Here is a 72,089-nt window from a genome sequence, read left to right on the forward strand (position 1 = left end):
CTCTGATTTTCATTTTGTCAGTTGCTATGGTTTTGTCTTCTTGTTGTTGATAAATTGACTGATCATATGCTTATCTCAGTCAATTTCTCAAGGGGGCACCCATATATATCATCCCTACTAGGGCATGTTGTGGCTTTCTCATTAGTTATTCTTTGATACAACACTCTAAATCACATTGTATCAAAGAGGGACAAAATGTAGATGCTCAAAAATGGTTCGCATCTATGATTTCATCACTTCTTCATACTAATTTGTCCCATTTTCTCATTCTACTAACTCTAATCTTTTGTCCAAATTGATCATATTTTGTCATTTGTATCCTCTTTCACATCAATTTCATATCAACTCAAAATCATATCAAATCAACTCGAAACCATTTCAAATCAACTCAGAATCATCCCAAATCAACCTAGAATCACTCAAAATCAGTCCTAATAAACCTGAAACATATCAAGCATCCCAAATCAATCATCATTTATCCACTCCTAGGTATTATTGTGCCTTTCAGTGCCTTGGAAACCAATCAACCTATCAATTTTATCAATCTGACCTTATTACTTTCATGGCTCTCAGTGGTAGGTCAAACTATCATTCATATCATTCAATATTTGATGTTGTTGAGGCTTTCAATGTTAGATCATAGCATTATCAACCATTTTAATAATATTGATAGTTTTCGTCAATGTTATTATGATCAACCTTTTCAATCAACTTTGATCCCGTAGCATTTGCAATGTCAGTTAAATGTTATGTATCAATCAATTCATGTCATGTGTCCTTGGCATGTTATGAACTTCAATCAATAAATCTGACCATGGCTTTGGTCTATTTTTCATCATCTTATTTGATATCCATCATCATCACATCTTATCAAATTGTACAGTCGCATTCATTTAATCAATTTGGCCAATCATCTGCTAATTTTCTCTATAGGATTAAATAACCCATAATTGAATCCTATTATTCTTTCTAATTATTCTTCCTAATTATAATCCTCAATTAATTAATTTTATTAATTAATTTATTCATTATCTGCAAACCATGGAAATTTACAATTTCCTAAGTTCTATTTTCCATCATTAATTCCATTTTCTACTAATTCTTATTTTGTGGAATAAGAGGATTTTTAATTTGAATATTCCATAAAATATTGCATCATCATGACACTTGGATATGACACCTCATGGATTCTCCTTTGACACTTGTCTAAGATTTTTCATAATCGAATATTCTTATCTCTTACGCATGTCCCTGTTTGGCTTATTTGTCATAGATTCTTGGCTTTAAGTGGGGTGAGGTGTCTTATGACACGTCATAGATTCTCTTCCACATTTAGCCAAGTTTGACTTGTGTGCATCATAGAATCTTACAATTGGCATATTTTTTCATACACGTCATGGATTCTCAAAGGAATCTATTGCCACATCGCATATCTATGGGTGAAAAATCCAATGCTCTCATCCTCCATGTCAATTATAAATTGGACACTCTTTCTCTCATTTCAGATCTTAATGCTTAAGTCTTGAAAATCCAAATTCTTGAGTCTTTGAGTCCCCACTTCTTTGCATTTATACTTCTTGCTCTCACACTAAAATCATGCTTCTAGTATTCTCATGGCATTATCCATATCACAGGCTTTTGCTTCAATCTTGTGTGCACTATAGGAAAATTGGAGCTACAATCATTTGGAGAAGAAAGAAGGATATGGGAGCTACAAACGAAAGAGGGGGTTTCTATTTCTTTCTTTATTAGTTTGGCTTTCATGGTAGACTAGTGGGTGCTAACGTATTATTATTGAGTTTTGTGATTTCTCATAGTATGTTATGCATTTAACCTATTTTCTAGCCTCTACAATTGTAAAGGGTTTTGGATCCCCTTCAAAGACTAGTTTTTTCCTAATAAAAAATATTCCTTAATGTTCCAACTCATCCACTTGAGTTATCCTACATTTGAGATTCAAACATAATCAACTAATTACCATGGAGACTTGGTACTAATGACTACATATCCATCATGTATTGATTTGCATCTATAGACTAACTTTCAAAGTGTGGAAATCCTTATTTTTGTAAGGATCAATAATTACTTAAGTGTAGATTAGGCTTTTATTTGTGAAGAGTAGATTCATTCCATGATTATTATTTATGTAGAAAATAATTATTCTTAAATATTTTCTATCCTCAATTAGTAAAATCAATATCATTGTTATAGATAGCTTGATTAAAATAATGTAAAGGTTTGGGAAATGTAAATTTATTATTCAAACTCATGCTCTCTTTTTATTTTATTTTTTGGTTGGTAATGGTATATATTTATATTAAACATTAAAAAAGGAGTACAAAATTGGGATACCAAGATAGTCCCATCATCTGATAAGTAAGATCCCCATAGTGACAACCACCTATCCTTGAAGATTCTACCCTTTACATGTCATAAGGAAAAAAGATCACTGGGTGATCAAAATAGGACAACCATGGCATAGAAAAGATAAAGAAAGAGACAAGAGCCCCAAACATCATTACATGAACTAATGCTTTATCTCCTCCTTGGTAAAGTTGATGATGACATGGTCATCAATGAGGAATTTCCCAACATGAAATGAGAGAGATGTACATGTCCTCACTAGAAAATGGGTTAGTTAGTGGAACCCCACTCACACTATCAAAAGCCCTACTAGAATGAATTAAACCATGCTCCACACCCTACTAAAAACTGACCATCACAACATAACCACTCGCAATAGCTTCCATTACCACCTTTCTCTACTTACTATCTCAAGATAGGATTTGGCAATGAATCAAGAGGTGATCATCAACATCCACCAGAGTATTAGACTTCATTGGTGTCCTTTTTTGTTGTTGAACCACTTGACTTTCAAGAAAATCCCTATCCAGGCTTAAAGTTTGCAAGAAGAGGAGCTCTGGTATTATGATGAAGACTTGGTCTGTGTGAAATGAGATTCCAAGACACGGGATTTAAATCCTTTAGAAGGATTGAGAAGGCCACATAATTGCAAGACCCATTTCAATCAATTAAGTATGGCATGGGCACCAATAATTAACACATTTTCAATCACCCAACCTCTATTTTTCTAAAAGTAGTATGAATCTAGAATTACAATATGGGATGAGAAGATAAAATACACTTTAATGATTTCTCTCATGCCACAAAGGTAGAAACTTCAGAATTCAATTTTACAAGTTTCAAGCTAATGTTTAACCACCACCTATGTACTTTCACTAATACCTTAGGGGTGAATTTGCGATAGCGAGCAAATGTAATGTGTATTTGGCATTTTTTTTCATTTTTTTTCTGTAGCTGGGCTGGGAATGTCTATTTTGAGCTATTGGGATGATATGGAGAATGTTAAATTTCTTGTGTATAACTGTTATACTTGACATAATGGTCCCCAAATGGTGGTTTTTGGTTTTCCATAATGGTAGATGGCCACTAACCTAAACTATGATTACTTAGGGTTTATCTTCTACAATATAATTTTTTTCTCACTTTAAATAAAACAATCTCATTACCGAGAAAAGAAGAAAAAATTCATTTCAAAATTCAAATAAGGAATCTAATACTAAATATTACAACATTATCACAAAAGAAAACAACCATAGATATCACCATATAATCAATACCTTAACAAATAATAACATAAATATCCTAGAATTTGTTAAAACACAAGAAGTTGATCTAGATGTGTGCAGATTCCTCTAAAAAGAAAACCTTAGCAAAACCATGGCAATTGAGGTACCTCAAGATTCTGCACATGTTGTGATGTGCTATCAACAATGTCGATGAGAAATAATGGGCAGCGTGCATAGGGAAAATATCAACAAACTATAGTAAAATAGAACATTTTCGAAACGAAACAAGTTGAAACCATTCTCCCTAGCTTCATGAAAGTCTGTAACAGGAGATAAGTCATCTATGATTGGTCATCCTGAGATTAATGCAAGAAACAAAAAAATTAATTACCAATACAAAAGCCTTCTAATTCATCTCATTTATATACTCAAATAGGAACATAATCATAGTCCATTAACAAATGCCCTAGTTTCACCATAGACTGTAGAGTTGATGGATTCTAAAAATACAAATTACCCAAATGACCAAGGATTGAGGGGGATCTGAGCCAAGAGAAATAGAGAATACATCTACTCCATCAATGCTTGCCTCAAATGCTACAAGAATATCTGCACCAGCGCAACCCTCGCTCCAACAAACTTTGTAGGCTACAACTCTCGCATGAGGAGCTCCTCCCTTTGCAACCCCTTCAACATATCCATACAAACTCGCATGTTTCACAAAATTCCCAAATGATGTGGACAGAGTGTGGGACCCGTGCCCTTCTATGTCTCATGGTGTAGCAAGACCTCCACTTTTGAAATGTCCATCTCTAGCCTAATGTCCCATGTAGAAGTATCTGGCACCAATTAATTTCCTGGTCCACAATAATATTTATCAAAACACATGTGCCGCAAAAAGAGAAGCAACAATGCCAAAACATTTTTGTGCAAGGGCATTTTTTAAACATAGATAAGCAGAAATTTCAAGCACATTAATGGTGAATTTTTGAAATGTTGGTGTTGATGCAGATACCTATTGCAATCAACTGTGGTGAAGTTCATGCCACTTTGACAAAAACCCTTCCATCGGGATGGGATAGGGCCAAGCCCTTCATCATGGAAGCTTGTAGATTCTAGCCAGACACCTGATAGAGACCAAATCATTTCAGCTCTAATTAATTAATTATTTGATAAAATAATTGGTAACTTGATAAATATCCTACTTTAAATGTTCTTACGATAAGTCTCTTACTTGTATCCAAATGAGCTACAATGAAATCTTTTCCAAATTTAGCTTTACTCCAGAGTGAATTCGATTATTTGGATTCCCTTTATGTAAGCCCATGAGCCTCCAAGATTCGTTGAGTGCAATTGTGTGTGTCTGTTTGGAAATACAAATAATACCCCAGCCCTGGGAGATCTAGTTCACAATTTTTCTTTGGCTACTCTTAAACATTATGCATATAAGCTTAAACATTGTGACCAACACGTCTTTCTTTTTTTTCTTATAACCCAACAACGTTGCAATTGCGATGTTATAAAAAAATTAACATCACAATTGCAACATTGTCAGGTTATAATTCAAAAAAAAATACCAAATACACATTACATCTGCCCATCATCGCAAATTGGCATCGCAAATCCACCCCTAATGTATTAGTGGAGCATGAAGCCCAACATGGGCTTAGGACTAGGAGCTCCTTAGGATAGACCCTCTTCCAGCAGAAGAAAGCTGGCACTTTTTTCCCCCCCATTGATATCTCCCCTCCTCAAGTGTAGCATCCAGATATTATGATAGAGGCTAGCTCTTAGACTATCAGAGCCATTCGTAGGCTGAGTAGTCTAATGATATCTCAGGCTAGGTCAATCCTGCCTCCTTGTGTTGATTATGCTGGTGCAAGTTCATCATCAGCTAGCTCATCACACGTTTGTGTGCCTCACACTTGCATTATGTGCAAGAATATTTTCCTGGGTCCCATAGGCGATCTTCCTGAGTATCATTTTGTATTAGACGAGGATACACAAAACACATGCAGAGAGACTACAGACCTTGATGCGAGAGAGGAGGGGAATGCAGACACATGGACTCCTTCGGTGTCGGTACGTGTATATATTTTTTTGTTATGAAATATGTGATTTAAAGTTAATTTTTATAATGGAGTAATTTTAATTTTTAAGCCATATTGACTTTTATATGTATGTGATCTTCATTCATGTTTAGTTGATGACCGAGCAGTAGCTCAAACAAATTGATGATGCCATGCTCTTGGCCATTTCATTTGGCCTTGAGACATCTACGGTACATTATGTTGTGTTTGCATTTTTTTTTCTATTTGATATTGTAGCATATATGGTTGCTAATCTTTCTTTTATCTTGTAGGTAGCACCTATCTCGGAGGGACAAAGTGCGGAGGGTGAGCCAGCATGCATTGACAAAGGAAAGGTAATTAGGCATTTTCTATTTGATTAAATATCGATGCATTCTTGTAAAATGTTTGTGGTAATCCCATTTAATTACATTCTTTATTGTATATAGGGTGTCGCTATTGGTGATGAGCCTGTACATATTTTGCATCGTAGACCATTAGGGATTTCCATTTGCACTGAGAGCCCCATTGTATGTATAAGCATCATTTATTTTTTATTAGCCTTATCTTCATAAATAAATTCAAAACTGATTTTCATGATATTAACAACTACTATTTTGTATCTCATAGGAGACTCCTAGTGCACATGAGGTTCGACGGGAGAGTTATGTAGATTTGATGATGTGGCCACTCACTCTTGAGGAGGAGCCTACAATAGTAAGTTCTAGTTTGAACTCATGATTAAATATGTTATAAATTTAGCATGCTATGAATTATAATGTTATAGTTTAAATTTTAGATTCATCTGACAAAGGTATTTGAACATATACAACACACAATCAGAGAGGTGCTAGCATTGCCGAGGGCATATGAGAGGACTCCTAACCGGCATAAGAGGTCAACGAGAGAGGTATTTATTATGAAATTTTGATAGTATTAATCTCCATTACAAAAAATATTATTATGCATTTGAGTAATTCAATGTTAGATACGTAGAATCATATAAATTTAGTAGTCTAACTTTGGGTTTTCCTTTTTTGTTTATGTAGGACGCATCTAATCCACCTAGTGCAGCAAAGAGGCTGCATTTTGATCATCCACTAGCACCCTAGGATAGTATAGTTTTTGTAGGATGCATCATGAGACATTTTGAGATTTCATATGCCACATTGTATACAAAAACATTGATATTATACACATTCTGATGGCATGATCAGCCACATTTTGTATATGGATCTATGTATTTTGATATATATTTGAGTAATTTTTCTATGGATACATGATCTTTGACATATATTTCTGTAAAATTTTGTCTATGGATACATGTATTTTGATATATATTTTTGTCATTTATGTGCACAATGATATACACATTAATTTAGTATCTAGTATTGTTCAATTTATCATGAATCATGTGTATTGTTCATGTTTATGGAATATCATTAATTTTGATTATGTTTGTTATATTCGATTCAAATGCAATCATTTTTGAATAAAATTTTAACAACCTTTATTATCAAATTTGGATGCAATGTATAATTTGAAGTGCTATCATGACATAAATACACTTGTTAATCTCCTACACAAGGTTCAGATAACCCCAAATCTGATTTTAAAATCCACCTTCAACCTTGAAACTAAATCTTGGCTTCAAATCTAATCTCAACATAGTTAAGGACTCCACTCCTCAACCATGGATTCTATCCCCAACCACCATGCCATTCATAGATTCATAATCTTTGATAACTAGCACTTCACTTTGTTACTATCCTCATGCTACAACTTTTCAATTTCAACATAACTTCAAAATATCTCAACATAAGAGACTTGATTGGATAGTTCATAAATAGCCCTCATGAGCTTCGATTTGTTTTAGGCCTCAGCATCACTGTCCTGTAGCATTCAACGGTTCATTGATAGCCCTCACAAGCTCTAAGTTATGACCCTCAAAATATTGACCTCAAAATGCACTTAGAGCACCTTGGAGACTCCTCGGTATGGGGTGGTCGTGGATTATGGATGTCTCCGTGGCTAGAACAAGGGTGTCACTAAGGTTCACCCGCCCACCTAAAGCTAATGGCACTGACAATTAGATGCCAAGATCAGCAGTTTCAAAGTTACGTTGTGGTGCACCTATGAACTGAAGCACACTGCGAGTTTTGGCATCAAGCAAGATCGCTATACCGAATCCAAACGGAATGTGATCTCTCAAAAATGAGATAGTTTATTTTAGGTCTTAGCATCACCATCCTGTAGCATTCGACAATTCATTGATAGCCCTCACGAGGTCTGAGTTATGAGTATCGAAAGATTGACCTCGAAATGCACTTAGAGCTCCTTGGAGACTCCTCGATATGGGGTGGCCACAAATGATGGATGCTCTCTGTGGCTAGAACAAGGGTGTGACTAGGGTTCACCCACCCATTCAGAGCTAATGGCACTAACGATTCGATGCCAAGATCAACAGTTTCAAAGTTACACTGTGGTGCACCTGAATTGAGGCACACTACAAATTGTGGCATTGAGTGAGATCGCTATGCCGAATCCAAACAGAATGTGATCTCCTAAAAATGAGATAGGTTATTTTAGGCCTTAGTATCACTGTCTTGTAGCATTTGACAATTCATTGATAGCCCTCACGAGCTTCAAGTTATGACCCGCGAAAGATCAACCTCAAAATGCACTTAGAGCACCTTAGAGACTCCTCGGTACGGAGTGGTCGCAAATGATGGATGGTCTCCGTGTCCAAAACAAGGGTGTGACTAGGGTTCACCTGCCCATCTGGAGCTAATGGTGCTAAAAATTTGATGGCAAGATCAGCGGTTTCAAAGTTACATTGTGGTGCACCTATGAACTAAGGCACACTGCGAGTTTTGGCATCAAGCAAGATCACCATGCCGAATCCAAACAGAATGTGATCTCTCAAAAATGAGATAGGTTATTTTAGGCCTTAGTATCACTGTCCTAGAGCATTTGATAGTTCATTGATAGCCCTCACAAGATTTGAGTTATGACCCTCGAAAGATTGACCTCGAAATGCACTTAGAGCACCTCAAACTCCTCGGTACTGGGTGGCCGCAAATGATGGATGGTCTCCATGGCCAGAACAAGGGTGTGACTAGGGTTCACCTACCCATTCACAGCTAATGGTGCTAATGATTTGATGCCACGATCAGCAGTTTTAAAGTTACACTGTGGTGCACCTATGAACTGAGGCACACTGCGAGTTTTGGCATTGAGCGAGATCGCTGTGCCGAATCCAAATAGAATGTGATCTCTTAAAAATGAGATAGGTTATTTTAGGCCTCAACATCACTTTCTCGTAGCATTTGATAGTTTATCGATAACCCTCACGAGCTCTGAGTTATGACCCTCAGAAGATCGACCTCAAAACGCACTTAGAGAACCTTGGGGACTCCTCGGTACGAGGTGGCCATGGACGATAGATGGTCTCCATGGCTAGAACAAGGGTGTCACTAGGGTTCACCAACCCACCCAAAGCTAATGGCACTGATGATTCAAACAATTCTAGCTGTTAGGAGTTAGATTTTGAAAAGTTGTCAAGAAAATTGCAAAAGTTGCTAAGCAACTTTTTGCAATTTTTGTGCTAAGACAAGTTTTATTGCAAATTTGATTGCAAATAGACTCTAAAAACTCCTAGGGACCCTAATAATGTTCTAAACATGTAGACTTACCTAAAAAACATGGAATTTACCAAAAATCCACTTTATTGGACCAATTGATGGCCAAGGCTTATAGTTGCACCATGGGGTCTTGTGTCCATTACAAATGTGGATGGTCACAGGGAGATCATTAGATCTATCCCTAGACCTTATTACATCAAGAAAAAAAAAATGATTAGGTGCTTTGCACTAGTGTTCCTTGTATTTCATAAAATTTAAACTATGGAGTTTCCTTCCAAAATGCTCATGTAGTTGTTACATTCAATATTTGAATTTTCTAAAGCAATAGCCTAAATTTTAAGTGACTTATTGAATGTTTCAACTTATGAAATGACTTGAGATTATTATGAGACCTTATTAGGACCTATCTAATGACTCACTTACCCTATGCAAACCTAGACATTACTAAAGCTCAAATCTCATGGTCCTTTACAACTTTTCAATATGAAAGTCTTTCAAAACATTATACAATATTATGACTCTTTATGCTTTCAAATGCCATGATTGGTTGCAAAATGGAAGAAATCAAGTATTCTAATTGTTCATTCGTAATTTCTAGATTTTTCTTATTTGATTAGTTTGATAAAAATAGTTTTAATAATCATAATGTCAGCTTTATGTCAAATAAGGAAAAAATCAAATTCGTAATAAGATATCCACAAGCAATTATCTTTCATATAGTTATAAATGCTCTTAAAATTGTCCTTATAGCCTTGTATCACATGCAAATATGACTTGCAAGAACTTGTTCAATATCTTCCTCTTATAACTCCTTACAAAGAACCTACCAAAATACAAATTAGAATGTGCAACTAATTTAACGTATCTTTTTCATTATTACAAAAATCATATACAAAAAAAGTTCACATTTTACATCATAATACATCATAAATCTTAGGAATTCTCCCCAATACCCCCCCCCCCCCCCCCCAACTCTTCATGATGTACCTACATTCCAATATCATAAGAAAATTAGTAACTTATTGTATTAAACAAGATAATCATCAATTCATTGAATCATTATGAAGAAAATAACATAAGAAGTAAATATACCTAGTTGAGTGTTCGAATAGCGTCCTCTCTCTATTTTAGGGTCTCCAACAAGGCTTCATGATCAATATTAGCGATAGTCAAAAGTTCTTTTACTTTTGGTCTTCCTTGATGCTTCAACAACTTTACATTTGTTGCTATAATAAGATGCGAATATATGAGAATTATTTTGTGCTTCTGATAGTCTTTGAATGTAGGAATTTTGTTCCTTCTAAGCATGTATGTCCACAGCCATGTTCCAGTGACAACCACTGAACCAGTAGGATATGTGAATCCATCATCATTTGTGATTGGTTGTGCAAGCTTTTGTTTACCTCTTACACAACGTGCTAACCAATAATCAGATTTCTCATCATTCCCATGTGGTGCAACCAATGCAAAGAAATGTCCTGGTTGAAGTAGATCTGATAGATGGTTATGCTCAAGTCAACTTTCCATGTCATCATTTTTAATAGAGGGTATGATAGACAATGGAGTAATATAATGTGGAGCCCATGTGTCTACCAACTCACTTGACTCATAGTCATCCCAATCACACTAAAAACAACTAGGACAAAAGCAAGCTAGCTATCATGTCCAAATGGTCCATGTACTAGAATTAGAGCTTCAGAATGAATGCATTTTTGATGAGTCTCTCACTATAGCACAATCTAATCTATTAGCTATGGACCCTTCCTCAACCAACCAAAAGAACTTTTGTACCAATGAATCAAGAGTCCCCCCCTGTGATAATGCTAAACTACACCAATCAACAATGCTACAAGCATCAAGAAGCTCTGTTGCTGAAATCTTGAGTTGCTCCTTGACTAGAGCTCTCTTCACAAATGCCCCTGCTCCATCATGTTCCCTTTTTCATGGCTGGACTCAAAAAAACTCCAAATATGAGGCACCCCTCTCTCTACGTGCATCCTATACAACCAATAAAACATGCGAGCATTCTTGAATTGACCTGTACAATTATCTGACCAAATGATATGTCTATCCATAGAAATTGCATGCTCATGTAAGAAATCAAAATAATTCTTGAAACAATGTTGCACAAACTCATGAGAGTGAGATCTATCATCACTCATAAAAAAATGATACTCTCTAATAATCTTGTGATTATCTTCCGCACTATCAAGGGCATGTCTATATGTTATGTGAACAAAAATAGCAATCTGAATAGAGTTATAATACTGAGATTGTGTCTCATTTTGAGGTTGCAATGTGTAGTTCTAAGAAAAATCAATAACTGATATAATAGTGCCATTGGGAAAAGTCTCCTTGCACATTCTAAATTGTTCATCCAACCACTGAGACCTGTGACTATGTCTTGCATACTTGTAAAAAAGATTTGCCTTGAAATCTGAAATAAAACTAGCCACATTGATATCTTTTCCAACCCATCTAGAGCTCTCACCTCCACTCTTCAATGTGTATTTCACTGTTCCATATACCTTTCTTTCACTATTGTCTTTCCGAGATCTTTTTCGCACCCCTCATGGAAACATGTGCCAAGCTTGGATAAGCCACCACATTCTGAACACTTCTCATTTAAGAAAGCATTTCTATAAAAGAAATGACCATCAACTTTATGAAATAAAAGTTGATCTAGCAAGTCTCTTGATGATTTTGGAAGCTCACTAGCACCACAATCCTCCAACATTTCTTTACTATGCAAAGTAGAACGGATGGAGCGTAATAGTTCATAGTGCATAGAAAAATCAACATGATATTTGCAATAACATGTATTTTGAATTTTGAGTGGCACACAATAAAATGTCTTCAAAGATTCAAAATCCCTTTGTGATATATGAAGACTTGGATGACTCTCTCTAAATTGTTTGAACAACATAGTTTGACTTACCTCTAAATAGTGTTTAGGATGTGGCGTGTGATCTCTGATGCTAATTCTCAACTTTAACACATCTTTAGCATTGGGTGATACTCATGAGTTAGAGTGCCAAAATTTTGTAATTTCTTCCTTCACATCATCAGATAGCTTCTTATCAAAATGTGGAAGTCTCCCACCAAATGCCCAAGTTTCATTTTGAAGAGGATCATCAATTTTCTCTCGTCGACTAAGCGCTCTTCTCAAAGTAGTACAATTTAGATTCAAATCAATACAAGTTTGTCTCATATATCTACTCTTTCTCAAATGATGACTTACCAAAGAGGTTTTAATAACACTTCGAGCAGCTCTATTATCCTTCTCCTTGTTATTTTTCTCAATGCTATTGAGAGCACTGAAAAGATTCTTCACAATAATGGCATTTCTTTCCAACTTTTTATTGACACGAATCTTCAATTTGGAAAGCATAGGTCTCATTTTTTGCATCATTAATAAGTGCATGAAAAGCTAACATTGCTCTACCACTGTCTTGTTGCCAAAAAAATTTGATATAGTCTTGAAGCCCATAACCGAATGGTTCTTTCTGATTTTTTTCCTTCCAAACTAGTAATAATCATTTCATCAATTTTAATTATCCATTTTGGTGTTTTAGAACCTTCATGTCAATTATAATTAGGAGATATGTAACATTCTTGTGCATTAGGTTCTTGTGCATTGTCATGTTCGACATGGTCAATTATGCAATTTGGATTATAACTTGGTAGCATTTCATCTCCAAAATTTTCATTCTCTAATTTTTTTCAATTTTGTCATTATTGTTTTCAATAGGTACATTTTTATTCCCCAACTATACATATTCATTATCTGACTCTATGATTTCACCTTCGACTAATTCATCGTCAACTTGACTAACATTTAGCATACCTTGTCTTTTTCTTTGGTGTTCCATTTTGTCTCTTTCCCTATATGTCGCAATGTCTTCATTGGATATCTTCCTTTTGCATTTATCCTTTTGACGACTGCTACTTCCCATTTAGATGACAAATTCGAACACCTAAGGTTATATTTTCAAATTTTTTTCAATTGGTTGGGCCCCAAAACACACTTTATTGCAAAACCCTTGAAAAAAGAATTGAAAAAGTGATGTTGTCGAGTCTGCAGGGACAAGGATATGTTGGAAATTGGTGCCAGCAAAAATTCAATATCGGATATTCGATTTCAGATCGGATATCCAATTTTCTCCAATGACATTTCGAGGAGAAATAGCCTTTGCTATAATAGTATTAATATTATAATAATTATTGGAGGGAAACCGACTTTTCTTTATTAGTATTAATATATAGTATTAGAGCTATAAGAGTATTAATATATATATTATTATTATAGCAATAGTATCAATATATAGTATCAATATTATTATTATAACTATAACATTATTATTATTACAATAGATATAATAGTATTAATATTTAGTGTTTATTTATATTATTATTATTATTATTATTATGCTACAATAGTATTAATAGTATATAAATATGTCATCATTTAATGGGTCAAAGGGGGTCATAGGTCACCCAATGACCCCCTTTGACCCATATTAACCATTCTAATATGTCCCTAGGGGTCCTAGGACCACTAGGAACATATGTCATCATTTAATGGGTCAAAGGGGGTCATATGTCACCCTATGAACCCATTTCTCCCATATGAACAATTCTAATACATCTCTAGGGGTCCTAGGACCGCTAGCGACATATTTCATCATTTAATGAGTCAATGGGGGTCATAGGTCACCCTATAAACCCCTTAGACATATATCGTCATTTTATGGGTCAAAGAGGGTCATATGTGATGACCCTCCTTATAGCAATATCATGAGAATGCTCGAAATAACAGAATACAAAGTGATAGCAGAACTCAGAATGAATCTACTGATCGCAGGCCACTTCGAGGGGGTAACCTCCTTTGAGCAAGCTCAATACAATAAATTCGTCCGTGTCCATCAAGGGCCTCAACCTATTCTTATATACTGAGTACGATCTAGAAAAGTAATACTACCTATGCATGTGGGATAATAAAATATACTCACGGGACGACTTAGAAAGCATACGCGTCCAACAACACTACTCTAACAAAATAAACAGAAGGAACACACAGGTTCCTAACATCCCCTCTCCCTTAGAAAAAAGCTTTGTCCTCAAAGCTTAAGGTGTGGAAATTGTTGTTGAATCTGAAGAAGGGGTTCCCAGGTAGCATCCTCTGGTTGCATGCCATGCCACTGAATCAAGACCTCAGAGATGGAGCGAGAGCGAAGCTGGCGAGTGCGCTGGTCAATGATTGCCACCGGCTCCAGGATAATGGATCCTTCCGTATCCATTTCAGGGAGAGTAGTTTGTGCTCTGACAGTGGTACCCAGAACTTTCTTTAGACAAGAAACATGAAAGACTGGATGAATGCGGGAAGAAGGAGGAAGTTCCAGTTTATAAGCAACTGAACCAATCTTCTGCAGAACCTTATAAGGCCCATAAAATTTTGGGGCCAGCTTATGACGCCCTTTCAGCTTTAGGGAGGATTGTTTGTATGGCTGTAGACGAAGAAAAACCATATCCCCAACTTGAAATGAGCGCTCAGAACGGTGTTGATCTGCTTGCTGTTTCATCCGATTACGGGCCATGTGAAGATTATCCTGTAAGGTACGAAGAATCTGATCCCTGCTGCGGAGAACTATGTCAACTGCCTGGACTAGTGAGCTGTTGGGAGTGTAGGGAAGGAGCACTGGAGGTGCCTGACCATAGACTGCTTCATATGGAGTCATTTTAGAGGCAGTGTGGTAAGAGGTATTGTACCACCATTCAGCTAAAGGGAGCCACTTGGCCCACTGATGTTGCTGTTCGGAAGTGAAGCAACGAAGATAAGTTTCCAAGCATTTATTGACAATTTCAGTTTGACCATCAGTTTGTGGGTGATAGCCCGAACTCATCTTCAGTTTGGTGCCAGTTTTCTGAAACAGTTCAGTCCAAAAATGACTGGTAAAAGTTGCATCACGATCAGAGACAATGGAAGAAGGGAGTCCATGAAGACGAAATATCTGGTCCATGAAGATTTGTGCAACAGAGGAGGCAGTATAGGGGTGGCTAAGGGCACAAAAATGACTATATTTCGAGAGACGATCAACCACAACCAAGATCACTGTCTTGCCACCGGATTTAGGAAGCCCTTCAATGAAATCCATAAAAATATCAGTCCAAATCCGTGTAGGGATGGGCAATGGTTCGAGCAAGCCAGGAAGGAGGGTCGTTTCACCCTTGTGGCGTTGGCAAGTATCACATTCAGCCACCATCTGTTGAATCGTCTGCTTCATCCCTTTCCAAAAGAAGTTTCTCCTTGCTCGCTCATAAGTTTTGAGGAAGCCTGAGTGCCCTGCTGAAGGAGAAGCATGGAGTTCATAAAAAATAGCCTGATGTAGAGCTGGGTTCTGAGGAAGCACTAGCCGACCCTTGTATCGAAGAGAAGCACCATCCCAAGAGTAATGTGGTATAGCAGAAGGATTATTGGCTAGCTGGTGAATGATTTGAGATAAAGAAGAGTCACTGTCATAGCCTTGCTGAACAGACGCTAACCAATTGGGAATGGGCATAGAAATAGCGGAAAGGGAAGCTTGATTATCAAATGTGCGAGAAAGAGCATCTGCCACAATATTCTCCTTACCCTTCTTGTAGGTGATCTCATAATCATACCCCATGAGTTTGCTGACCCATTTCTGTTGTGTAGGAGAGGATACCCGTTGTTCCAGGAAGTATTTCAGACTTTGGTGATCGGTTCTGATGCAAAAATGACTCCCTAAGAGGTATGGCCGCCACTTCTGTACAGCATGCAAAATAGCCATCATTTCTTTTTCATAAGTAGAGAGGGCTAGATTCTTACCAGAGAGGGCTTTGCTAGTGAATGCAAGAGGATGGTCATCTTGTAAGAGAACAGCACCCAATCCATTGCCGCAAGAATCACTCTCAATAGTGAAGGGTTTGGAAAAATCTGGCATCGCGAGAACAGGTGTACTGCATATAGCCTGTTTCAGTTGTTCAAATGCAGTCTCAGCAACAGGGGTCCAGGAGAAGGCATCCCTTTTTAACAGAGCTGTCAATGGTGCTGCAATTTTCCCGTAATCTTTGACAAACTTGCGGTAGTAGCCAGTCAACCCCAAAAAACCCCGAAGGCTCTTGAGAGTTTTAGGATGCGGCCAAGTTTTCATGGCATCTATTTTTGTAGGATCCACCCGCACTCCATGGTGTGCAACAATATGCCCGAGATACTCCACTTCCTCCTGGCCGAACACACATTTAGATAGTTTTGCACAGAGTTGATGATCAGAGAGAAGTTGCAAGACAAGCTCCAGATGATGGAGATGCTCAGCCCAAGTTTTGCTATATATGAGGATATCATCAAAGAAGACCAGAATGAATTTCCGGAGGTATGGTCGAAATATGTTATTCATCACTGCCTGAAATGTTGAAGGAGCATTCGTGAGGCCAAAGGGCATGACTAAAAATTCATAGTGACCATCATGTGTGTGGAAGGCAGTTTTAGGTATATCCTCCTCATTAACCCGAATTTGATGATACCCAGAACGAAGATCTAACTTGGAGAAAAAATGAGCCCCATGAAGTTCATCAAGAAGTTCATCAACAACTGGAATGGGAAACTTGTCCTTTATAGTGAGATGATTAAGTGCTCGGAAATCAATGCAGAGTCGCCATGACCCATCTTTTTTGTGAACAAGCAGAACTGGAGAAGAAAAGGAACTGGTACTAGGGCGAATAATACCTTGCTTCAGTAAGTCACGGACAAGTATCTCGATTTCGGTCTTCTAATGAAATGGGTAGCGGTAGGGCCTGATGTTGGGCGGAACACTGCCAGGAAGGAGCTGAATACGGTGGTCCTCTAGACGAGAAGGAGGTAATCCCACAGGTTCAGCAAATACACCAGAATACTTGTCCAAAATGTGTTGGAGATCGGCAGGAGTGCTAGAGACTGCTGATGGCTGCATCTGAATGGAATGGAGCTGAGCGATGACACCATGTGAATTCTTCTTAAGAAGTTTTTCCATACGGTGTGAACTGATGATGCTGAGAGACCCTGGTTGTAAGCCTTTCAAAGTGTGTTGGTGCCCCTCGGCTGAAAACTGCATCCAAAGTTCAGCAAAATCCCAGAGAATGGGGCCAAGAGTGCGTAACCATTGGGCACCCAAAACCACATCACAACCACCTAAGGGTAAGGCAAACATGTCAGAGCGCATGTTATAATCTCCAATAGAGAGACGCACATTGCGACATTTCCCTTTACAAGGTAAAGTGCCCCCATTGGCAATCATGACTTCAAAGCTAGAGCAGGGATGGATAAAGCAATCAGCCTGTTTGGCTATGCATGGATCAATGAAGTTATGAGTGCTACCAGAATCAATGAGTAGAGTAAGAGGGATCTTCTTGAAGAAACCCTGGACCCGCATGGTTTGTGGAGTAGTGATTCCTGCCAAAGCATGGACAGATATCTTTGGTGGAGCTTCTGGTGAAGGAGGTTCAGGCTGGTGAGGCTCAACCTCATCATCCACTGTTTCCTGAGCATCTACATATTCTTCCAGTTCCGGCGGAGAATCCACATCCAAGAGATAGAGCTTTTGCTGAACACATCTATGGCCCCGAGACCATTTCTCATCACAATTATAACAAAGCCCTTTGTCTCGCCTGACTCGCATCTCCGTTTCAGACAAGTGCTTGATCGGAGTAGTTCTGGGAGCTGGTATGACTGGAGGGTTGTGAAAACCTGTATTTCTAAATGGAACAAAATTAGATCTGGAGCGTTGTAGAGCACTAATCTTGTCTTCCGCTAACTTAGCCAACCCAAGGGCTTCCATCATTGTAGTAGGTCGAAACATTTTGACTTCTGAGCGAAGTGCATCCTTCAGACCACTGACAAAACAACTACGGAAGAATTCATCAGACAAGCCCTCTGTGTGATTAGCTAATTTTTCAAACTCTGTCTGGTATTCTCTTACAGTGCCTGTTTGACGCAGTTTAGTGAGTGCTCCTGTGAAATCATCAAAGGAACTAGGGCCAAAGCGCTCCAAAATGAGGGTGCACAATTCTCTCCATGTTGGGCCTACATTAGCCTTGATGTACCAACGGAACCATTGAAGAGCTTCATGTTCCAAATGAAAAGATGCAAGGGGGACTTTGTGGTTATCCAAAGTATTATGCAAGCTAAAATACTGCTCTGCCCTATAGATCCATCCAGTCGGATCAAAACCATCGAAGTGTGGAAAATCAAGCTTTGGTCCACGGAAATTGCCAGAAGAGGACCCAGTATCTCCTGAATGGTTTCGGCTCATGGCTGACTGCTGAAAGTTAAGACCCAGAATTTTGTCATCCAGATCTTGAAGTTTGGTTTTGAGGGATGCCATTTCTTCTTCCATGATTTTTGCTCCTGTACGCGTAACAACCATAAAGCAAGGTTTTTTTTTTTTTTTTTTTTTTTTTTTTTTTTTTTTTTTTTTAATTTTTTTTTTGGAATGGGTAGAAGATGAGAAACAAAAACTTTTTTAGTTACGGCAAACTTGGATTTGGGTAAAACTCAGATAGGAAATGGGTGTTCGATGGGTGGTGGGAGACTATCTGGGGACAAGGGAAACAGAAAAATGAGGGTTTCAAGGGTAGGGAGGCGAAATGAGGCGAACAGTCCAAGAGGGATAAGGGAGCAAAATGAGGAATTGAATCTTGTGACTCAGTTTGGTGGCGATTGGATGAGAGGTGAAAAAGATAGGGCAAACCCTAAAATTAGATAAATGAGGGATTTAGGGCTTTGATATGTAAAATTTGGGGTTGGGTCGCCAAGGAAGGAAGTATGCGAAATGATATTGCAGACGTTCTGCGGAAGTATGAGCAGAAACAGAAAGCAAACAAAGAAGCTACGACTAAAAAACAGAAAAATTCACTTAGAAAAAATTCACTCACAGACAGAACAACTGAAAAGAGTTATTGCAATAACAAGAGATATTAGAAGTGAGAGGAACCTGAAGGCCATGACAGAAAAAAAAATTTGATGTAATTTCCACCCAGCGAGCCCAAGAGAGTGCTCTGATACCAGATGTGATGAACCTCCTTATAGCAATATCGTGAGAATGCTCGAAATAACAGAATACAAAGTGATAGCAGAACTCAGAATGAATCTACTGATCGCAGGCCACTTCGAGGGGGTAACCTCCTTTGAGCAAGCTCAATACAATAAATTCGTCCGTGTCCATCAAGGGCCTCAACCTATTCTTATATACTGAGTACGATCTAGAAAAGTAATACTACCTATGCATGTGGGATAATAAAATATACTCACGGGACGACTTACAAAGCATATGCGTCCAACAACACTACTCTAACAAAATAAACAGAAGGAACACACAGGTTCCTAACATCATAGGTCACCCTATTACCCCTTTGACCCATATTAACCATTCTAATATGTCTTAAGCGGTCTTAGGACCCCTAGGGACATATGTTGTCATTTAATCAGTCAAAGGGGGTCATAGGTCACCCTATGACCCCCTTTGACCCATATAAAAAATTCTAATACGTCCCTAGGTGTCCTAGGACCCCTAGGGACCTATGTCATCATTTAATGGGTCAACGGAGGTCATAGGTCACCCCATGACCCCCTTTGACCCATATGAACAATTCTAATATTTCTCTATGGGTCCTAGGACCCCTAGAAACATATGTCATCATTTAATGGGTAAAAGGAGGTCATAGGTCACCTTATCACCCCTTTTGACCCATATTAACCATTTTAATATGTCCCTAGCTGTCCTAGGAACGCTAGGGACATATGTCATCATTCAATACATTAAAGGGGGTCATAGGTCACGCTATGACCCCCTTTGACCCATATGAACAATTATAATATGTCCCTAAAAGTCCTTGGACCCCTAGAGACATATGTCATTGTTTAATGGGTAAAAGCAGGTCATAGGTCACCCTATGACCCCCTTTTACCAATATTAACCATTCTAATATGTCCCTAGGGATCCTAGGGACATATGTTATCATTTAATGGGTCAACGGGGGTCATAGGTCACCCTATGACCCCCTTTGACCCATATAAACAATTCTAATATGTCCCTAAAAGTCCTTGGACCCCTAGGGACATATGTCATCATTTAATGGCTCAAAGGGGGTCATAGGTCACCCTATGACCCCCTTCGACCCATATTAACCATTCTAATATGTCCCTAGGGGTCCTAGGACCCCTAGGGACATATGTCATCATTTAATGTGTTAAAAGGGGTAATAGGTCACCCTATGACCCCCTTTGAAACATATAAACAATTCTAATATGTCCCTAGGGGTCCTAGGAACCCTAGGGACATATGTCATCATTTAATGGGTCAAAGGGGGTCATAGGGTGAACTTATGACCCTCTTTAACCATATGAACTATTATAATATGTCCCTATGGGTCCTATGACCCTTAGGGACATATGTCATCATTTAATGGCTCAAAGAGGATCATAGGTAACCTTATGACCCCCTTTGAGCCATATGAACAATTCTAATATGTCCCTAGTGGTCCTTGGACCCCTAGGGACATATGTCGTCATTTAATGAGTCAAAGGGGGCCATAGGTCACCCCATGACCTCATATGACCCGTATGAATAATTCTAATATGTCCCTAGCGATCTTAGGACCCCTAGAGACATATGTCATCATTTAATGGGTCAAAAGGTGTCATAGCTCACCCTATGACCCCCTTTGACCCATATCAACTATTCTAATATGTCCCTAGGGGTCTTAGGAACAATAGGGACATATGTCATCATTTAATGGGTCAAAGGGGGTCATAGGTCAACCTATAACCCCCTTTAACACATATGAACAATTCTAATACGTCCCTAGGGGTCCTAGGACCCCTAGGGACATATCTCATCATTTAATGGGACAACAAGGGTCATAGGTTATGACCCCCTTTGACCCATATGAACAATTCTAATATGTCCCTAGGGCTCCTTGGACTTTTAGGGACATATGTCATTATTCAATGCGACAAATGGGGCCATAGGTCACCCTATGACCCCCTTCGACTCATATGAACAATTCTAATATGTCCCTAGGAGTCCTAGGACCCCTAAAGACATATGTCATCATTCAATGGGTCAAAAATATGAAAAATTCTAATATGTCCCTAGGGGTCCTAGGACCCCTAGGGACATATGTCATCATTTAATAGGTCAAAAGGGGTCATAGGTCAATCTATGACCTCCTTCAACCCATAAGAATGTTTCTAATATGTCTCTAGGGGTCTGAGGACCCCTAGGGACATATGTCATCATTAAATGAGTCAAAGGGGGCTATAGGTCACCTTATTACCCCATTTGACCAATATGAACAATTCTAATATGTTCCTAGAGGTCTTAGGAACCCTAGGAACATATGTCGTCATTTAATGAGACAAAAGGGTTCATAGGTCACCCTATGACCCCCTTTGACCAATATCAACAATTTTAATATGTCCCTAGGGGTCCTTAGACCCCTAGGGACATACATCATCATTTAATGGGTGAAAGGGGGTCATAGGTCACCCTATGACCCCATTTGACCCAAATGAACAACTTTAACATGTCATTAAGGGTTCTAAGACCCTTAGGGACATATGTCATCATTTAATGGGTCAAAGGAAGTCATAGGGTGAACCTATGACCCCCTTTGACCATATGAACAATTCTAATATGTCCCTAGGGGTCCTAGGACCCTAGGGGCATATGTCATTATTTAATGGGTCAAAGGGTGACCTATGACCCCCTTTGATCCATATTAACCATTCTAGTATGTCCTTAGGGGTCCTAGGACCCCTAGGGACATATGTCATCATTTAATGGGTCAAAGGGGGTCATAGGTCACCCTAAGACCCACTTTGATCCATATAAACAATTCTAATATGTCCCTAGGAATCCTTGGACCCCTAGGGATATATGCCATCATTTAATGAGTTAAAGGGGGTCATAGGGTTTCACCCATATTAACCATTCTAATATGTCCCTAGGGGTCTTAGGACCCCTGGGGACATATGTCGTCATTTAATGGGTCAAAGGGAGTCATAGGGTGAACATATGACCCCCTTTCACTATATGAATAATTCTAATATGTCCTTAGGGATCTTAGGACCCCTAGGGACATATGTCATCATTTAATGGGTCAAAGGGGGTCATAGGTCACGCTTTGACCACGTTTGACCCATATGAAAAATTTTAATAGGTCCTTGGGGGTCCTAGGACCCTTAGGGACATATGTCGTCATTTAATGGGTCAAAGGGGGTCATAGGTCACCCTATGACCCCCTTTGACCCACATTAACTATTCTAATATGTCCCTAGGAGTCCTTGGACCCCTAAGGATATTTGTCGTCATTTAATGGGTCAAAGGGGGTCATAGGTCACCCTATGAGCCCCTTTGACCCATATTAACCATTCTACTATGTCCATAAGGGTCCTAAGACCCCTAGGGACATATGTCATCATTTAAGGGGTTAAAGGGGGTCATAGGTCACCCCATGAAACCCTTTGACCCATATGAATGATTCTAATATGTCTAGGGACATATGTCGTCATTTAATGGATCAAAGAGAGGCATAGGTTGAACCTATGACCCTCTTTGACTATAGGAACAATTATAATATGTCCATAGGGGTCCTAGTACCCTTAGGGACATATGTCATCATTTAATGGGTCAAAGGAGTTCATAGGTCACGCTATGACCCCCTTTGACCTATATGAAAAATTCTAATAAGTCCCTATGGGTCCTAGGACCCCTAGGGACATATGTCATCATTTAATGGGTCAAAGGGGGTCACAGGTCAAACTATGACCCTCTTCAACCCATAAGAACAATTCTAATATGTCTCTAGGGATCCTAGGACCCCTAGGCACACATGTTATCATTTAATGGATCAAAGAGGGTCATAGGTCACCCTATGACCCCATTTAGCCCAAATTAACCATTCTAATATGTCCTTAGGGTTCCTAAGACCCCTAGGGATATATGTCATCATTTAATAGGTCAACAGGGGTCATAACTCACCCTATGACCCCCTTTGACCCATATGAACAATTCTAAGATGTGGACAAATGTTATCATTTAATGGGTCAAAGTAGGTCATTAGGTCACCCTATGACCCCTTTTGACCCATATTAATCATTCTAATATGTTCCTAAGGATCATATGCCCCTAGGGACATATGTCATCATTTAATGGGTTAAAGGGGGTCATAGGTCACACTATGACCTTCTTTGAGTCATATGAAAAATTCTAACATGTCCCTAGGGGTCCTAGGACCCTTACAGACATATGTCATCATTTAATGGGTCAAAGGGGGTCATAGGGTGAACTTATGACCCCCTTTAACCATATGAAAAATTCTACATATTAGACTTATTTAATGGGTCAAACGGGGTCATATTGTGAACCTATGACACCCTTTAACAATATGAAAAATTCTAATATGTCCCTAGGGGTCCTATGAACTATCGAGACATATGTCATCATTTAATGGGTCAAAGGGGGTCATAGGTCCCCTTTAACACATATGATTCTAATATGTCTCTAGGGGTCCTAGGACCCCTAGGGACATATGTTGTCATTTAATGGGTCAAAGGGACCTATGACCCACTTTGACCCATATTAAACATTCTAATATGTCCTTATGGGTCCTAGGACCGCTAGGGACATATGTCATCATTTAATGGGTCAAATGAGGTCATAGGTCACCCTATGACACCCTTTGACCCATATGAACAATTCTAATATGTCTAAATTTGAGAGAAGATTTTTTGTTTTATAGTTTATATTGCTAATCATGAAACTTACCTTATTTTTCATATGTTTTGACTTCGTTAAAGAGGCCATATCTTTCTTTAAGCACTTCTTTTTAACATGATTTTCTTTCCTAGCTCTAAGTAGTGCTCTGAAGAAAATCTACTCTAAGTTTAATTGTAGCCTTTTCTATCTCACCCATTCCTTTTAAATGAATTATCTTGACCATTTATCTACAAACTCAACTCTTTAAAGCCTTGAGAATCTATAAATCCACATCAAAATCAAGTCATTTGTATACAACATTTTTTATTAAGGAGATTAGGCTACTATGAGACATGCATTGAAAGATCATCATTCTAGTTTAATTGCATCATTTTATCTTGTTCCTCATTCCATTTGATCATGTAGCTTCATAAATGCATAAGTTTTCCTTCCATCTTAGAATATGTTATAGTGGATGTTGGGAGAAGAAGTTATGCTTCCTTACTATCATAATCTTTCTCTATTTGTGTTGTATATTTTTGAAATATGTAATCCATATTGTGGTTGTAGGTATTTTATGGATCCTAATGATGATGTTGAAGATGATGTTCAAGTTCAAGGAGCCATTGTTAGGAGGTTGAAGGTCATGTGCTTGCTTGTTGTTTTGCTTGGAACCCTTGATGTGTACATAGTGGCATCTCATGAAGAAGGTAGAAGACAAGGGCGTAAGAAAAGAAGAGCTGCATGACCTTTTTATAAGCATATTATCTATTCTAATCATACATATTTCCATGACCAAATACACATGTCTAGAGTAGCCTTCTTTCGCTTGGCTAAAATCCTAAGAGAAAAAGGGAGCATTCAAGATACAGTAAGCATAACATTAGACAAACAACTCGTGATATTCTTGCATACACTTCGCCAAAATTTAAGGAATCGTAAGATTGGCCATAACTTTGGTCACTCGAGAGAGACAATGAGTCGATACTTCCACAAGGTCTTGAAGGCTATCTTAGCATTATATAAAGACTATCTATTACCCCCTGCTCCAACCACTCCTCTGGCAATCATTGGGAATGACCGTTTTGATCCTTTCTTCAAGGTAAACATCATAATGACATGTATTTATTTTGTATAGAATCAATAATTGTAATATGTATTTGATAATACTATTTATTTTTATAGGATTGTATTGGTGCACTTGATGGAACCCATGTGCCATTTACTGTTGAAGTGGAAAACTAAGCAAAATATCACAATAGAAAAGGCAACTTGTCACAGAATGTTTTAGGTGTTTGTTCGTTTGACTATAAGTTTCAATACATTCTTGCTGGTTGGGAAGGGTCTTCTGCAAATAGTCAGGTGCTTTCTTCAGCTCTCTCTAGAGTGGATCCACTTGTGGTTCCTCTTGGTATATTAATTCATATTTTATATGATTCTATGATATCTAAACTTCTATGATATATTTTGACTATAACATTTTTTCTATTTGTGTAGGGAAATTTTATTTAGTTGATGTCAGATACCCAAATGTACCTAGGTTTCTTGCTCTGTATTGTAGAGTGAACACAATCAGCAATCTTGAAGAGTTATATAACCACTGATAGTCCTCTCTTAGGAATGTAATAGAGTGTACATTTGGTATTTTGAAGCAACGGTTTCCTATCCTGAAGCATGTGACATCTTATAATATCATGAGCCAAACATGGATTGTATTAGCATGCACCATACTACACAATTTCATTACAATGGAGGCTAGTGTTCCAGCCGAAGTGGAATTAGAAGACAATGATGGTTGTGCTCCAATAAATGTGCCAATTCTTGAGACTTATGGGATGAGTCAATGAGATAGAGATGATTGGAAAAAATTTCAAGATGAAATAGCTCAAAGAATGTGGGAAGACTACAACTCTTGCACTTAATTGTACCACAAAACATGAACATTTATTTGCACTTAAATAGAGGAAAGAAAATTTGCAATGACATATAGTATAGATCTACTTAAATTGCCTTGACATTTATTGTGTTCAAGATATATTTATATAAAGATTTGAGAGAAAAATCTTGCTAAGCCAAAGTCAACTATTTTTGGATTGAGTTTGTGACCAAGCAGAATGTTGTTTTCCTTTATATCTATGAATGATTTTGCATTTCTCTGGATCTATTATTCCTATTCTTAACAAATTGGCTTGCATTTTGTTCTTCCTATTATGCATTTCTCTCGATCTGTTATTCCTATTCTTAAATTGTCTTGACATTTGTTGTGTTTAAGATATATTTATATGAAGATTTGAGAGAAAAATCTTGCTAAGCCAAAGTTAGCTATTTTTGGATTGAGTTTGTGATCAAGTAGAATGTTGTTTGCCTTTATATCTCAAAGAATGATTCTGAATTTCTCTGGATTTGTTATTCCTATTCCTATTCTTTCATTTTTCTCCATTCATCATCCTAGCAACCTTGCAAGGTTTCTATGCTAAACATTTGCCACCCATTTAACTTCATTCATAAACTCTGTTTTGCCTTGTGTAGATTTGGCATAAAGTTTCTTCACTTCTATCAAATTTCCATCTCTAGTTAGTCTCTGAACATAAAAGACAGATTTAGAGCTACCCATGTGTTGTTAAACTAACTCTAGTTTAGACTAGAATGAACTACAGATTTAAAGCTACCCATTTCTTGTTAAACTAATTCTAATTTAGAGCTACAGATTTAGAGCTACCCATGTGTTGTTAAACTAAATCTAATTTAGACTAGAATGAACTACAAATTTTGAGCTACCCATTTGTTGTTAAACTAATTCTAATTTAGAGCTACAGATTTAGAGCTACTCATGTGTTGTTAAACTAACTCTAATTTAGACTAGAATGAAAAATAGATTTAGAGCTATCAATTTTTTGTTAAACTAATTCTAATTTAGAGCTATAGATCTAGAGCTACCCATGTGTTGTTAAACTAACTCTAATTTAGACTAGAATGAACTATAGATTTAGAGCTACCCATTTCTTGTTAAACTAATTCTAATTTAGAGCTACCCATGTGTTGTTAAAATGACTCTAATTTAAAGCTACCCATGTGTTGTCTATCAATGCTTGTAATCTAAAGACAAATTTATGCTCATGCATAAGAAATTGAGATACAAGGGATAATTCATGCCTTTCTGTAGCATTACAAAGCAATAAGAGTAAAATGGGTGAGCTTAGTTCATTCATCACACTAGACCACCATAGCAAGAGGAATATTGAAGTAGAAATGGATTTCAGAGGGAACACCTTGGTTGGTTGTAGGAGTAGTAATTGCCTTTCCAAACAAGGTAGATTTAACTACTTCTCTCAATAAAATCAGACAAATAAATAGCCCCAGAATGCTGCCTCCCAAAGCCTAAAACTATTGGTAATGTTTTTAAGGACTTCTCTATACAAATAAAGTTCAATGATTAGGATCATGGGATAATTTATCTTTTCTTTGGATCATGGAGTCTCCACATGTCCAAAATCTTCCCAAGATGATTGCATTGTAAGAAGGAGACTAGTTTCTCATTTATTGGGATCGATACATGTTAATATAATTTTCTTTTCACATAATCTTATAATTGGCTATACAAGAGTTTCATGGTTTATAGATGGAGCTTTCACAATATTAGGTTGTACCTTAATCAACTCCCATGGTCTTAAACACGATCATTTTTATCAAACTGATGTAAAACTGATGTATAACATTCTAAGTCAAGTATCATAGAGTCCCCAACTAAAGGTATCTTTGAGCATTATGATGTTATTCTTTACTTTGGGTTGTTGATGCAACCATTTGTGTCCTTTTTTTTAATGTTATTAATGTTTAGGTATCTATGCTGCTTAATTTAAACTTTTTCTCCTACAAAATTCTTAGTACTTGTATGTATATGTTGGGTACATATGTATATGTTTACCTCATTGTCCACCTTGTCGTTGGTTCAGCTAAGAAAGGTGCACGTTCATCAAACATGAGTACAAAAAATAAGAAATGGAAACTGATAAGAAATAAATGAGGCTTGTAGAGCATCAAAGCTTACACGGTTGACCATCAACAGTGTTAGAAAATGGGCCATATATCCTAGGATAGAAAACCCTAATAGAATAAATAGATTTTCTAGATTCAATCTCACAACAATCTGAAGATTTTAGATGTCAAAGTGAAAGAGATTAAGAATACTATCCAGAGATAATCTCAACTACTCCTCACCCTTCTTTTCATGTTTTCATATCTTCCATATGCACATACATATCTGGCATTAGTCTTAGCATAAAAACATGCATTGGAGAAAGTTATCTCCCTTGGATTTGTTTGAATCTCCTCCAACCTGATCATCGTACATTGTGGCAATATAATATTTTCAAAAATGAACATTAGAATAAGATAATTGAGATAGCTCCATTCACGTTAAAGAATTACATCTTTTGCATTATTGTTTATCTGTTAACTAAGCATAATTGAAGGTGACAAGCTAGTCAACAGCATTGGCAAATAGTTTGAAGGTTTATTTTCTAAGATGCATGTATGTATGTGCAAGTAGTGGTGAGGCAGTTTGTAATAAGTAAGTTAAAAAGAATGAGCATATTTTGTATTTGTATTTTGTGTCATTGAATTATTTACAGTCTAATAGTCCAATAGTCTATCATAAATTTTCATCTTGTTTTGTGCATCTAAACTATTGTTTTCTAGCTGATAATTGCTGAAAATGTCATTCACCAATCTCCTGATGAGCATTGATGAGGGGCTTATTATCACTATTGTTGCTTCCACATCTAAAAATGTGAAAGTTGTTTGGACTCGAGATATGGAATGAAAATTTCTCGATATACTCCTTGAGCAAGTCACAATAGGAAGAAAAGGAGAAGGGGGGTTTCAGAAAGAAGCTTGGAGCGACATTGAAAGGAGGTTCATTTTGGATATGAAGATGAATCTTGTAAGAGACAACTTCAAGAATAAACTGAAAACATGGAAGCAAGCTTATCAAATGATGAAAGATTTGAGAAACATGAGCGGCTCTGCATGGAATGAAACTACTCAATGTGTGGACACTGATGATGTTGTATGGGAAGAGTTGTTAAAGGTAATGTACTCTACACAATGTTTATAAGTGAAGTTACTAATGAAAGATAAATATCTAATACCTTGTTTGCCTTCATGTAATTAAAGGACTTCAAGAATGCTAGGGTGTACAAGAAGCAACCATTCCTCTATTACAATGACTTAGAAATCATTGTTGGGAATGACATTGCAAATGGAATTATAGCTGCAACAACCGAAGAGAATGAAGATGGGCACCTTTTTTATTAGGTGGCTAATCTTGAAAATGATGGGGGCTTCAATACACCTATGGATGGCACTCCCAAATTTGAGGAAGGGTTCATTGGGATAAATGATTCTAGTACATCTATTAGATAGAATTCTTCCACACCATCATCATCAAGGAGGATGAAGAAGAGGAAGGCAAGCATGGCTTCTTCTTTAGATGTGATATGTGAAATCATACAAGATATACGGGAAGGCATGAGGGGGTCTCAAATAGTAAAAGTTGATAAAGGAGAAATGAAGCAAGATATATTACCTGCATTTGCAGCCCTCAAGGCCATATCTAGACTTAGTCGACAAACTATGATTGTGGCTTATGACACTTTTACTCCAAAACCTACAAAAGCATGGGGGTTCTTAGAGATGAGTCTAGAGGAGAAAGAAGAGTATGTCCGATATAAATTTGGAGGATTGTAGTGATTTTACAACATGACATTCCATATTTAGTTTGTGTCTCCATTTTGACTTCATCACAATTTTGTATGATCAGATTTTTCAAAATTATAACTTGTTTGCATGATCAAATTTTTGAATGCTACTACTATTTGTGCCATCTATCATTGGGATTGTTTTGGAGATTTTTATTTCTATTATTAAAATTTTAATAATATTTTTAAGGTGCAATATTTATATGCTTGTTTAGAATTTCATGAATTTATTAGAAAAGAAAATGTTATTACCCCTCTGTTTGAGAAAATGCTGAGTTTAAGTGATGCAGGTTACAAGGATGTGCTGAGGTGAGTCACCAATAGTAGGAAGGAAGATGACCCTAAAGTATCATTCTTTAGTTACTTTAATTTAATTTATGATATTCTATAGTTGAAGTTTGTTAAAACTTAATATTGAATCTTATATTTGCCTTGCTTTTCAAAATCAAATTTCGTGCAATGTTTTGTAATTAGGATTCGCTAGATATAATATGAGTCAGATACTTGTATGAATTGGATTTTATATCTGGGATTCAAAAAGTTGTTTGTTGTGGCTACTTAATGTAGATTCCATACAATCAGGTCCAAACCAAATAGTGGACATGTTATCTGGCATTTTACGTAGAAGGGGAAAATAGAACTTATGTTACTATGGCATTTAATAATGGAAATTCACATGATAGATTGGGGAAACAGTATACAAGCTTTTGTACCATATTGATGAAAGTGGTGGCTTACACACGATAAAAGTGCTATATGAATTTTAGTGCCTATAGATTTCATTTATTATGTTTTATAATATTGTGCACTAAATTCATAGTCACTAGTCAATTTAATAGGCATGTCTCATTCAGACAAAATAGAGGTGCTACACTTCTGAATGTAATAATGGGCAGCCGACCATATAGACATAGTATCTATCTATGGGAAAAGGAAAATGGATTTTTCCATTTGAAAAAAAGGGTAAGCTACATTAAATTTTATCATTTCCATAATAAATATATTTCAAAGACATTTTTCCCTAATACTTTCTTTGAAAAATAATTCAGGCCTTCAACCACAGAAGCTTTCCAGTATTTCAAATTTTATTTAAAATATCCAAATGTGAAAAGATTTCTTATAGAAAATTTGATTTTTTAATATGAAGGTTCTAAAAGTAAATATGGAAATGAGGGTTGTTGAAACATGCAAATTATGTAAACATGGACATATTCTTGTTTTCACTAGTATCTTTGTCTCTGATAAAAGTGTTATGCTTATTTGAAGACTTCTTGCTTGCAATTTTGAGTGTATATTATGGGAGAAGCGAGGCAAAATTGCAAGATATGAAAAAGGGATTTTTTTCCTTGATTAACTAATTTGCCTCTACTCATAAGAGGACCCATACTATGAAGAAGAGGAAAAGTTAAGAAAACATTTGCCATGGAGAAGAGTTGAATAGAGCCAAAGCCTTATTGGAGGTGATGATGTCCCTTACAAAACTCTGTTGCTATTGCCCCAAGCTTGGAATAGGTGTTCTATAATTAAATTTTAACTAGTGTAGTAAAGACAACTTTTTCCTTTTTGAAAATTGAGCTTTCTTTGAAGCATAAAGTCTTGCAGTAGCTAATGTTTCATTAAGGGTTGGCAGAGATGATAAAGCTGCACAAGGTTGATGGTTGATGGCTATTCCATGTTCATATGCCTGATGGTTGTTCCATGTTCATTATTCTATATAGGGTCAATGGATTTGTCAACTTTTCTGTTGTGCTGATGTGGTGCTAGACCTATCATAATAAAGACGTCACGTACAAAGGATAATCCTGGGCATAAGTTTTTCTATTGTCTGGATAAAAGAAAGGTTGTTACTAATCTTTTTTATTTTTATTTTTTATTTTATTACTATGGCAAGCCCTAATGTACTTTTCGAATGAAAGGGTACAATGGCTACAATTTCTTTGAGTGGGTCAAAGAAGGTTCATCTACATCAAGCACGTCAAAATCTATAGAAGAAGATTGGAAGGGTGGCAAGTTGTGCATTATGCGGGAGACAACTGCTAGGGAGATTGGTTCTATGGAAAAAGCGGAAATTGCATTTTAACGTAGACTTAATTATGTTCTATTTTTTATAAACACACTATTGGTGATGGTGATTCTAATTTTAGTAATGAAATGACCATTTTTTTGTAAAGAATCATGGAGACTAAACCTTTTATATGGTTTTGTATTAAACAATGAGCAAATTTTAGTAATTTCAAATTTATATTATTTGTATAACATTTTTATGTTTATATCTATTCATTTAAAAAATGTTGCAATAAATTAATTTCTTATTAATTTCATTTAATAAAATAGAATGAAAAAAAATATTTTCTTTACAATAAATTGAAATAATTAACCAAATACAATAATATAGTGAAACAAATAAAATATATTAAATGAATTTTAAAATCAAATTGACATACAACTCAATTCATCAAATTTAGATCAGGATGAGAAAATTTAACTAATTTCACGATTATATTATTGTGTATATATTTTTATGTTTGTATCTATTCATTAAAAAATATTGACATAAATTAATTTCAAATAGAATGAAAAAAAAATTCTTTACAATAAATTGAAATGATTAACCAAATATAATAATATAGTGAAACAAATAAAATATATTAAATGAATTTAAAAATCAAATTGATGTACAAATCAATTCATCAAATTTAGATCAAATTTTACCAATTTCACAATTATATTATTGTGTATAATATTTTTATGTTTATATCTACTCATTAAAAATGTTGACATAAATTAATTTCAAATAGAATGAAAAAAATAAATTAGTTTCTTTATAATAAGTTGAAATAATTAACCAAATATAATACAATATTAAAATAAATAATATATATTAAAATATAAACTTAACTGTATTCCAATTCTAATTTTGTACAACCAAACAAGGGAGTAACATATTCCAATCAAATACTAGGCAAAACAAACAAGAATGGGAATGCTCTTTTCCATTCCCATTCCACATTTCCATTCCTATTCTAATTTTCCATTCCTATTCTAATTTTCTATTCCTATGTCGAAAAACAAACGGGCCCTAATGTTCTCATGAACAAGAACTCTTATCATTTTATATTTTATCTCAACCATTTATTATACATCTAGTACTCTCAATTCTAATAATGATTTTGATTTATGCTTGAATTATACACATTTTATTTTAATTACCATAATTTATCATAACAAAAGATATTTTATTTTTCAAATTTTATGTATAATAAAATTAGAATATTTGACAATATTCAAAAATAAATATAATAAGTTTGTTAAAGATTTTTTTTTTAACATCCTCAACAATTCTTTATGCATAAGCAAAATAATTTCTGAACTATTATCTCTGGGATAAAATTCAAGTAGGTCTAGTTAGTTATACTTTTCTAGGTATTACTAAAAATAAAAAGAGACACAAAGTGTCATAGTTCCTACCAATTGTATAATAGTATAATAAATTTAGAGTTACAAATATGTGGAGTTAGTGGAATGATGGAAATTTAAATAATATTAAAAGCATATAGTTGAATTTATTTGTAGTAAAATATTGTGGTAAAATTTGAGTTCTTACCATCATGAAACAAAATGTTGAATCATAAGAATTTAATGCAATAGGTAAAGGTGCTCATAGTGCATTCCAATTGTATAATAGTGCAGTGTATTTAGAGTTACAAATATGGACATATAGTGGAATGATGCAAGTTTTAAAAGATTTTTAAAAATAGTTGATTTTATTTGTAATAAAATATTATTTTAAAATTTGAGTTCTTATCATCATGAAATAAAATGTAGGATCATAATAATTCTATGCAATAATTAAAGATGCCAAGATTACAATGTAGGAGAAACACTAAAAGACATAGTTCCAATACACTAAATGTTGACTTTTATATAGAAGACTCAAAAATATGCATAAAATGAAAAAGAAAATTACTTTTGCAAAATAGAACGCATATAATATTTTCAAAGAATGTAAGATATTTGTCATAAAACATAGTTTGTTCAATAAAATTGAGTATTATATACAAAAACATAAGAGAAGAATCAATTTACAAATATATAATAGATTATCCTAATTATATATTATTTATTGAAATAGAATTCATTCTATAATCTAGTGATGAAAATAAGATTATTATTATAAAATTTAAAACAACTTCCAATCATTAAAATCTCCTTTATATTATATATTCTTAATGGAGAGCAGATTTACATAATCCATAGAATACTTAGAATATTTCTAGATTCAATTGTGTTACCATTTTTACACCAACATTTCAGATCACACTCTATGATCTTATAGGTGATAAACAAACTACATGTTAGAATTTATCTTATGGATTTGGAGTATCGAATTGCATTTAAGATAGATGGAGATTTATTGAATTTTAAGTTTTAAATTTTAGTAAAAAAAGTTTCTAAATTATAGAAATGATTGCACCTAACAGATGCAATAGTAACAAGAGCTCTATTTGAGCTTTAGTCCCTATCTTGTGTGGGGGAGTGAAGGAGGCTTTGGTGTAAGGTGAGGTCTGCGATTTTGCAGTTGGATATGGAAGTTTATTCTATGTCTACAGTGATGGTAGTTAAATTTGCTAAGTTCGTAATCATGTTTTAGAAAATATTGTAAAGAGTGACCGAGGACTGGATATGTCTATTGCATTGAGTGCATAAGTTGATTTTAATCCAGAACATAGTCAATGATAGAATATTACTACAAACTAAGATTCATTCATTCATTCAGAATCAGTATAGGTTTTCTTAAGAAAGTTGTTTAATGTTACAAAATACATTTACATCAGTATGTAGTATATATTTTCATTTTGTACAATAACATGACAAATAATTTCTCAACATGGTCATGAAAGGAAAAATAGAAAATTATTTGGTAGAAGAGGAAGAAAGTTCTGATCTATGACTACAGAATTAAATTTTACTCAAAAAACTTTAACTTAAGTATAGCATGTCAAATGAGAATATACTAACATCATAGTTTATGAACCTTGAATGAAAAATGCACATGGTCAAATCTACAATGGAATTTTTGACATCAAATTTAAATCGCAGCTACTTATTAAGCTCATATTTTCAAACTGATTTGAATAAGTTTTCACCCCTCCTTTATTTCAATATTTTCAAACTAATTTTATTGCAAAGACCAATATCAAATGTTGGTTCTATGACAACATCAATGCACAAACACATGCAACATTGCACAAGGACACTATATAGATATAGTTGAAGATTATCTCAAACATGCGCCAGCTACACAAAAGCAACTAGCTTATACCCACATTGCAAGTATATAGGCTTAGCCTAAATATATGCCACATATACATTGTCTACATGGTTCACTTACATCACATATATACAAAATGATATAATTTTTTCATGCATCATGTACGCAATATGACTAGTTCAAACAATCAAGTCATATACTTAATATCATATTACACTATGGGTCCGATCCATTTTTCAAAACAAAAACAGACCACCACTTATGAAGACAAAGAATTCAATGATTATTATTCATTATTGTTGTACAAAAATTTATAGGTTCGTTACAAATAGCATATAAATATCAATGTCAAATTGTGCAGACAAGAAGATATGTAAATCCTTTTGTAGTTAGTGTAAGTGTTAATATATATTGTGTAGCAATTCTAAGTTGCATAATAAATTGTTTGCTTGCTGAAAGTCTATGTTGTAATTCTAACATCTGGCTTTCCAATGAACTGTTTAGAGGCTTGCAAAAACAATTGAAATACATTTACACTATTTATTTAGAGTAAAACATGTAGAAAATGATCGTGAAAGCACGATTTTCAAAATAGTGCTGGCTATTTCAAAATCCATTCTTTGTATTCAGCAAGTAACCTGCAAAGATAGCAGATGATTCAGTAAGTCAGGAGTAGTTTTTTGCTGTAATAAATGGAGGCTACATACAATCTTCTTAGTGTTAAAACATTAGTGGAAGCTATCATGCATACCATTGTTGTTACTGTATAGTGCTGGAAAATTCTATTGTCATATATCTATTTTGCGTTAGTTGCTCTAAGATTTGTAAAGAATAAGTAGTTGTATGGTAGTATTTTGTGTTGAAGATGGTATCCAGTCAATGCATAAATGTCAAATGTAAGTGGATAGTTGCTTATCATAGTGGGTTTTCTGATGATAACAACAATTGAATTGTTCATTGCGATTATGAAAGTTTCTGTAGCTCAAATTTTTGCATGAGGTAGACTGCTGATGACATGTCCTTTGGGTAAGTCTGAAATGGTATTGTAGCGAGTTGTGGAAAGTGTTGCTATAGAAGTCATCCATGCAAGTTGCATTCAAGTACCTTGTCTTCAGTCTCAAGTATGCATTGTAGATATGGTTGATAAGTGAATGATGTGGTTCGTGCACATTTGGTGCAATGTGTGTCGTTATCATTTGTACTTTGTGATGGGCAAATAGTTTGGTTGCATATGTTACACACGGGCTGGTATGGTGAGAAATGAACATTTTTTATCCTTAGTCTACCTGTTACCTTTTATTGGCAAATGCATATAGATCTAAATTAGGTGATCATCTTGTATTGAATTAATTTAATAATTGTTAAGATGAGGTCATTGTTTTATTACCTATACATTTGTTAAGTCTAGTTTTGTGAGTGATTTTTCTATTGATGCATCATGTAGTATGTCGATGAAGGTAGATAGGCCTGATTGTATGATTCCAGAGCCTTGTGGTCCCTAGTGCATTACATTTTTCAGAAGTAGAAGTAGTGGACTTGGAATTGTTTAGGCTGCGAATATTTTTTCTAGGCTGGCGTAGGGTCCAACATGATCCTTTAGGACTGTGAGTTGCATAGAGGTAGAATGATGGTTGTGAGAAATGATGAACTATTCATCTTAATAGTTTTTGTTCTAAGGTTTTAGGAAGAAGAAATTATGAGTTTGAAGAGTTTCTTATAGTAGCAACATCTAAAGGAAGTGGTCCATCTCTGATTTGCAGATGGAATTCATTTGTCTCGTGCTTGTAGGATGGTACAAGTACGCCAAGGCTTCCAATTAGATATGTCTTTGGTGAGTGAATGAGCTGTGATATTTTTGTATTTGGTATTAGTTATTGTTGCATGTAAACTAGATGAATAGCTGTGATTTTTGTTTCAGTTGTCAACTATAAGTAATATTCAGCATCACCCCTTTCAAATTGGCTTTTTTTCCTAATTATAAACTTCTCCAAATGAAGACTTCTCCCAGGATGGAATGATGGTAAGAGTTTTTCTACTGATGTATTCATAATGTTTGTTGTAATTGTCATCTGGCCTTAGCTATTAGTGAGGTCAACATGTGAAATGGATGCTTTTTGGTCAGTTGTTGAGCTTGTCTTGCATGTTGGTCCTTATGTCACTAGAACATGACCCTCAAATGCTTTTGCTAATTGCATTTTACATACGTCAAGTATGGTGCATGGGTGGATTGTCTCCAGATTGGGCTTGCAATCAATCAGGTTATGTTAGTTTGGACAATAAGTGATGAAAGCTTTTTGTGTTTATATGTCTAGGATTTTACTTTTTGAATCTGTAGATATACTTTCCTTTTTTGTTTTTGCAAATCATCCACTTGTTCATCCTCTTGGATGTTGCTATGGTGTGTAGTATGTTCATGTTGTTTTGAATCACTAGCATGAGCTTCTGCTTTATCTTTGAGCTTTTCAATTGTAGTAGCCATGATCTGACATGTGTGGAGAAACATAATATGTTTAGTATTGTAGGAGTTGAAAATCTGACTCCGATAATGTGCCAAGATCACCTGCAATGCAAATAACTTGCTGAAGAGAAACCTAGAGAGCAAAGAGCTTGAAGCAAAAACTGCACAAGAATGATTCACAATAGGAAATTAGAATTGCTATGTGAAAATGGAATGAATTTACAATGAGTGAGAGACCAATTATAAAGGCCTCATGGAAGCTTGTAGAACAAGCTGGAATGTGGTGGAAGATAAGGATGACAACTTAACACACATCCAAAAAAGGTGGAAAAGGTAAGTATGCTAAAGGGAACAAACTCCCGTGTTGTCAACAACTAACCACAACTACATGTATTAACCTAAGTACACTTAAACACTAGAATAAATAATTAATAATAAATTAATTATTTACTCTAACACCCCCCCTTAAGTGCAACTTACGGGAATGCCTTAAGCTCACAAAACATGCAAAATGGGTCTCGGCAATGAGGCCATTTTAGGTACCCAAGTACAATGCAACTAAATGCAACCGCTATAAAATGGGGAAAGAGAGAAAACCCTATGGGAAAAACTCTCCCCCAAAAAGAGATGAAACAACATGCTGAAAAAAAACATGAAGTGAAGGAAGGAAGGCCTCAACCAATCCCCCCAAGGACAACTTCCATAACCCCAAGCATTGATCGTAGCTGAAGAAAACGTGGTGATGCAAAAGGTTTAGTGAAGATGTTTGCAACCTGTCTGGTGGTAGGAATGTACTCCAATGCAATAACACCATCCTGAATCAACTGACGGATGAAATGCATATGTAGCTCAATGTGCTTGGTACGCTGATGTTCCACTGGGTTGTGTGAAATGTGGATGGCACTCTAATTATCGCACCACAAAATAGTAGGGTGATTAGGAGGAAATCCAAACTCAGTCATCAAATGACGAAGCCATAAAGCCTCCTGGGTACCAAGAATTGTGGCCTTGTACTCAACCTCTTTAGATGATAGTGCTCGAGCATGTTGCTTATTGCATGACCATGTGATGGGACTGGAGCCAAGGAAAAAGACAAAGCCAGAAGTAGACTTTCGATCATCAACATCACCGCCCAAATTTGAGTCACTGTAGCCAACAATGTGTGGAGTCCCTGTAGTGTAGTGAATGCCATACATAAGTGTGCCCTGAATGTAGTGCAAAATACGCCTGGCAGCTTGCCAATGACTCTCATGAGGGTCCTGAGAAAATTGAGAGACTAGGCCAACTGCAAAAGAAAGATTAGGGCAGGTGTGTGTTAAGTACAAAATGCTGCCAACCAATTGCTGATATAAAGTAGCATCCACTGAAGGTGAGGGGCAAGAGGTAGAAAAAGTGACACTCGACTGAAATGGTGTAGGAGTAGCCTTACAATCAAGCATGTGGAAGCAACGAAGCATGTCAAGAGCATACTTTTGCTGATACACAAAAAAGATAGTAGGAGATTGATGATTCTGAAGACCAAGAAAAAAGTGCAGCAAACCTAAATCAGTCATCTCGAACTGGTCCATTAGTACACGCTTAACATCCTGGAGCATGGATGACGAACTACCTATAAGGATAAGATCATCAACATACAAAACAAGAATTAGAATCTCATCACCAAGATGCTGAATGTACACTGTGGGATCAGAATGGCAGCGTGTGAATCATGTAGACAGTAGAAATGAGTCCATTTTCTCATACCAAGCCCAAGGGGCTTGTTTGAGACCATACAATGAATGAAGAAGTCTGCAAACCAAGGTGGGATCCTACACAAAACCTGGAGGCTACTCCATATAAATCTCCTCTATAATATCACTGTGTAGGAAGGCACTCTTCACATCCATCTGATAAACTAACCATCCCTATGAAGTTGTGAGGGATAAGACAAGGCGAATAGAATTCATCTTGGCAATAGGGGAAAATGTCTTAGAGTAATCAACACCCTTCAGCTACGAAAAACCCTTGGAAACAAGACGAGCCTTATACTTATCAATGGAACAATCAGCAGCATACTTAGTGCAGTAGATCCACTTACAATGCACTAGTTTTCTCCCCTTAGGAAGAGAACATAGAACCCATGTGTGGTTCTTCATCAAAGAAGAATATTCCTCCTCCATTGCACTGTCCCATTATGAATGTCCTGTCGCCTCTGCAAAAGTCTGAGGATTAGTACTAATAGGATGACTGAGTAGACTGGACCCTGCAGAGTGAGAACGGGTGTGATGAGACGTGGATGGGTCACCAGCTAGAGATCCTACAGCCTCAACTATAGCTCAAGACCATTTAGGCATCTGTGAAGGATCCTATGGTGGAGGTATATCGGGATCACCATGGTCATCATCCTCATCATCCATGAAACAAAGTGGAGATGAAGAGGGAGTAGTGGGAGCTGGAGGAGGCGCTGGAGGTGAGGAATGAACTGCAGGAGGGCTCTCATCAAACTGGACATCCTGACAAAATAGGACCTCTCTGGAATCAGGATCAAATAACCTGTAAGCCTTTACATCCTTGCAGTAGCCAACAAAAAATAGTGGTCGGCTCTTCGGTTCCATTTCTTTCCTCTTAGCATCAGGTACAAATGCATATGTTGTACTCCCAAAAACTCTGAATGATGACACATCAGGCTTGACATGGGACCAAGCCTCCTTAGGAGTCATATGTCGAAGTGCCTTGTGAGGCATCTAATTCTGAATTTAGTAGGCACAATTGACTACCTCTGCCCAAAAATAGGAATCCATGGACCTAGACTGAATCATACAATTTTCCATCTCCTGAAGGGTTCTATTCTTTCTCTTGGCGACACCATTCTACTGAGGAGTGTAGGGCACTGAGAGCTGATGCTAAAGACCATGCTCAGAATAGAAATCTCTGAAAGCCTAGTTCACATACTCCCCCCCATTGTTCGTGCATATCCATCGAATAGAAAGTCTAGACTGCTTCTCTACAAATGCCTTAAAAACTCAAAATGAATCGAAGGCATCAAACTTGTACTTAAGAAAGTACACCCATGTGCATCTGGAGAAGTCATCAATGAATGTAAGCACATATCTAGCACCTAAAAAAGATGGAGTAGGAAATGACATGAGGTCACTATGAATCAATTCCAACGGTGCTAAAGCATGAGTGGCTCGTCCATGTTGAAAAGAATCCCTATGTTGCTTGCCAAGTGCACATCCCTGACAAACACCATCTAGACAGGACATCTGGGGAAGCCCAAGAACAAGTGCCTGTGTGCTCATCTGCTTGTAGTGCCTGCCCCTAGATCGCATTTCTATTATCATTGTCAAATTCCTTAGGCTGATTTTATGCATTGATTAGTTTTAGAGATACTGGATTTACAATACTAATGATATTATTTCATGACTTTGATTACAAATGTATCGGTTATAATTGTTTAGTTGATTTCATTTCACATGACGTTAATGATGTCTTAATGATCCTAGTTAGTAAATGTGGTTTCTTTTATAAAAATGTTAGCATGATGTCTTTAATGATGATTATGTTGTATTGATAGAGATGCATTATTATATGTACGCATTTGATCTTAGATTTGTGATTTTTACGATACTTACCCCATACTTGCTTGTGTATGGTGCGCGTGTTTATTTTATCTTTCTGTCTAAAGTGTTTGATGTGGTTAAGTGAGGGAGTCGTAGTCACCTGCTAGTCGGGATCTACATGATGAACCACTCCCCGCCATTGTCTATTTAGTTTAGATATATTATATACATGTACATGCTCGTCTTTTATGCAGGATGTAGGTACCGGGCATCAACTTCCCTGAATTGCCAGGATGAGTGTGCCCGATTTCAAATACTCAAATGGTGAGAATGGGAAGATAATGATCAGGTCCAATCCTAGCCATAACCTAAAATACTTGTCCTGCAAGGAGGACTTGTAACAGACTGTCTACCCTTTTTAAACCCGTGAGTATTTTGTGCGAATGTTGTTTTGTGAGTGTTTGATGTATTTTCTGTTAATTAAGTCTAATTAAAAGATTAAATTAATGTTTTAATTTAATGGAAAATTATTATGATATTATGAATATTTAATTATATTTAATTAATTGAGAAATTAATTAAATATAAAGAATTAAATTGAAGATAAAAGTTTTAAGATTAAATTTAGAACATGATAATATTTATTTAATTTAATAATAATATATTTAGAGTTCATTTTTAAATAAATGCTAAATATTATTGTTATTTAAGTTAATAAATATTTATCAAATTAAACGTTCAAAATATATTTTAAAAAAAAAAATTAATTTATGGAAAAGATTTAAGTTCGCATGAATGAGTTTTAAATATAAGAGATTAATTTAAAAGATAAAATATGTGAACTTGATTAAGATATTTTATTAAGTGCGCATGAGATTAAAGTTATAAATTTATTAAAGTAAAGTAAAGTGGAAAGTTAAATAAAGTAATTTAACAATTCACTTAAAGTGCATGAAGGAATAATAAAAGAATATTTTAATTTAAAAAGGAAATTAATTGTGCATGAATGAATTAATTAAATGAGAGAGAATTAAATATTGGAGATAAAAGTTAAAGTTTAAATTTAGAACGTGATTATATTTATTTAATTTAATAATAATATATTTAGAGTGCATTTTTAAATAAATGCTAAATATTATTGTTATTTAAGTTAATAAATATTTTTATCAATTAAGTTTCTAAAAATGAAATTAAAAGTGAAAAGATATTTAATTATCATAAAGATTATAGTTTGCGTGATTTATGCATGAGTTGGAAATAAACGAAATTAATTGAAAAGATTAAACATGTGAAATTAATAAAGATATTTAATCGCATTAAGTGCGCATGAGATTTATAAGTTATAAATTGATTAAAATAGAAGTTGAGTGGAAATTAAATAAAGAGATTTAATAATCCATTTAACGTGCATGAAAATATGAAAGATAAGATAAATAAAGGTTGATTTTAGAGTTAACAAGATTGATCAAGAGACCTCTCGGGTAAACGCACAATTAGTGCCCCGATTGTAGGAAGAGAACTCCTTATCAAATTTGAGGGTTCATTTTTCAAGGGAGATTTTTGGAGACAAGTTTGAGAACACACACAGGTTTTGGAGAGTAACTCAGAGGGTTTGTGAAAGAAAGGAATTTCTCGTGGCTTGAAGGATTTTGTGTAGGAATTTTCATCTTATTGTCAAAGTTTAGCATCAGTACGAGGTAGGGTTTGAAACCCCATGAATGCATTTTTAATTTGGAAAATATATCTGTGTGCTCCGTGTTTTTTTGGGTGGTTGAAATTCTATTTGTCGTCTTGATTGTTGTCCAAAACTGATTGATTGAAATTAGTCTTTCATTATTCATATTTATGAAGAAAATCGTAGAGAAAATTAATTTAAATCACGTAGGGTTTGAAAGAAAGGTAAATTCTAATTTAGAAAGAAAAATTTTGATCATTGCCATATTCGTCCTATCAGATTTAGATGGCAACTGTTTATATTAAATATATATATATATATATATATATATAATAAATTAAAGAAAAATGTAAAAAAAAATTATTTATTGTTAAAAATATATATATATATATCTATATATTATAAAAGTTTTTGTTGATTTTTTTTATTAACTATGGAGTTAATATAAATAAATTGAAATTGTTTAAAAAATTAAATAAATTAATAATGGGCAAAATATATTGTTGGGTTTTGTTTTGTTTTAAAAATTAAAAAAAAAAAAAAAAAAACATATATAATGCAGGGTGGGGATATCCCCGTACCTGTTGCCGACTTTAATAAGCCGCGGCAGCCGGTACCTCTACTGTCGCAGGCAACAGTTGTATTGCTGCTGCGTGCAGTAGGGTACCTGCTGTCGCAGGTACCAGGCCGACGCACCTTTAAATACGCCTAAATAATATATGTTTCATTTTGTTTTAATAAAATTTAATACATTTTAAAATTTATTTAATTTAAATTGTAATAAATTTACATTATAAAATATATGTGATTTAATAAATATGAATGTTATTTAATATATATCAAAATTATTAAATGTTTTAAAGTTATTAAGTTTATTAAGTGTTAATAATAAATGCTAGATGATAATTATAGCGTTGTTTATTATTATTATTGTCTAAATAATAATTAATAAAATAAATACTTAAGGAATTTAATAATGATTAATTAAAAGTTTTAATTAATTTATATTATTATGTATTTGGAAGATAAGAGAAAAGATTACTAAGTTTTGATAATATTTAATTAGAATACTTAATTAAACTATTATTAAAATAAATTAGAATCATAGACTGTATATTAATATGAATATGTTATGTAATTATTAATTAATTTAATTAAATATGATTTAATTAAGATTAATTAATGATGAAGGACGTTCAATTAAGTTCTAAGCTTATATAATTTTATTAATATTGAGTTTTATAAAATTATAAGCTTCTTATTCTAAGATCAATAAGTATTATTTAATAACAATAATTACCTTTGATAATTTTGAAAGAATTGACTTAAAAATGAATAGAGATAATTGTGCAATTTATAGAAATATAAGAATGGGTTAAATTATAGGGGTAAACCATGAATCTTATCTACTTGAAGCTTGCACTACAAACATGAACTAGAAACTTTATTGTTTAACTCAACTTTGTATTTTCAAATCAAACCCAACTGTGAGATTGTCTTATTTCCTATGTGATGTTTATGCCTTTGGATTTCGGAGTCAATTAGGTGTTGACCAGTTTAGGATGAACACCAGAGGTTTTGTGAGATTTTTTGTATACTGTTTATGGGACTAGATGTTGTGATGTGTTTTGTGATTCATATTGGAGATTATATTTATGAGGTTTATCTTGTGGAGAAATTATGTGTACTTGGATGGGAGAACCATCTTATTATCAGGTTGCATGTTAAGGAACCGAGTTTGATCTTTAGGGTTGTTGTGGTATGGGACACAATTGTGGATTTATGTCTTTAGGAGAGGTTGTCTAGACATGTGACTTGGGAGTGGCTTGCATAGGGGTCCGGGACCCAAAGTGGTTAGTACCAGGGTAACCTAATGCAAGTTATGTAATAAGTGATAATCTAGTAATTAAAATTTATGGGGGGGAAAACACACTAAAAAGATAAGTTAGAGATATTTGATCTACCCATGCCTTGAGTGCTTGTATAGACTAAGGATGGGAATGAGGAGAGTGCCTCGTCTTCTTGAGAGGGCTTTCTAGTTTCCATATGTGTGATGTTGAGGGTACGGGGTTCAGAGTAACCAGTCCAGGGTAACTCAATGCTTGAGGGTCCAGGGTCTATTAAGAGATCAGTCCAAGGTAACTCAAGCAGCCATGTGATGACACTCCCTAGTATGTAGTCTGAGTCTCCTCTGTAGATTTGTGTATCTCTGGTGGTGTACTTATTGTTGGATGTGGTGTATCTATTGTCGAATGTGTTTATTATGGCTATTTACTTTCATTGATGATGATTGGTGATTCATGGATGATGTACTTTTGACATGTGGCTTTTGACTTGAGGTGATTGTCTTTTGTTGACTTTATCTTATGATCTTGGTATTTGGTTTATACTTGGTTTGTGTATGATGTTTGGTTATGTGGTGTCGGTATTGGATTGAGTGTTCTTACGTTTGGATTATTTTATCTTCTTGAGTAGTATGTGTTACCTTTGAGGTAGTTTTGGCTATTAGGGGTACCTTGCCTAGGAATAGTTTATGTTTGATAGCTGTATGTGGATCGTTCATTATCTTCCCTGCACGGTGGGAGTGGAAGCCTAACTAGGTAACCACGCGGTCAGGAGGTAGTGTCTTCTTACCATTTGGGTCCCCCTTTACATTGCTAGTTGTTGGATGTTCGTTGCAGAAGATGTACCTTTATCATTCTTATTTCTTATCTCAGAGACTTCTTTTCAGATGATGTATATATGTTATCATGTATTCTGATGTATGGTATCTTTTCTCACATACCCTGCAACATGTGCAGTGGATGTTATTATTTGGATATACTTTCATTGTATTGTTTATACTTATGCAATTGCTTATGTGATTATGTATCTGGTATTTCTTTATGATCATGAGACATTGTACTTGGAACTTAAACTAATTAATTTAAAAATTATTAAATGTGACTCAACGTAAAGGAACTCTTGAGGAATTGAAACTATATCTATATTTGCATATGTGTATTTGATGTTTATGTTCATATTGCTTCCGCATTAATGTTATCTTGATGTTGTTTAAACTTCAAAAAAAAAAAAATAGTTCAATAAACATTGTAACATGTTAGGTTTATTTCTCTTGGGTTCCCGAGTGGGGCATTACATCTAGTATCAGAGCCTGAGTTTCAACATTGGGAACTCTGGGCATTATGTGCGCCATCACTCGAGCAATTAGTAAACTTGCAACTTATTTAAACGGCAAACTTATATTGACATCAAACTTGAAACCAAACTGTTGAACAACAAACTTTGAAACAATACAAATTCTGAACATGGAACTAGAAAACTTATAAAACTTCTAGATTATTGCTTTATGTCAGTATGTTATGACCCTATGGTTATGATGGATTCTTAGATGTCGTTGTTGTGTTTGGGTGTTGTAGGAGAGATGACTTCTGATTCTAGATCCATTACTAGGGGTCGTAGCTCAGGACATGGTAGAAGTCGTGGGAGAGTTAGTCATCGTATTCCTCCCTTGGTCCATTCAGGAAGAGGCTAGAGAGGATGCTAGTGTTAAGCAAGATGCTGAGACAGAAGGACCGGTCACTAGAGACTTGGTCAAGGAGATCCTAGCATGACTACCCTTGCAAGATAGAGCTCATCATTCAGAGCATGGAGATAGAGATAGGTCCATGAGTCTTAGAGGGAGGATCCTAGAGAGCAGCAGGCGGTCTAGCCAGTCCATCCAGATGAAGGACCTATTACGGGTCAAGATCAAACCTTTCAATGGAGAAGGTACTGGATATGATGCTAAGAATTGGTTGATTGCTCTAGATAGATGTTTTTTCATGCAAGACTTTGACTCCAACGTCAAAGCAAGATATGTCATTACCCACTTAGAGCTCTTTGTAGTGAATTGGTGAAATATGGAGGAGAAGAAACTTGGAATAAATATGCAAACTGTTACATGGGAGTTGTTCCTCAAACACTTCCATGAGCGATTTCTATCAGATCAGTGGCAACTTCAGAGGGCAGATGAGTTCCATGACTTGAGACAGGGTACCAAGAATGTGGTGGAGTATGAGCGTAAGTTCTTTGAGCTTATGTCTTATGCGGGAGTTAGTGATAGCTCACCATTGATGGTCCAACATTTCATTAGAGGACTTAATGCTAACATCATTGTGGGTGTTAAGGTTTTCCAACCTAAAACCCTTAAGGATGCTATATTGCGAGCTACTTTGGTTGAGGTGAGTGTGACTTCAGGCCAAGGTGGCCTACCAGGTGTTCAGGCTAGAGGGGCACTTTATTTAGGAGCATTGAGGGTTAACAAATCTCAAGGGGCACTTTATTTAGGAACATTGAGGGTTAACCAGTCTCAAGGGGCTGGAAGTTCTAGAAATTCTCCTAACTTCTCTAAGGGTAATCAGAAGAAGCTGGGAAGAAAGTTCTTCCATGGTAACAGTGGTGGTTCACAGTCAGGGAACTATCGCAACTGGAAGCGTAGTATGCGCAACAGGTTAGATGGAGTTCCTTAGACTCTCAGTGAGGATGCTAGTGTTGGTAGTTTTGATCAATCGCGTGCATTTGGAACTCAGGGAGGTATTAGTGGAGATTGCTACTTTTGCGAACAATATGTTCATAGAGCGACCAATTGCCCCAATCGTGGACCTCAGTTTTGAGTTGATTCATGTCTCTTAGTAATGGGCTTCCAGGAGTAAGCCTAATTCTAGGGGGGGTGGATGTAGTGCCTGCCCCTAGATCGCATTTTTGTTATCATTGTCAAATTCCTTAGGCTGATTTTATGCATTGATTAGTTTTAGAGATACTGGATTTACAATACTAATGATATTATTTCATGACTTTGATTACGAATGTATCAGTTATAATTGTTTAGTTGATTTCATTTCACATGACGTTAATGATGTCTTAATGATCCTAGTTAGTAAATGTGGTTTCTTTTATAAAAATGTTAACATGATGTCTTTAATGATGATTACGTTGTATTGATAGAGATGCATTGTATTCATATGAGTTTTGGACTCTTTGTAATCACTATATTCTTGATTTGGGAATCTCTAGGACAAGATTAATTAGTGTTGATAGATACTCTCTCTTGATGCAGTATTTCTTCTTCTCTATCTTTTTTGTATCAAGCAATGACCAAAGTTGTTCTTTTCTGGTTCTTTTCTCTAGGAGCTATTTTGAACCATTTAGTATTAATATAAATATAATGTTTTGCCCTACACACACATACACACACACACACACACACACACACACACACACACACACACACACACACACACATTATTTATTTATTTTATTTTAATTTGTTTCCATCTTCCTTATGCTTCAGTCTGGAACAATGAATGAGCCTTCGAATTTTAGTTGTAATTGACAAAAAATGCTTCTCCAAACAAGCACATGATTTTATAAGTGATAAATAAACTACATTCTAGAATTTACCTTATGGATTTCGAGTATTTAATTGCATTGAAGATAGCTAGAAATTTATTGAATTTTAAGTTTTAGTAATTCTTTTTTCTCCTTACATTTATGACTCGCAACCAATTGAAACATTGATAATTATCATTTTTTGAATGTAAATACATGAAATTTATCAAATTTTATAATAATTTAATGAATTCAAAAATTATTTAAAGTTAATTGGTCTAAATTTTAGAAATAATTGCAGCTAACAAAAACTGTTTGCTATAAAGGAACTAATAAAACTAGCAGTTGCATGTTTTGGACATGCAACAAAAGGTTGATAGAGATTTTTTTTTATCGGTAATTAGCCGAAGCCTAGATTAATGTTGCATGTTTTGTACATGCAACAAAAAGTTGATAGAGATTTTTTTTTTATAGGTAATTGGTCGAAGTATAGATTAATTATTGTTATTTTTTGTAATTAATTATTTTTATGTGTTAAGAGAATTCGAACCTAAGACCTCCCACATGAGAGGCTCACAAGTTACCATTGTGTTGTAGGCTCTTGCCTAAGATAGAGATTTTATTTATATCTATAAAAGTTATATGACACATTAATAACAAAATGTTGATGAGAAAAGTACCAATGATTTCATTTTGTTTTTATTAATAGGTGTTAAATATTTAAGAAATATATATTTTATCTAATTTGAAAATCAAATTATTCTTCCTAACTATAAAATGTAGTAATTTTTTTTTAATTTAATAAAAATGTATATTCGCAAAATTTGTTACATTCTTGTAATTTAAAAATTATATCACTAACTAAATTCTACTTAATGTATGGAAACTAAAATAATCAATATAGCAATTGTTATTCATGTTCCAAATAAATATGGTCATGTTGACTGCTCCCAAAATATCTACATCTTTGACTTTTATACATGGTTTGCTCTCAATATTGTCCAAAATAGAACAAAAATAAGAATCATCAATAAAATAAAAATATATATTCTATCATTGGTACCCACAAATAACTTGTTTGTCCAATTCTAGATCTTGCTGGAGAAACTAAACTTATAGAAAAATATAGACAAGACATAATAAAGTCATTGAAAATAATTTTTTTTATCAACCATAATTACAATATGTGTGAATTACAATGAATAAATAAAGGAAGAAGAAAAAAATTGCATGTAATTTTTGAAGAGGTGGAGAAAACAATTAATAGTTCACATTTAACATAAATTTATCCATAAGTAATGGGAAAAAACCATTGTTGCTAATCTGGAATTAACATATAATTGTTCCAAATTTGGGAAAGGAAATTTCATTACTTTCTAATTGTTCATTATTTTTTACATCATTAAAAAATAAAAGTTTTGTTTTGCTCCTCTGAAAATTGTAAAATGGAGAGGTCTTAAATAACTAGAATGTTCCAAATTTGGGAAAGGAAATTTAACAACTTTCTAATTGTTAATTATTTTTTACATCATTAAAAAATAAAAGGTCTTTTTTTGTTCATCTAGAAATTGTAAAATGGAGAGGTCTTACTGCTTAACAATTTAGGAAAAAAAGATACTTTAAAGTTTTAACTATTATTAGCTTTTATAAATATTGACTAAGGAATCTAGACTTTTCAAAAGATTCATTTAGAATTGTTCATATTAAAATTCTTCTCATATTATGGACAAATTTCTTCAAAATAAATTAAGAAATAAAAGATTGACTGCATGGATCATGTCCATTCCAATTGTAGATGAAAAATGTGATGCGTCCATCATACTCTACAACATTCAGATTTCTTTGAAGTCCCCTATACTGCATCATTTATAATTTCGTTACTATTAAAATATTACTATTATTAAGATGATAAGGATTGAAACATTGAAATTGTTTAAATAAATGATATAAATAGTAACAAACTATTTCTTCTCTAAACATCTAAGTTCTTGGACCTATTTAATCTTGTGTATTTATAAATGAATTGTAAGTTATACTTAGATTTAATTGTGAGATTTTAAACATATAAACAAATTTATAAATAGTATCATTTTCAATTCAAGACTTGTGAAGATCTAAAAATTTCTTAACAATGATCTATAAATAATTTTATAGGAAAATTCGATTAAAATATTTTTAATTGACACAAGTTATTAAATTAATGGTTTATCGTCAAAATAATTTTATTAGAAAAAAATTAATCATACACAAATTTTAAAATTGAATGAAACAAATATTTTTAACAATCTATCATATAAAAGAACTATATGTTTATTAAAATATATTATAAACACTGTAAATTAAAGAACAATGTTTAGTTTAAAGATTTTTTAAGGATTTTGATTTTTTAATTTAAATTCCACACATTACCTCAATGCCATGCCACAAGCTAGTAATATTCTAATTTTGAAGTCTAGTGCATAATGGTGACATTGTTTTATGTTCAGTAGCCAAAATGAGGAACCTTTTGTTGTTGAGATGAGGCATTAAATTTTGGTCATTCTAAATATGTATTTAGTAAATATCATATTAAAGGTAGCTTACAGTAATCCCATACATATATGAAGCGTATGTAAGTTTATTATATATAATTGTATTGTGTAAGTTTGATATATATATATATATATATATATATATATATATATATATATATATCTAATGTTTCAAACAAAAATTGAATATCTACTGAGATAAAATATTTACAATTTCTCATTTTTTTCTTCATTTCTTAATTGCTCTCCCTCTCTTAAAATATTATCAAATGAGAGGGCCAAATAAATTTACCCCAAAATCATTGCTCCACTACTTCAAATCTAATCTTAGCTCTAAAAATAAAATATAAATCAGAAACCAATTTCTTTTTCCTCTATATTTGGAGACCTCGATAAATAGAGAGATGAATTGGGCACTCTAAAAAGGAACTGTGATTTCCAAAAAAAATAAGAAAAAATAATACCCATGCCTCTGGCTTTTCCTTCAAATATTTTTCACATAGATATCAAAATATGTCATGGGAAAACAACAAATTAGCATGGCTAAAATTATCACAACTTTCCTAAAAAAAAAATGTACAAAACAAATAATCGAACTCCAAAATCTCTTGTAAAAGTGGTAAAATCTCCTCTTTTTCGCATTTCCTTGGGTCTTTAAGGCCCCACAATCACTTCATCACTTAGCTATGTAAATTCTATTAAAAACATTCTACAAATTTGTTATGTAATTTCAACATTAAAGAGCACACTAATGAGATTAGATCCCAACATGTAGGGGAAGAAAAAAAAGGGCAACTTAGGGAATATAATTTAAAGCATGCGTTCTACCAATTTATAATGCATTCATACTTGTAACTATGGTCTAGAAAATTCTAGGAAAAAAAAACATACGTTCTACCATTTATGTAGCTTGCAAATAGTTGAGAATGGTTAATGGTTTTGTAAGTCGTGTCTTGTGTGGCCCCATAAATTTTAACAGCCACACAATATTTTCCACCATAGTTTTTTGTGGATCTTCAAGACTTTCATCCAAAATATCCTTTACCGAAGCTCAACTCTATTATTACTTTGATTTGCATTAAACCAAGCCTCCTTGAGCCCTTCTCTGATTGGATGTTTCATGCTTATCGCTTTCAACACCAACACTCCAAGGCTATACGCATTGCATTTCTCCATTGTGCATAAATTAAAAACTCAAATTATAAGTTTGGAAGAATTTTCTATGGAAAGCGTTCCAAAAAGTTTCAAATGATCTACATTAAATTAATTTTTTTTAAAGATTAGAAAGGGGTCACTGCAGCTTTTGCAGTGGATATGCAAGACTATTAACACATATTAGAAACTTGCCTGTGAAACTAAATACCTTTTAGAAATTTCTAAAAGTCGGTTGACTAGATTAGAAAATTAAAAATCAACAAATCTTACAAATTTTTCATTAAAAAACAATTTTGGGGAACAAAACTCCCACAATAAACCTATCGGCTTAATTAATAACATAATAAAAAAGAATATCTTGAATTTAAATACTTTTCATAGATATATATTGAAAAATATTTGTGAAAAGCATCAAAATAGCTTTATTCCTATGTGAAATTCTTTTCTTCAAGTCTAATTTACTTGTAGTGAAGTAAACATGTACACTAGTTGTTTTAAATTAGTTTATTAATAAAATAATGTATTCTACAATTTTATTTTTTAAAGATAGAATAATACTATGAAAATGAAAAGACGCAGAAAAATAGAGGAATAACAAAGAAGGAAATGGGGGATATTGAAGAGAAATGGAGGAGGCGAGGGAGAGGAAAAAGAAGGGGAAGACGAAGGGATCTGAAAAAAGTTGGATAAAAGAGGATGCCATGAAGATCTGCAGGGGCAGCTTCCCAATTTCCTAGCCAGTGTGAGGAAGGAGAAAAGAAAATGGAACTACATTTCCTGGATATTGCTATGAAAAGAGAATGAAGTGGACATGGAAGGCTAGAGAAATTAGAGGAATTAATTCTCTCTGTTTCCTGGATGCTGCGAGGAAAGTAGAGTGCAACAGACAAGAAGGCACATGAAATCTGCTACTTATAATTACCCAACTGTTTAAAACCAATCACACAGATTGGGGTCTAGCAAATTTCTGAGGCAGAGAACAATTATAATCTACTCGAGTTTTCAACATGGGCAGCAATGAGTACATATTGGATTTGGAAACTGAAATCGCCATATGGCAGAGCTCATGCGCCTCCGATGACTCCATTAAATTTGATGTCAGATGTGGGCGTATTGAGATCATCCAGATGAAGGGGCTGGCGTGGTCAGTCGAAGCCCGGTGCATGCCCAATTGCAAAGATTACACTTTCAATATCAATAATGTTAATCCACCCGAGTCCCTTCTTCATTTGCAAGGCAAATTGGATCTTCTGCTTGTAGTGCTCTAGAGGTACATCAAGTCTATTTTCAGGGTGGAGGAATTGCTGGATAAATTGTATGCCTGTTCCTGCTTGTTGTCCCGAGCAGAAAATGAGAAGTGGTGGTGGATTCTTGTGGATGTCGAGATCATGGCTGTGGCATGTGAAACAACCAGAGAGGTGACTCAAGAGGCTGCGAAAGTGGTGGCGGCTATTCTTTTGTTGGAATAATGATACATTTGTCATTAGTTACAACACTTATTTGATTCTGAATGCTTACCGAGCTCATCACTCAGTTTACAGTTCATACCGAGCATTCGTTGGTTACCAAGTATGTTCAACAGTGTTTACCGAGTCAGGAAGGTAAACGAAAGTTTCAGTGTTTACCAAGTCAGGAAGGTAGACGAAAGTTTCAGTGTTTACCGAGTCAAGAAGGTAAACGAAAGTTCTAGTTTTTACCGAGTCAAGAAGGTAAACGAAAGTTTTAGTGTTTACCAAGTCAGAAAGGTAAACAAAGGATTTAGTATTTACCGAATCAGAAAGGTAAATGAAGGATTTAGTGTTTACCGAGTCAGGAAGGTAAATGAAGGTTTCAATGATTACAAGACAGAAAGGAAAAAGAAGTATTCAGTGCTTACCAAGTGAATTGAAAGAGTTAGTTTCTACCGAGTGACACAATGTTTATCGAGTCACCAGTGGTTACCAAGTTCCAAGCTACTCAGAGTGATTAGTACGGACCAAACCCCTACCTCTACCGAGTGCATGATGATGCCATGTAATGTAGTGGATACCGAGTGTCAGAAGGTCACCGAGTGAGTTTGAGGAACCTAAGTTTTCTACTATCTGGCTGACTCAGTAATGTTTTGTCCACTTGTGTTTGGCCGACCTTGTTGCTATAAATATTGGAATGTTATATATGTAATGTATTGTGCCATTTGCAATATAGAAATGATGAAGAGAAGTAACAGTGAAGTAAGAGTGAATTGAAAGAGAATCAGCAGCGGAGTATTCAACCAGGTTATCAAGGAGCAGCAAAGATATATCCATCACATCAAGTGATCAGTACATAAGATCTAATCAGCAAACCAGTTGTAAGCAGATCCACTGCTTCATCCTAACTGGTGAATCAGTTTTGTAAATCCTTTAACAGGGTAGACTTAACAGTCTTTTGTAAATTTCCTAACAAAGTGCATACTTCATTGTATGTTTGTAAATCCTCTAACAAGGTGGATCTAGTAGTCCTACTTGCTCCTAACAGGGCAGATCACTAGAAGTGATCACTGTAAGCCTTAACCGGCCAACTTTATACTGCAGTATTGAAGTTTCGTGGGCATCATCCCCACCCCAGTTTTACTTTCAATTTGAAAGGTTTCTGGATCACCAAATCAGTGTGTTAATCTTTCATGCGTTCAGTAAAGTAGATGAATGAATGGTGAATTTATTATTATGCTGAATTGGTTTAAATTTTAAAGCTTACTGATTCACCCCTCCCCTCTCAGTAACATTGTTAGACCTGAATATTTCAAACAATTCTTGTTGAGCTCATGCAACCCCTGCCTTTCTTACCTCGGGCACAAAATATTATTAAGGAGAAGGTCTGCTAGGCCACCAATTTTTTTGGTACAGAGGAAGCATGGAATATTGGCATCGCACAGGCAGCCATTAATGGTAGAAACGTGCTTTAGTGGTGTAAAGTTTAGGTCTTGGAGATGGAGAGCACGTTTTCCAGCTTCGAATTCGAAGTTGCATTAGAAGACTTGTTGTAGGGGAATGATGTGACCTGTAAAATTGGGCTTGTAAATAGGTCCACGCTAAAGGTGAGCGTGCGTTTGGGAGAGAAGATAAGCGTGGTTTTCTCACAGGAGGGAGTCGAACTCGAGACGTATGTGGGGTTGCGTTCGCTTTTGCCGCACATGATCAAAAACTACATCGAGATCGCTCCTGAGGATGAAGATGGTGCTGAGAATGTCGTGGAAGGTGTTATAGAGCGTGTGGTGGATTATCTAGCGTTTGTGCCGAGAGTATGTGAGGTGTGTGGGAGCCATCGCATTTATCAGGAGGATTCATGGAGCAGCATGAGGATTTGCAGCAGCATTTGCAAGGCTCGAAAAGATGTGTGCTGAGGTTCTTTACCAAAGTTGACATGGCCCACTGATCATAATCATGCTCTTGGGAGAGGAGAAGAAAATGTGCGGACAAATTCCCTGAGCAATTCAGAGGCGACACGAGGAGGACTTGCCAGTTTGGTTCTCAGAGATTGATGTTCAACTGGGTTTCTATTCGTGATAAGGTGAAAGCTGTTTTAGATGGGATAGGGTGAATGTGATGGAAAGCTATTTGTTAATATTCTTACATTTAGTTATGAACATTGATGTACCTTAGTGATGATACCTTAGTTTTATTTAGATATTGATATATTTTAATAATGATACCTTTGTTCTAGTGTCCATACTACTTATTTACTATGTCACAATGTCAACCTTAAAAAAAAGAGAGAGAAGAGACCAAAAAAGTAATTAATGAAAATTTTAAGATGACTTGAATATATATCATGTTCATAAGCTCTATCAGATCTTTGAAACTCGTGACATAATAATTCATACAAATGACAAAATGACAACAAAACACCTACATAAAAAGAAAGAAGAGACTAAAAAATAATTAATGAAAATTTAAAGATCGCTTGAATGTATATCACATTCAAAGCTCTATAGATCTTTGAAACTCATGACATAATAATTCATAAAAATGATAGAATGACAACATTACACCTACATTAGATATATTTATTGATAAAAACTAAGAATAACAATTTCTTATATTGATATTTTAATAATATTTTTTAACACCATATTCTAAACTAGCAACACATTTTGACATACAAATAGAAGATACTTAATGTTCAGTCACAAAAGAATAATAATTTAAAAAATTTGATAAAATGTTTGACTAAATACCATATTATGTTTAGATCCAACATCTTTCAAAATCACATGATGTTTTCTTTCAATATTAATGATCCAATAACGAGACACGTATATTTCAACTACTTATTCATATTATTGATGTTCTTGCTGTTTCTATTCCGGCATGACATTTCTTTCATGAGCCTAGATCCACAAGCCTTGAGAATCTGGATAAATTTTCCAGCCAACTTTCTCTTTTTTCTCTTCTCTACGTTTATACATTTTTGCACACACATCTTCCAAGGCAGTTGCAGCAACAACATTGATAGCATTTCTCTATTGTTAAAGTACTGCACTTAGGGTATTAAAAAGATATTTTTTTGAGGTATTTTTTCAAACACTATGCTTCAACATTTTTACATAACCTATGATAATGACAATCTGTCAAAAATTTTGTGTGATTTTCTACATATTTTTGCATGCACGTCTCCTAGTGTCCATACTAATAATATTGGTGCATACCTTTGTTCTAGTCTTATGATATCAAATTGTCCATCCTAATAATCATGAAGAGCACATCTCTTGTTGTGTTGTTTCTATTTGGTTTCAACATAGAATTTGTGAGTGACTTTTAAATTTTTTAATGATTGTTGTTTATATTTAATATATATTAAAATTAGAGTTATTAAATTTTATGTTTATGAATTCTATAATAAATTGGTAATCATTATGATTCTGATTTAGTATTCTTTTACAGTAGTATAAATCAATCAAAAGAAACAGCTAACATATAGGTAATCAATGTAACTATTACCCTTTCACAATGCTAGACAATAATCAAAAGAAATAAGAAAACACAAACTTTATTGGAGAATAATTATATTGGAACTATCTTAATCATTTATGTCTATAAAGTCCATCTAGTCATCATTGTTCTAGGTCACAATGTAATTGCCTTATAAAAAACACTATTCTTCTAAACATTGATAGTCATGTTCCATGAAACATTATCTTATTATTTCATGGTGTTCAAAAGTTTGAAGGTTTCCACCAATTCTTTGTGCTTGAGTTGCAAGTAAAAACATTTATGTATTGGTGTTTGTATTGTTCAATGATGATGGGTCAAATTTTAAAAATATCTTTTAGTGGGAGTTAAAGAAAGTTTGGAATGGTGACATATTCAAATCTAACACTATGGATGAGGCTATCCTCTCTACAAACTGTACAAATGACCAATTTTCAAAAAATAGAAAACATCATAGATTTTTTCAAAAATTTCAGCATCTCATCTTCATGATCTGCATAGTTTGTAGTCGAAAACAACAAAAAATTGGAAAAAAAATCACTATATTTTTGTGAATCTGAAGAAAAAAATGAAGACTTTATTTTGTCTTTAGTACATTTTGTCTGGAGATTAGCCTGTCCCATTTTAAAATGAGTTGTATCAAATTTGTATTGGGTTGGACTATTCTAACCTCAGAAAAAAAAAAATTGAAGCTAAAAGTGGTGGCAAAAATAGTGAAAGTGATCAACGGAGTCTTCTTTCGATCATCAAGACACCTTCAACATGTAAGAACCCAATTGAATCTTTCGACAACTTTCCTAATAAAAATCCCGCAAAAGAAAAATGTACACTTTGTTTGCCTTGACATGAAAAATGCAGCATTGATGGACGTCATTCGCTAAGTACACATGAATCCTTTTGACCTTTATTGTCGAACAAGCTTGGGGAGTCAGACACGAAGCTACAATGATGTGTGAACATCATGGACCTTGCCACTTACATAAGTAGCTTAATTTTGACAGTTTCAAATAATTACCATGAAATTTCACAGACGCCAACAAGAGAGTAGAGGTAGGTAATTGGAAGGAGGATGCAACATCACACTTTTATACGTTAATGTTACTAGTATATTTAATTAAAGATTATGTATATTGAGTATACATAATAAACATTACTAGTATATTTAATTAAATATATGTACACTGACTATACATAAAAAGAAGAGAAAGAAAATTAAAACTCCTTACAACCCTAACACATAGAAAGTAATTTAGCATGCTTCATGCCATTCAATGGATCTAACAAGAGTTCTAGTGGAGCTGGAGTCCCTACCTTTTGTGTAAAAAGGAGGACAAATTTGTCTAATAGTAAAAGTGTAGTGAATGTTATTTCTTTCAAAGTTTTAACATTTGACCTATATTTTTTTGTTTGAAATATTTTAATTAATATTTTTTCTGTCTTGAAATTTTTATGTCTTAGTTGCATAGGTTTTTACTCAAACCTTCTATTCATTGAGGTAAAATTAGTGACATCAAAGGTTTAGATCTTTATTTAACGTCTGTCACTAAGTTTTTGAATCTTTGTTAAATGGGTGACATATAGATTTCAAATATTTTTTAGATGTACGAGATCAAGATTTTGGATCTATTTTCAATGTCAATTTATATTGATATAAGAATGCCATTAAGAAAAATGTAAAAATCTATAAACATAATTATAGTATTAAAATTAAAAATTTTACATGAGATACAAGTAGAATTTATCAATTTAATCATTCTCCATTATCTAGCCATAGTGTACTTGGTCATGTAGATATAAATTCAATATCATAACATATATTTTCATAAATAACTATGGTAAAGATATTGTAATCTATATGGTATTTAGATTATATTATATATCTAACATGTATATTTCAAAATGAAAGAATTAATTCCTATAAAAGATAAGTTAATATTTTATGGAAAAATGCATCTATATGTTAATTAACATTCTATGATTGTAGAATTTATATAATTTCAAATAAATTTAAATTTTATTAATTTTATTAATTTTATAAATTTGGGCATACATAATAGTACTTATAGTTTGTGGTTCAACTTAATTAGTCTTAAGTAAGCATAGTAGTATTCTATTTTATCTGGATGAAAATGAGATAGTCAAAAATTCAAGATACAACCTACAACTAATGTTTAAAATCATTATCATTTTTTCAAAAGAAAATTTTTAAAAAATAAAATACACTTTTGTTATCTCTTCTAAACGTCTCAGGTGGTTGTGGAGAAGCTTCACATGGTTCTTTTTGAAACTTCTGTTCTATGAACATAATTATAATATTTGTACAAATTAAATAGTTGATTGTGACATGTGTATTGTTTGAATTCTACAACCATTAGAGGGCATCCTACTTGGTTATGTTGGTATGGGAGCCGTTAACCAGAGTACAGAGAGCCCAACTTACCTATTTCTACATATCTCATTTACTTTTAAATATGTTACCTCAATTTCCAACATTAGTTAAAATGCTTGCCCTGCCCCAGTTGTTCTCTCGTTTCTCCAGATTAATTTACTAATTTGATCGATGGTGAGCAGGCGACGGTGATGTCTATGTTAGGCCAATGACATTTACGATGGTGAGTAGGTAGCGGTGATGTCTATGTATGGTCGGACATACAACCAAGCATAGGAAAAGTCTTATTGGAAATTGGTGTTTGTGTCTCCTCCCTCACCTAGTCATGTCCATTAGCACACCTGTTGGATGGTTGGGTTGATAGTGGGGGTGACACAACTAGAAAGGGTTCTTGTGTTACAAGTGGTTGTGGCTCTAGCCTCTTTTTCAATGGTGTTGGTGGTGCCCCTTTTGTAACGCTAGCTGACTTCACATAGGCACCCGAGACTTTTACGACATTAGCTTCGTTGATGACTATAACTTGCCCCTCGCCATTGCTCCTAAGCAAGGTATGAATCAAAAGAAGATATCCATAAACTAATCAAATTTCTTCTTGCTAAAAATCAGTGACATGGTGATATCACGAAAGTTTTTAGAATATAATTTTTGGTAATTTCTTGTGATGGTAAATCAATTTTACCCCTGGGAAAATGGGGATTAACCAATCAAAAAATAGTAATTAATGTTTAAAATTAATTCAAAAATAAATCAATTTTGAACTTTAGCAATAAAGTGACTGTGACATCATTAAAATTAATTATGAACCACAACTAAAAACATTAGTTCACAACCTTAAGGCAAGGACTAATAATTCATATCACATACAAAGACAACACTTATTAAATTAAAATTAACATTTTTTCTTTATAATTGTGAAGAAGACAACAAACTATAAAGCCACACCCTAGGATCATTTATTACTATCAAAATAATTCCTTAAAAAATCAATCAGAGTTTAACTTTCAAGTAAGAAGTATTGAAAGGAACCCAACAATGAGAGCTGCACACATACATGCATAGAAAGATTAATTTTATATTATGGTTAGAAATTTCATGTGGAACTAAGAGGCTTATCAATTGAATAGGTTGTTTTCTTTCAATCATGGAAATAAAAACATTTGACAAGGATAAAGGAGAGGATTGAAAGGAAAAAAGGAATATCAAGAAATATTAAAACTTCTTCACAATGAACATATTTATAAAAATAAAATTTTAAAAAATTTATCTTAATTTGGTAAATGTTGTAAATAACATTACGTTTTTCACAATATTTATACATAATTGTTTAGAAACTTGTGGAAACAATCTATGTATTATACAGCAAGTAATGAATATTATTAGTTTTTCCCTCCAAATAGATGAGAAAATGGTCATTTATATAGTTATGGTTAACAATTTGTAATATTAAATTGTTCAAAACAAAGTCTTTAGTTGAATTTGATGATACAACAATGGCCAAGAGAAAACCAAAGCCTTCTAGAATAAGGACACAAAGGGTGGGCTATAAAGAAGAAATTTATTGAATAGATTAAAAAAATGAATTATATTTATGATTTGTAATGGTGTGATGGATTCAAAATTATAAGGAAAAAATATCCTTTCTGGAGTATGCAGAGAAAATAAGGATAATCAAATTCATGTATATTTAATCCAAATTCTTTTGTAATAGTTTTTCTTTTTAAATTGTTTCAAAATTTAATTTTTTTATTGCATCTTTAAGAATGAAAACAAATAGTCTTTTTTAAAATTTTAAAAACAAGAATAACTTACAAACTATAGAAAAGACTTTAGAGCTTAAAACAATTCTAAAATATAATTGATCATATTAATTACATTTTAACACTCCATTGATATAATAGTATCCTACCCATGACAAGAATTAATAAGATACACAATGTGTCAAAGTTCCTCTCAATTGTTAAAGGGAAAGGAACGAAAGATATATTGGTGGAAATGTAAATAAAGAATAAGAGGTGACATGAAGAGTGAATTATAAAGGTTAGAAAGATATGCAATTATGTATACAAAGGGGAAGATGAGACAGATAACAAATGATTTATAAAGACTATAAAGATATGATCAATAGAGATAGTTAGAATCAACTATTGGACTCTCTTTACTTTTTTATGTTATTGTACTAATAATGTGTTGTTAATATTTTGATACGATCTTTACAATCTTGGATAGTTTCTTTTAAAAGAATAAAACCCTTGTTAGATGTTGTTTTAATATAAAAAAACATTGATATGGTGCTTGTGTTATAGAAATCCTCTAAAATTTCCATTAGCAAATGTGCATATTTAGCTTATGATTGGTCCTTCTAGATGTATGCTATTTTTTAATTTTTGAAATAATTTTAAACTTAATTTGAAGTGAAAAAGGAAAAAAGTCTTGATATACCAAGCCTTGTCCAAAAACACATAAGATTTAACCATTTCAATGGCTCCCCTCAACTATAATAATTTGTCTTAATAAGTAACAAAAAATAACCAAAAATATTTCATTTTTATTTAGAAGAGAACATAAAAGTCTGAAGCTAAAATATTTAGCATCCATAGTGGATCAAAGTAGAATAATGATTAAATAGATTGATGCAAATTTTCCCACAACTTTATAGACAAAAACTAATTCCATTATACAATCAAAACAATAAATGTTAATAGAGAAGAGTTTTACAAATCAAATTATAAATTTCTTGGCCAATAGTAGAAATTATAACATAAACCTTCAAACATATTTGTAACTTATTGTTCTCTTATGAGGGCATATTGCATTTCTTGGATAGGGGCTTTGCAAGTTGTCATGTTTTGGGGTATGGATGTTTGAGGATAATCTTAGAGGGAATTTGAGAGATTTGAAATATGAGTTTATCATAATAACAAAAAGTGGAAGTTGTAATCCCTTCCTCTATAATATTAGAAGAATCAAGGGCTTGTCCAATAATCGAGAGGTATCATAACATTTTTTGGTGTCAATATAATGACAATGCAATTTATCAAGAGATAACTAAAACTAAGAGAAGAGTTGGTACAATGAGTAGACAATATGCTCTAAAGAATGGATAAATAAGGAGACAAAATTTCCTCAACCATTAGCCATTAGAAAACTAATACAAGAAAATATTAGAGAAGCTTTGGTATGATATCAGTAAGAAAAAGGGACCCAACAATAGCTTGTCAATTTAGTTATTATGCAATTTATCTCAAAGAGAAAGATTCTACGCGTAGAGAACACAATCCAAATTTGGGATAGTTTATTTCATCATCTAGCTAATGAAAAGGGGGATGAAAAGATATAGATTATGAAGAATGAACATTTCATTAAATTGTGTATATAACATAATGCAAATAGCCTTGATTTAATGGTAACAAGTCTACAAAATGATGTATGATGTAGACTCTAGAATGAACAATGAAAGGAACTTTTATGACCATACAAAAATACCATCACACAATGCCCTTACATTAACTATAAAGGCATACACCCTCAGATTAATCATACATGTGTTCTCTTATTTTATTTTTGAATTACACTAGTCTTCAATTGATGCAGATTATAATCTTTACTTCTATCACTCCACAATAACAAGACATGCAAGTCAAGGAACAAGATTCTAAGTGATGGCACAATCCGTAACCAACAACTTGATACCACTTCACACAACCAAGATTCAACAAACCCCAAGGGAGATGTCTATCCCTGTAGTGAGAGTGAGAAGCAATGGAAATTAAAAATCTAGATCAAAGTACAGAATATCAAAGAGTGTCACTAGATTATCATCAATTTGGCCCACAAAAATAATTTCTTTACATCGCTATTGTAAATATACAATTTTGACATGGGTTGCAATTGATCATCCCTCAAATTATAAACCTAACATTCTAAAAGATTCCAAAATAACTTTGATAATCTATTACTTTTGTTACATAGCTCGTGCTATCCTTTATATTTCCTTGAACTTCTAGATAAAAGTACAAAGCTATGTCACCTTTCATGCTGACTTATTAGAATGATTGAATTTGAGTATTTTATCTAAAATTAAATTTTTTAAAAATATATGATCTAGATAAGTTATATATGGTCTCACACTTTTCCAATTGGAAATGTTTATTTAATGTATGTTTTATACTAGTTTGTATCCAATTACTGAAGAAATAAAATTAGTTTAGAAAAGTGGTGTTTCAATAACTCTTACTATTTTTTACAACACTTTTTTTAATAACATATAAACACCATTTTACAAAGCTGAGAGTCAAGAATATTCTCATGTGATGTTTATAGTGTTTTACTCAGATATAGTATATTGAAATTTAAAAATTCCACAACCACATATTTTAACACTCGAAAAGATGTCGATTTTGAGAAAGAAAAAATATTAATCATATCAAAAAAATCTAAAAATCATATGACATTCTAGAGGAGAGATTCCTTTTCTAGAATGTATATTTTATCTCTTGGTTAGAATAGATTTGTTTTGAAAAATATGGTGGGAGATGAGAACAATCAATTTCAGGTGAGTTGAAATTTCAATCCTTATAAAAGAGAAAATATAGTTCTAAAGCCAATTTTTATTTTTTATTGTTATAGATATATATGTTATCTATAAAATAGTTTGAGATAAAAGGGAAATAAGTTTATTTTCATATGGTTTTGTGGTGGAAACTAGACCCCTAATTTTCAGCATTTTTTAGCACCTAAAAAATTATCTATAAAAATTAGGAAAATATAATAGCCCATGAGACCCTACATTCCATCAAAGAACATTATATTGCAGCCTTTGTTGCCAAATTAGATATGATGAAGGTTTACGATAAACTGAATTGGTCTTTTCTTGTTCTAGTCCTTCATCAATTTAGTTTTTCTTCTAGATGGTGCAAATGGATTGAAGCTTGCATTTTAGGTGCACATTTTTCCATTCTCATTAATGATGCACCAGTAGGTTTCTTTGCCTCTTCCCAAGGAGTTCATCAAGGTGATCCTTTTTCTCCATGCTTGTTTATCATTATGGCAGAGGCCTTTAGCAGACTTATTAACTCTTTTAATCAAAAAGAGTTGTGGAAAGGTATCAATATTGTAGGTACATCTTTTTCCCTAACCCATTCTCTTTTTGTTGATGATACTTTACTCTGTCGATCATCTTGATCCGGGGGATACTTTCGTCAAAATTGAAGTATCTCCAAAACTCCAATAATCAGCATCAAGTTAAAGTTTTCAAAATTCTAAATCCAATGCAATTTGAATGGACCAAAATGGAGTCCATATGCAAAAGTTACAGTCAGTCAAAGGTTGGTCAAATCGAGTACAGAGGTCATAAAAAAGGTGAAAAAATAATCATCTCCAAAGTGCACAACAATGGATTTCAAAACAAAGATCTCATCGAGAGCTTTCCAACGGTGTTTATTTCATCAAAAAAGGATCTTGTACGTGGAAGTTATGACATTTTAAAGTTCGACATAAGAGATGAATATCATGACATCATCATGACTTCAGCAAAGTGAAAAAAAATAAACACACATATTTCATGGTCAGAAATGAACTCATGACCATTGATCTCCAAAGCATATACTTCCACCATGATACCAAGTATGGTATTTGAAATCAATAGGCGGCAATTAGTATTTAAACATTGGCAAGCGCCAATTTTAAAGCAATAGAGGCCGCCGGCGGGGTTGGAACCCTTGACCGGCGGCTGTCATAAAAATAATTGGCCACTGCGCTCTTTCAGCGCTTAAAGATAAGTGTATGCATGTTTTTATTTATCTCTTATCTCATTTTCACCTAACCTCAATAAAATAAGGTTATTGTTTATTTTTGACCCCAAAAATGATATGGGGCCAAATCCTCTAAAATGGGTAAAGGGTTATTCCGAGAGGGAAATAGGTTGAAGAGCCTATTTTTACAATTATTTGTTATGGCCCTATTTTGGCTAATTTAATGTATAAAAAGGGGGTTTAGGAGACTCTTGGGGACATTTAGAAAAAGGAGAGAACGTCCAAGTGCTAAGTATAAGGGAGATTTTTGAAGTGCTCATTCTTGTACTTTGAAATAGTGTGATGTTATTGTACTTCAAAGGAATGACTTTGTAAACATTTGTACATGATTTTTGGAGATAATCGGATCGGTCCCCCTATTGGAGCTGGACCCGGAGACGTATTCCATATGGATGAACTCCGAGATCAAATTGTTTGTGGCTTCTTTCTCTCATTGTCTCTTTTATTAGCTTAATCTTGTTGTTCTCTTATTTCATTTACGTTAATTTGATTCGTTAAAATTTTTAAATTAATTCTATGTAATAAATTAGCATTCCTCTGTAATAGTCCTAGATCCTAATCAGATCAAATTTGGTATCAGAGCCTTTGTTGGTCTAGTATTGCAGATTTGAATGCTAACAAGATCCAGGATTGAGAAAGGCAAAGGAAAGCTTGAGGAATGCAATCCTGAGATTGGAAAACGAAGGACTAAACCATCATCACAAATGGCAGATGAAGGTGGACAAGCTTTTCAAGATAAGAGTATTCAGAAGACTCTTCATAATTTGCAGACAATGGTAGAAGTTTTGGTACGAGAAAGAGAAGAGAAGATGCAAAGACGTGCAGCTCAAAAGGACGAAGGGAAAAAAAAGGTGCTGATCGTGATCCACCAAAGACACCTCCTTCTTCTCCTTCTTCTGTGTCTTCTCCTTCTTCCCCCTCTTCTCCTTCTTCTACCCATTATGAGTCTTCTAATATTTTCAAAGGAGGACATAAGCCTCGAATTAAGTTGGATGTAAAGTTTGACTTACCAAAATATTTTGGGGAGTTAAATGCCGAGAAACTAGATGACTAGATTCAGCAAGTAGAAGTCTACTGTACAGTTCAAAACCTTGTAGATGATGTTGACAGAATTCAATTAGCCACTCTTCATTTAGGTGGTGTAGCCCTAACTTGGTGGGAGAGTAGGTCTCGAGATGAAACTTCACAACATGGTAAGTTTAGTTTGTCTTGGTTAGAATTTGTTACTGCTTTAAAAAAGAAATTCTACCCCCTAGGCCATATGCAGCAGTTAATGATGAACTGGCAACATTTTAGGCAAGGGAAAGGTCAATCTGTCCAGGATTACACCCATGAATTTCATAAAAAGGCTATTTCATTAAATGTCCCATTATATACCCAGGACACTTTACTCAAGTATATAGGTGGTCTTCATTCTTACCTAAGGCATTCTATTCTCGTCCTGAATCCTTGTAATTTGGATGAAGTATGTGTCCAAGCAACACATTTAGAGTCAAGAGGTAAGGGTACTTTCATTGATAAGTCTGATAAAAAGCCATCTAAGTTTGAGGAAAAACCCAAAGGAAAATGGAAGGGTAAAAAGACAGCTACAGTAAAGAAAGAGGGTGAGAAACCCACATGCTCACATTGCAAGAAAGAAGGGCATGATGATTCTAAGTGTTGGAAGTTACATCCTGAAAAGAGGCCAAAGCGATATGGTGGAAACAAAGGTAAACAAAAAATTGCTAATGTAATTCAACAAGATCTTGGATCTGACTCCGGAGATGAGACAAAGATTGTTGCTACCAGGATTTAAGGTAAAGGAAAAGGTATATCTCTTTCATCAGCTCCAAGTTCTTCTAGCATAAGTGCAAGTACAAGTAAAGAATCTTCTCCTAAGAATGATAAGCAAAGGAATGAATTATTTCACATTCGAGTTGTTATCAAGCATAATTTTAGGTCGATACATTATTCGATACGGGTTCCCAAGTTAATTTGACATCTGAGGAAGTTGTTAAAAAGCTTAACTTGACTACAACACCTCATCCAAAACCATACCCTCTCGGATGGGTTTGCGATGATGCACAGTTACAGGTAACTAAACAATGCAAGTTAAGATTTGCTATCACTGCAAAGTTTGTAGATGAGGTAGAAGCTGATGTAGTCCCTTTAGATATATGTGGTCTTGTACTTGGGAGTCCCTATTTGTTTGATCATCAGGCTATCTTTTATAGGGGGGAAAAAAATATCATTTTTTTAAAGACAAGATTGAATACATTGTACAGGCACATAAGGTTAAGACTAATCTGGCATTAGTCAATGCTGGTCAAATGAAAAGGTTAGTCAACTCTAGTAAGAATTTTGTGTTGATGATTGTAAAAGCCAAAGAAGATGAAACATCTGAGGCATTTAAGGGATGTGATCCAAAACATAAAGCTGAAATGGTCAAAATTGTATTCGCTTATGATGACTTGTTTCAGGAACCAAAAGGATTGCCTCCTAAGAGAGAGATACAACATGAGATTCAGTTGCAGCAAGATGCACCACTTCCTAAAATTGGCATGTACTATTTATCAGTCTTACAAAATGAAGAAATTAAGAAGCAAGTTCAAGACTTGGTCGAGAAAGGAGTTATCCATCCTAGTACTTCTCCTTCTGGTTCTCCTATTGTGTTGGTTCCAAAGAAAGATGGGACTTGGAGAATGTGCATTGACTACAGGGCTTTGAACAAGATAATGGTAAAGAACAGGTACCCTCTTCCTAGAATTGATGATTTACTTGATCAGTTGAAACATGCAATTTATTTCACTAAGCTAGACTTACATAGTGGATATCATCAAATAAGAATTGCAGAAAGTGATATTTGGAAAATTGCTTTTAAGACAAAATAGGGACTTTTTGAGTGGTTGGTTATGCCATTTGGGCTTTGTAATGCACCAGCTACATTCATGAGAGTCATGACTGATGTCTTTCATCCCTTTATTGATGATTTTGTCATAGTCTATTTAGATGATATTCTTGTATTTAGTAAGTCTTGGGATGATCATGTAATTCATGTAAAGAAAGTATTTGAAATACTGAGAAAAGAAAAACTATATGTAAAGATGTCAAAATGTGAATTTGCTAAGACATCCTTAGTGTACTTAGGCTATGTTGTAGGGAATGGTCAATTGAAAGTAGACCTTGCAAAGGTTGAATGTATTGTAAAATGGCCTAAGCCAAGTACAGTCATAGAAGTCAGGAGTTTTTTAGGTGCAGTTCAATATTGGAGGAAGTTCATTACAAACTTCTCTTACATTGCATCACCATTGCATGCATTAACCAGTACGAAGGCAACTTTTCAGTGGGGAGGTCTGCAACAAAAGGCTTTTGACACTTTAAAAGAAAAGTTGAGCACTACACCAGTTCTGGCTTTACCAGATTTACATCAACCATTTGAGATCGAGACAGATGCGAGCGGGTTTTCCATGGGAGCTGTACTCATGCAAGGAGGTAAACCAGTCCGCTACCACTCTGAAACTTTTTCAGGAGCAGTAAGTAACTATCCTACATATGATAAAGAACTTTATGCTTTAGTTCAGAGTGTTAAAAAATGGAAACTTTAAGGATATCTATGCAGCTTTAATCCAGGGTAAACATGTAGAAGAGAAAGATTACTATGTGCAGGATAATTTGTTGTACCACATGGAAAAATTATGTATTCCTAGAAATGAGCAGGCACATGTAATCCGTGAAGCACACACCTCTTTAATTGTAGGACATTTTGGGGTAAGTAAGACATTAGCCCAATTGCAAAAATATAGTTATTGGCCTCGTATGTAGGAAACTGTCACCAAGTATATAAAAGGATGTGTAATGTGTGCAACCAGTAAACCAAGTAATAGGAAATTAGGTTTGTACACACCATTACCTGTACCATCCCGTCCATGGGAAAGTGTATCTATGGACTTTGTGGGAGGTTTACCTATTTCTAAGAATGGTCATGATTATTTGTACGTAGTAGTTGATCGGTTCAGAAAAATGTGTATTTTAATGCCTTGTAAAAAGCAAGTTACTGCTGAACTGACTACTCATTTGTACTTCCAAAATGTATGGGTTCATTTTGGGTTACCTACTTCTATTGTATCGGATCGAGATTCTCGATTCTTAGGGGAATTTTGGTCATCTTTATGGGAACTCATGGACACCAAGCTGAAGAAGAGTACAACCTTCCATCCACAGACCGACAGATAGATAGAGGTAGTGAACAGGACAATTGTGCATCTACTTAGAGGCTACTACAGCAAACATCCTAAGTTGTGGGATGAAAATCTTCATTATGTGCAACATGCTGACAACCATGCAGCACACTCTTCTACAAAGAGGTCTCCTTTTGAGACTTGCTTCGGTTACTTGCCTAAGACACCAATGGATTTTGCTTTTGGGAAGGACGATGTTGTAGATGGATGCCATGATGTAGAAAAGGCATTAAAGTTGATCCAGAAGGTCCAAGCAATCCATCAGGCAGTAGAAGCAGAATTAGAGCAGAGCCAAGCAAAATACAAGGCTCGCCATGATAAGCATCACATTGATCACCAATTCCAAGTTGGTGACAGAGTTTGGTTACATATCAGCAAGGAAAGAATGCAAGGTGAAGGAAGGAAGCTCAAAGCTATCAGGTATGGTCCTTTCGAGATCTTGGAAAAGATCGGTACTAATGCTTTTCGCCTTAATCTTCCTCCATACATGCAAATTTACTCAGTTGTCAATGTTGAGAATCTGAAGTTGTATGAGCCTCCAATGATCTTGGATGAAGACATCAGTGTTCAGGTTCCATCAGTTGATGATCTTTCACCAGAGTATATGTCAGAATTGCCAGAAGATGTTATCCTAGATAGGAATGTCAGAACTTCACGAAGAGGACCAGTTGAATACCTCCGAGTGGGATTGAAGGGGATGCATCCAAGCAAGGCAAGATGGATGGAGATTGGTAAAGTGAGGGAACTATACCCTCACCTTCTTTCCGAGTAATCCAAACTTTCGGTGGTCCAAAACTCCAATAATCAGCATCAAGTTAAAGTTTTCAAAATTCTAAATCCAATGCAATTTGAATGGACAAAAATGGAGTCCATATGCAAAAGTTACAGTCAGTCAAAGGTTGGTCAAATTGAGTATAGAGGTCATAAAAGAGGTGAAAAAATAATCATCTCCAAAGTGCACAACAATGGATTTCAAAACAAAGAGCTTATCGAGAGCTTTCCAACGGTGTTTATTTTGTCAAAAAAGGATCTTGTACATGGAAGTTATGACATTTTAAAGTTCGACATAAGAGATGAATATCATGATGTCATCATGATGTTAGCAAAGTGAAAAAAAAAATAAACACACATATTTCATGGTCAGAAATGAACTCATGACCATAGATCTCCAAAGCATATACTTCCACCACGATACCAAGTATGGTATTTGAAATCAATAGGCGGCAATTAGTATTTAAACATTGGCAAGCGCCAATTTTAAAGCAATAGAGGCCGCCGGCGGGGTTGGAACCCCTGACCGGCGGCTGTCATAAAAATAACTGGCCATTGCGCTATTTCAGCGCTTAAAGATAAGTGTGCACATGTTTTTATTTATCTCTTATCTCATTTTCGCCTAACCTTAGTAAAATAAGGTTATTGTTTATTTTTGACCCCAAAAATGATATGGGGCCAAATCCTCTAAAATGGGTAAAGGGTTATTCCGAGAGGGAAATAGGTTGAAGAGCCTATTTTTACAATTATTTGTTATGGCCCTATTTTGGCTAATTTCATGTATAAAAAGGGGGTTTAGGAGACTCTTGGCGACATTCAGAAAAAGGAGAGAACGTCCAAGTGCTGAGTATATGGGAGATTTTTGAAGTGCTCATTCTTGTACATTGAAATAGCGTGATGTTGTTTTACTTCAAAGGAATGACTTTGTAAACATTTGTACATGATTTTTGGAGATAATCGGATCGGTCCCCCTATTGGAGCTGGACCCGGACACGTAGTCCATACGGATGAACTCCGAGATCAAATTGTTTGCGGCTTCTTTCTCTCATTGTCTCTTTTATTAGCTTAATCTTGTTGTTCTCTTATTTCATTTATGTTAATTTGATTCGTTAAAAGTTTTAAATTAATTCTATGTAATAAATTAGCATTCCTTTGTAATAGTCCTAGATCCTAATCAGATCACATCTACATATCAAGAAGCATAAAGTGTGAAGAAAGCCATTGACCTATATACACAATTTTTAGGTTATTGTATCAATGCAACTAAATCTAAATTTTATGTTTTTAATACATCCCAATTGGTTACTCAAAGAATAATCCATCTTCTTAGTTTTCCCTGTGATCATTTACCTTCTATTTATCTTGGTGTTCCCTTTTTATGGGATTAAACAAACCCTCTTATTGGAAATCTGTGATTGATCATATCAATAGTAGAATTAGTGCTTGGAAGTTTCACTAGTTATCCCTCTTGGGTATAATTTTTCTTATCAAAGCTGTTCTTTCTGCCATTCCTAATTATTACTTCTCCATTCTACAAGACCCCAAATGTATCATCTCTTAAATTGAAACTTTAATCTGCACCTTTCTTTGGTCAAATAATATGAATGGTAAGAAGAAAGTACCGCTAATTTCTATTCATGCCACATGTGCCAACCTCTTATAGAATAGGAGGAGTTGGACTTCCCAACATTACCAATACGAATAGGGCTTTTGATGCTAAACTTGTTTGGTAAATGTATGAAAAATCCTCTGCCAAATGGTGTTGCCTTTTAGAAAAGAAATATTTAGATAACTTGGAACCTTCCAGAGTTCTTACTGTGCTAGACCCGCCAAAGGGGTCTGTCATTTTGGATTTCATGATGGCTTCTTGAGAAGTTATTACTTCATTCATATCATGGTAAGTGAACAACAGGGATAGTGTCAATTTTTAGTTTGATTCATGGAATGGGTTCCCCCCTTGCCACTATTGATTCTTTAAATAATTTCTCAAATGTAGTGATTCAAGCTTGGGGCATATCTTTTTCTACTTATGTCTTAGTTATTGATAGATTCACAGGGCTAGTCATTTTGCAAGACCCCTCAATTCTTCTTATATCCCACAATCAACCTACCTCTTTCAAACAAGTGCTAGCTGA

This window comes from Cupressus sempervirens, chromosome 9 (genome assembly GCF_028749045.1).
Source record: "Cupressus sempervirens isolate cs-2001-9-10 chromosome 9, ASM2874904v1, whole genome shotgun sequence".
Lineage (NCBI taxonomy): Eukaryota > Viridiplantae > Streptophyta > Pinopsida > Cupressales > Cupressaceae > Cupressus > Cupressus sempervirens.